The following is a 72,089-nucleotide window of genomic DNA, read 5'->3' on the forward strand; positions in this document are numbered from 1 at the left end:
GCAACACCTTCTAGTCATAGTCGAACGCAATTAGCGTTTGGTTGAGGACTACGTAAACCTGATGGTTTCTACAAGGACTTTGATATTGGTATAATTGTCTTTATTTTGATATATCAATACATATTATATTAACGCCGTCAATAGTTCTTAAATAAAACTGAAGTATAATACGATAAACAAGACCGGAACAATGAAGTAAAAATTCAAGCGTCAAAAAATATTCAGTGAAATAGTTAACGGTGATTACAACAGACATGAACATGAATATTTTACAGAAAAAGAGAATGATTTCTTTCACGTGGTTACTTATTGTTATATATATATATGACAATATCATCGACAGAACATTATATCTTATATACAGGACTATACAACAGTGTTAAATCATGGCTTACAAGACCATATAACATTTCATATTAATGTATAGAATGACATATTTGAGTATACAAACTGTGTGTTAGATAACAAGAACATGGATGATATCATGTTACATTAACAATCAAAATATAGCTTTACTGATTGTTGGCATAAGGGGAGCTTGTGCGACTTAGAAACAAACTACTAATCCTGTTGTGCAATATAGGGAACTCGATGTATCCGTTTTATGTTTTCTGTCATTATTCATTAGATTGATATCACCTGAATCCACATATCTGCCGAAAAAAAAATCATTTAAAATTTTAAAAAAAGAAAGAAAGAAAAATGAAAATGGCCCCTCCTAGAAAATCGGTCTGCCCCCCACACTCCCACAAAAACATGACTTATAGATGCATTTTACACACACAAAAAAAACGAAATATACTACATGTATGTATTAATGTTTGGTTTGAAACCAAATTCAAAAATCGAGAAGATCAAGCATATTTTGTTAAATCATGTTCAGAAACGTAGATTGAACCACGCCATTCGGAAGTGCATTTTCATGTGCATTGGCTCTTTGAAAAAATCAAGTAACAGCGACAACATGTGTATCACTAAGGCAAAACCATTCGGGATTACTTCGATTCAAACAACACAACTGGGAAAACTTGAAAGGTCTTTGTGGAATCGTAGCCATCACCAGTTTGTTTAAAGAGACGATGCTGGTACATCTTTTTCCTTGTCGTCCTTCTCCGCCGTCGTCGTTACGCCAAATTTCTGGTCGTAATTCACACTTAGTTTTATTCTCTCCGAGAACGCGTCTGAAGAAGAAAACAAATCAAGGAATTACAGTCAACAACCAAGAGGATACCATGGCCAAGATGATTTTTGTACACAGTTGGTATTGTGTTATCGTATCTATGTGTTAGTAAAGGGTAGGGTATCGGTGTGTTAGTATGGTGTATCGTATCCATGTGTCACTTTTGTGTATTGTATCCACGTGTCACTATTGTGTATTGTATCAACGTGTCACTATTGTGTATTGTATCCGTGTGTTACTATTGTGTATTGTATCTATGTGTCACTATTGTGTATTGTATCCGTGTGTCACTATTGTGTATTGTATCCATGTGTCACTATTGTGTATTGTATCGATGTGTCACTATTGTGTATTGTATCCATGTGTCACTATTGTGCATTGTATCCATGTGTCACTACTGTGTATTGTATCGATGTGTCACTATTGTGTATTGTATCCATGTGTCACTATTGTGTATTGTATCCATGTGTCACTATTGTGTATTGTATCCATGTGTCACTATTGTGTATTGTATCCATGTGTCACTATTGTGTATTATATCCATGTGTCACTATTGTGTATTGTATCCATGTGTCACTATTGTGTATTATATCCATGTGTCACTATTGTGTATTGTATCCACGTGTCACTATTATGTATTATATCCATGTGTAACTATTATGTATTGTATCCATGTGCCACTATTGTGTATTGTATCCACGTGTCACTATTATGTATTATATCCATGTGTCACTATTGTGTATTGTATCCATTTGTCACTATTGTGTATTATATCCATGTGTCACTATTGTGCATTGTATCCATGTGTCACTATTGTGTATTGTATCCATGTGTCACTATTGTGTATTGTATCCATGTGTCACTATTTTGTATTGTATCCACGTGTCATTATTGTGTATTGTATACATGTGTCACTATTGTTCATTGTATCCATGTGTCACTATTGTGTATTGTATCCACGTGTCACTATTATGTATTATATCCATGTGCCACTATTGTTCATTGTATCCACGTGTCACTATTGTGTATTGTATACATGTGTCACTATTGTGTATTGTATCCATGTGTCACTATTGTGTATTGTATCCACGTGTCACTATTATGTATTATATCCATGTGTCACTATTGTTCATTGTATCCACGTGTCACTATTGTGTATTGTATACATGTGTCACTATTGTGTATGGTATCCATGTGTTACTATTGTGTATTGTATCCATGTGTCACTACTGTGTATGGTATCCATGTGTCACTATTGTGTAATGTATCCGTGTGTCACTACTGTTTATTATATCTATGTTCAGTAATGTGTATTATGGCCATGTGTCACAACTTGCTGATTTCAAATAATTATGTGAACACATAATAAATGCTCCATATCATTCAACAAGATCAGGTTTCTAACGAAACGATATGGTGAAGAACACAGAAAAATAATCATCCAAAATAGGAATACCGTACATATAAAGAAAAAAAACCCAGATAAACTCATTTAAACAGATAAATCTCATAAATTTCGCAACTTTTGCTTACAATTCATTTTGAAACTTGCTACAACATATTTCTTTTAGTCAAGACACGCACCGACCTTCATGCCACCTCATATTACGTTACTTAAGATTTCCAGTAATCCATCACGTCTGGTGCAAATATATACGAACTTTAGCCTAACGCCTACAATAAATAAAATCTCTTTTATCGTACTTGAAAACTAATTATAACGTAATTTCAGAAATGTGCAGTCCCGGATATATCTATTGAATGGAGATAAGTTTTCAACGAGAGGCGCAAAATTTGCATATCTTTAAAAACAAAAACGTGATTGGTAAAGACAATGCACTGGAGACCGTTGCGTGTAAACCAAATTGAAATAGGTATATATAATAGATGAGATCGATTTTAACTAAAATTCACAACGACAAAATCTGAGTAGTTGTAAAACGGAAACTAAAACAAAAAGGAAAGCAAAAGAAAATACCGAGGACTACCTAAAGCTAAAGGTTGACAACCGAAGTCACCGATAGGACAGCGTACTGGGAGAGACAGTAGAAGTGAATGAAGGAACGACAAACAGAAAGGAAAGACCACAACAGGAAGTGAGGGAACAGTAAACAGAAAGGAAAGATAACAACATGAAGTGAGGTAACAGTAAACAGAAAGGAAAGACAACACCAGGAAGTGAGGGAACAGTAAACAGAAAGGAAAGATAACAACATGAAGTGAGGTAACAGTAAACAGAAAGGAAAGATAACAACATGAAGTGAAGTAACAGTAAACAGAAAGGAAGGATAACAACAGGGAATGAGGGAAAAGTAAACAGAAAGGAAAGACAACAACAGGAAGTGAGGTAACAGTAAACAGAAAGGAAGGATAACAACAGGGAATGAGGGAAAAGTAAACAGAAAGGAAAGATAACAACATGAAGTGAGGTAACAGTAAACAGAAAGGAAAGACAACACCAGGAAGTGAGGGAACAGTAAACAGAAAGGAAAGACAACAACAGGAAGTGAGGTAACAGTAAACAGAAAGGAAGGATAACAACAGGGAATGAGGGAAAAGTAAACAGAAAGGAAAGACAACAACAGGAAGTGAGGTAACAGTAAACAGAAAGGAAAGACAACACCAGGAAGTGAGGGAACAGTAAACAGAAAGGAAAGACAACAACAGGAAGTGAGGTAACAGTAAACAGAAAGGAAGACAACAACATGAAGTGAGGTAACAGTAAACAGAAAGGAAAGACAACAACAGGAAGTGAGGGAACAGTAAACAGAAAGGAAGACAACAACAGGAAGTGAGGTAACAGTAAACAGAAAGGAAAGACAACAACAGGAAGTGAGGTAACAGTAAACAGAAAGGAAAGACAACAACAGGAAGTGAGGGAACAGTAAACAGAAAGGAAGACAACAACAGGAAGTGAGGTAACAGTAAACAGAAAGGAAAGACAACAACAGGAAGTGAGGGAACAGTAAACAGAAAGGAAGACAACAACATGAAGTGAGGTAACAGTAAACAGAAAGGAAAGACAACAACAGGAAGTGAGGGAACAGTAAACAGAAAGGAAAGACAACAACAGGAAGTGAGGTAACAGTAAACAGAAAGGAAAGACAACAACAGGAAGTGAGGTAACAGTAAACAGAAAGGAAAGACAACACCAGGAAGTGAGGGAACAGTAAACAGAAAGGAAAGACAACAACAGGAAGTGAGGTAACAGTAAACAGAAAGGAAAGATAACAACAGGGAATGAGGGAACAGTAAACAGAAAGGAAAGACAACACCAGGAAGTGAGGGAACAGTAAACAGAAAGGAAGACAACAACAGGAAGTGAGGGAACAGTAAACAGAAAGGAAAGACAACAACAGGAAGTGAGGGAACAGTAAACAGAAAGGAAAGACAACAACAGGAAGTGAGGGAACAGTAAACAGAAAGGAAAGACAACAACAGGAAGTGAGGGAACAGTAAACAGAAAGGAAAGACAACAACAGGAAGTGAGGGAACAGTAAACAGAAAGGAAAGACAACAACAGGAAGTGAGGGAACAGCAAACAGAAAGGAAAGACAACAACAGGAAGTGAGGGAACAGTAAACAGAAAGGAAGACAACAACAGGAAGTGAAGTAACAGTAAACAGAAAGGAAAGACAAAAACAGGAAGTGAGGTAACAGTAAACAGAAAGAAAAACCAAATGAATTGAGGAGACGTAAAACAGGAGCAGGGGATACATAAAAATGAGAGAAAATTGAATAAAAGTAGTCAACAAAACAAGGGGAAAACGGGAATTAGGAGTCACCAAGACAAGAAAGTTTGACTCAGGAGTCAAAAAAGACAAGAACAAAAGCAGGATTCAGGAGTCACCGAGACAAAAAGAAAACTGACTGAACTAAAGGTATCTGTTAGTAAGTTCATCACCAATGAAAACGAATGATGGGTTGACATGATATTGTAGAAAAGGTATATTATATTAACTGAGGCCATTTATGTTTTCGACATTAGAAATAAGTCTGCAGATGATCTCACAAAAGTCAAGTACCATTTCAGTGTAACAACAGAGAATTTAATTTGTCAACTAATGTGCATTTTGTCATGATCTAGAGATGCCCTTATATTAAGATGTTTCAATCCTGTGTATTTGTAATTGATAATTCTCCTATTTGGTAAATTTGATAAGTGGTGCTCGTTTAGTCAGAGGTGCTAACAGTCCTTGTTGTAATCTGGTTGTAAAACGTGAGCAGGATGTGGGTTTAACCTTTGGGAGACAAGATGGCGAAAGCACTATGACAAGAACGAACAATAATTAGATTTTGTTTAGCATTTAGCGTTTGAAATACGAAATCAATATTGGTGGGTGTAATGGTTCAGTGTAGCTTTTAAATTTGTATTTAACATTGACTAGCAATAGAAAGATATTTTTATGTTTTAAAAATGTTTGTTTCAATTATTGGTGTGAATTGTGGAATTAACGAACGCCCCTATAGAGTACCTCTATATCGAAACGGTCATCTGCGCGTGACAATGACCAGTACCTATAATTGTAATCTGTATTCACGTACAGAATAACAAGGTCATTTCTGTAATTTATTAATTATCCGAAAGCTATTCTGTGTAACATTGGATATACACTGTAGAAATTATCACTGTTTTCGTGGTTATGAACAAAACACGAAAAATAGCACATAGCGAATAAGACTTCATCAAGACAAGGACGTTAATGTGATATATTTGAATTTTAGAAACCATAGAACCATTATACAACAGACAACTTTTTAACACTTTTTAATACAAACATAGAATCAGAGACGAAAAATGAATTACACCTCATCACGAAATAACGTCTCGCTTTGTCACTGATGAATTTACCCATTGACAAACGATGTTATAAATCATACAGAAATGCGAACACACTAAACCCACGGGTAGTATGCAATTTGTGTTAGACGTGGTAATAAGTATGATTTACTGAGAAATGAACATTTAAACGTCTTCATAACTTTTTTTTTCTCCGGATCCAAGTGATACAGACTCAAATATCACACACATCCTAAACATTTTGCAGTCGATATGAAACTATCATTGATCTTTGAATAGGTCTTATATCAAAAATAGTTTTACTTTGTGACACACCTTACTGACGAAACTATCATTATATTCACTATACATTAAGTTCCCTGTAACAATATATAAGCAAAAGAACATGAGGTACTCTTATCATTTTTAAACTAGTTTTTGAATATATACATTATCATTATTTGATCTCCAGCTATGAATTTCCCTTCGATTGTAAACAACACTCAAAACCCAAAATAGTGGAATAGTTCCGGTATGCTATGTAAGCTAGACTTTCCGCTTTTTAGAAGATTTTCAAAGAGTTATTTCCCCTACAACGTTTTTAGACATAGCGAGACATGCTACACAACATTTAGTATCAACTGATGATTTCAAAATTTTAATGGTTGAATAGACTTAATGCTTTGATTCGTCATTTGTTCAAATCATTATCGAATCGACAACGATGAAAATTATAAATTATAAATTTTAAATCGATGTCGTTACAACTCTCACCACGACGAACTAAAGCTTTGTCTTTCTGAAAACGATATCACTATAAGCGATTATATATATTGAGGATGTGTTACCATGGTTATTGGTGAGAATGGAACTCGTAGTTGTCTGAGGCTTTTTATTATAGCTAGCAGAGTTCATAGTGAGGCGACGAACATTCTTTTCCGGTTGGAAGACAATGATGTACATTTTGGGTGTGAACAGACACAGGAGGGCCACAGTAGCGCTAAGACTGATGGAGATACACAACGTGGTGATCTGAACCTGAAATAAATAAAAAAAAAACAATAAAGAGCAAGCTGATCATTATATAATGTTCTTAATAGTGCGGACTAACAAAAAACTAGTGTGTTGGAATGTGGATTCTGACAAAGACTATAGTCCCTATCATATTCTATGCTCTACAATAGAACTAATCGATTCCTTCCCTGGTTCTCATTTAGAGAACGTTACATTACTTGAATTTACCTAGATTAACATGACAAATATTATCACTGATGAAGAAAACATGACGCTTCTGGAGAAACTGGTCTTACATTCATTGTACATTTCTAACGTTGAACTATTTCCTTTTGCTCATTTGCAGTTGATTTCATTGGTTTTTTAATTTGAATATAGAATCTTTCTACTTGTATTCTCAGATTATTTTCATAACTGTTTGGATGTTTATGATATCACAATGACAAAACATATTATACATCCAGCCATCACTGAAACGACCAATTATAACCCAGTTCTCAATACCGAAGTTGAATACACGTTTTCTTCTCTCCACGTACATTGATATCAATGTTTGAGTTTTAATGAACATTATAGGTATGCCGATATTCTAATTGTTTTGTTTACATCAATCGGATTTCTGTAACATGGTACAGTAAGGACCGAGTTGAGCGGTATACGATTACATCATCCTAAAAGGTTTCTATTTTCTTGGGAAATTGTTTGCGTTCTTTACGAGAAAAGAATTAAAATCGAGAAAAAAAGTACATTGGAATTCATAATTGTAATATCATTTGGCTTTTGTAAAATCAAGAAAATCTGTCCTGTCAAAAAATTAGATTTACATCAGAACACTGCCGACATTTACAGAAGAAAACTGCCGACATTTAGAGTAGAATACTGCCGACATTTACAGCAAAGCACTGCCGACATTTATAGTAGAACACTGCTGACATTTACAGTAGACCACTGCCGATATATACAGTAGAACACTGTTGACATATACAGCAGACCACTGCCGACATTTACAGTAGAATACTGCCGACATTTACAGCAGAACACTGCCGACATATACAGCAGAGCACTGCCGACATTTATAGTAGAACACTGCCGACATTTACAGTAGAATACTGCCGACATTTACAGCAAAGCACTGCCGACATTTATAGTAGAACACTGCCGACATTTATAGTAGAATACTGCCGACATTTACAAAGCACTGCCGACATTTACAGCAAAGCACTGCCGACATTTATAGTAGAACACTGCCGACATATACAGTAGAATACTGCCGACATATACAGCAGACCACTGCCGACATTTATAGTAGAATACTGCCGACATTTACAGTAGCATACTGCCGACATTTACAGTAGAATACTGCCGACATTTACAGTAGAACACTGCCGACATTTACATCATAATACTACCGACATTTACTGCCGACATTAATAGTAGACACTGCCGACATTTATAGTAGAATACTGCCGACATTTACAGCAAAGTACTGCCGACATTTATAGTAGAACACTGCCGACATTTATAGTAGAATACTGCCGACATTTACAGCAGACCACTGCCGATATATACAGTAGAACACTGCCGACATATACAGCAGACCACTGCCGACATATACAGTAGAACACTGCCGACATATACAGCAGACCATTGCCGACATTTACATCAGAACACTGCCGACATTTACATCAGAACACTGCCGACATTTACATCAGAACACTGCCGACATATACAGCAGAGCACTGCCGACATCTAAAGTAGAATACTGCCGACATTTACAGTAGAATACTGCCGATATATACAGTAGAACACTGCCGACATACACAGCAGACCACTGCCGATATATACAGTAGAACACTGCCGACATTTACAGCAGAACACTGCCGACATTTATAGTAGAACACTGCCGACATTTACAGTAGAACACTTCGGACATCTATAGTATAACACTGCGGACATTTATAGTAGAACACTGCAGACACTTAAATCAGAATACTGCCGACATTTACAGTAGAATACTGCCGACATTTACAGCAGAACACTGCCGACATTTACAGTAGAACACTGCCGACATTTACAGTAGAACACTGCCGACATTTACAGTAGAACACTGCCGACATTTACAGTAGAACACTGCCGACATTTACAGTAGAATACTGCCGACATTTACAGTAGAATACTGCCGATATATACAGTAGAACACTGCCGACATATACAGCAGATCACTGCCGACATTTACAGTAGAATACTGCCGATATATACAGTAGAACACTGCCGACATATACAGCAGATCACTGCCGACATTTACAGTAGAATACTAGACATTTACTGCCGACATTTACACAGAACACTGCCGACATTTACATCAGAACACTGCCGATATTTACATCAGAACACTGCCGACATATACATCAGAACCCTGCCGACATATACATCAGAACACTGCCGACATATACATCAGAACACTGCCGACATAAACAGCAGACCACTGCCGACATTTACAGTAGAATACTGCCGATATATACAGTAGAACACTGCCGACATATACAGCAGATCACTGCCGACATTTACAGTAGAATACTGCCGATATATACAGTAGAATACTGCCGACATTTACAGTAGAATACTGCCGACATTTACAGTAGCATACTGCCGACATTTACAGTAGCATACTGCCGACATTTACAGTAGAATACTGCCGACATTTACAGTAGAATACTGCCGACATTTACAGCAGACCACTGCCGACATTTATAGTAGGATACTGCCGACATATACAGCAGACCACTGCCGACATTTATAGTGGAACACTGCCGACATTTACATCACTGCCGACATTTACAGTAGAACACTGCCAACATTTATAGTAGAACACTGTTGACATTTACATCAGAACACTGCCGATATATACAGTAGAACACTGCCGACATTTACAGTAAAATACTGCCGATATTTACAGTAGAACACTGCCGACATTTACAGTAGAACACTGCCGACATTTACAGTAGAATACTGCCGACATTAAGAGCAGACCACTGCCGACATTTACAGTAGAACACTGCCAACATTTATAGTAGAATACTGCCGACATTTACAGTAGCATACTGCCGACATTTACAGTAGAACAATGCGGACATTTATAGTAGAACACTGCTAACATTTATAGTAAAATACTGCCGACATTTACAGTAGAGCACTGCCGAAATTTACAGTAGAACACTGCTGACATATACAGCAGACCACTGCCGACATTTACAGTAGGACACTGCCGTTATTTACATCAGAACACTGCCGACATATGCATCAGAACATGGCCGACATTTACAGTAGAACACTGCCGATATTTAGAGTAGAACACTGCCGACATTTATAGTAGAATACTGCCGACATTTATAGTAGAATACTGCCGACATTTAGAACACTATGTAGTAGAACACTGCCGACATTTACACACTAGACATTTACAGTACTGCCGATATATACAGTAGAACACTGCCGACATCTGCATCAAAACACTGTCGACATTTACATTAGGACACTATGAACATTTACAGTAGAACACTGCCGACATTTACAGTAGAACAGAACATTTACAGTAGAACACTGCCGACATCTGCATCAAAACACTGTCGACATTTACATTAGGACACTATGAACATTTACAGTAGAACACTGCCGACATTTACAGTAGAACATACTGAACATTTACAGTAGAACACTGCCGACATCTGCATCAAAACACTGTCGACATTTACATTAGGACACTATGAACATTTACAGTAGAACACTATGAACATTTACAGTAGAACACTATGAACATTTACAGTAGAACACTGCCGACATTTACATAGAACACTACAGTAGAACACTGCCGACATTTACAGTAGTAGAACATTTACAGTAGAACTATGAACATTTACAGTAGAACATTTACAGTAGAACACTATGAACATTTACAGTAGAACACTGCACGACATTTACAGTAGAACACTAGTGAACATTTACAGTAGAACACTATGAACATTTACAGTAGAACTACTGAACATTTACAGTAGAACACTGCCGACATCTGCATCAAAACACTGTCGACATTTACATTAGGACACTTCGAACATTTACAGTAGGACACTATGAACATTTACAGTGACTGCCGACATTTACAGTAGAACACTATGAACATTGTCGACATTTACAGTAGAACACTATGAACATTTACAGTAGAACATTGTCGACATTTACAGTAGAACACTATGAACATTTACAGTAGAACATTGTCGACATTTACAGTAGAACACTATGAACATTTACAGTAGAACACTATGAACATTTACAGTAGAATACTGCCGACATTAAGAGCAGACCACTGCCGACATTTACAGTAGAACACTATGAACATTTACAGTAGAACACTATGAACATTTACAGTAGAACACTATGAACAATTACAGTAAAACACTGTCGACATTTACATTAGGACACTTCGAACATTTACAGTAGGACACTATGAACATTTACAGTAGAACACTATGAACATTTACAGTAGAACACTATGAACATTTACAGTAGAACACTATGAACATTTACAGTAGAACACTATGAACATTTACAGTAGAACACTGTCGACATTTACAGTAGAACACTATGAACATTTACAGTAGAACACTATGAACATTTACAGTAGGACACTATGAACATTTACAGTAGAACACTATGAACATTTACAGTAGAACACTATGAACATTTACAGTAGAACACTATGAACATTTACAGTAGGACACTATGAACATTTACAGTAGAACACTATGAACATTCACAATAATTATATATCTTTGTCCTCACTGGTGTGATGTAGAGCGCTTTGTCACCCCGCTTTCTTAATACAGTTATAGAAGCGACACTTTGGGGGTGTTGTGATAGAATACAGTTATAAAGACACTTTGGGGGTGTTGTGATAAATACAGTTATCACCAATAGAAGCGACACTTTGGGGGTGTTGTGATAGAATACAGTTATAGAAGCGACACTTTGGGGGTGTTGTGATAGAATACAGTTATAGATTAGACGCTTTGGGGGTGTTGTGATAGAATACAGTTATAGAAGCGACACTTTGGGGGTGTTGTGATAGAATACAGTTATAGAAGCGACACTTTGGGGGTGTTGTGATAGAATACAGTTATAGAAGCGACACTTTGGGGGTGTTGTGATAGAATACAGTTATAGAAGCGACACTTTGGGGGTGTTGTGATAGAATACAGTTATAGAAGCGACACTTTGGGGGTGTTGTGATAGAATACAGTTATAGAAGCGACACTTTGGGGGTGTTGTGATAGAATACAGTTATAGATTAGACACTTTGGGGGTGTTGTGATAGAATACAGTTATAGAAGCGACACTTTGGGGGTGTTGTGATAGAATACAGTTATAGAAGCGACACTTTGGGGGTGTTGTGATAGAATACAGTTATAGATTAGACACTTTGGGGGTGTTGTGATAGAATACAGTTATAGAAGCGACACTTTGGGGGTGTTGTGATAGAATACAGTTATAGATTAGACACTTTGGGGGTGTTGTGATAGAATACAGTTATAGAAGCGACACTTTGGGGGTGTTGTGATAGAATACAGTTATAGATTAGACACTTTGGGGGTGTTGTGATAGAATACAGTTATAGAAGCGACACTTTGGGGGTGTTGTGATAGAATACAGTTATAGAAGCGACACTTTGGGGGTGTTGTGATAGAATACAGTTATAGAAGCGACACTTTGGGGGTGTTGTGATAGAATACAGTTATAGATTAGACACTTTGGGGGTGTTGTGATAGAATACAGTTATAGAAGCGACACTTTGGGGGTGTTGTGATAGAATACAGTTATAGATTAGACGCTTTGGGGGTGTTGTGATAGAATACAGTTATAGAAGCGACACTTTGGGGGTGTTGTGATAGAATACAGTTATAGAAGCGACACTTTGGGGGTGTTGTGATAGAATACAGTTATAGAAGAGACACTTTTGGGTGTTGTGATAGAATACAGTTATAGAGGCGAGACTTTGGGGGTGTTGTGATAGAATACAGTTATAGAAGAGACACTTTGGGGGTGTTATGATAGAATACAGTTATAGAGGCGAGACTTTGGGGGTGTTTTGATAGAATACAGTTATAGAAGCGACACTTTGGGGGTGTTGTGATAGAATACAGTTATAGATTAGACGCTTTGGGGGTGTTGTGATAGAATACAGTTATAGAAGAGACACTTTGGGGGTGTTGTGATGATAGAATACAGTTATAGAGGCGAGACTTTGGGGGTGTTGTGATAGAATACAGTTATAGAAGAGACACTTTGGGGGTGTTGTGATAGAATACAGTTATAGAAGCGACACAACTTTGGGGGTTTGTAATTATAAAAACATACGGTACATTTGGAATTACAAAAACATACGGTACATTTGGAAGTACAAAAACATACGGTAATTTTTTTATTCCAAAAACATACGGTACAAGTTATGAATAAATCATAGGATACATTTGTGATTACAAAAACATACGGCACATTTGTAATTACAAAAATCATACGGTATAACTATAATTACAAAAACATACGGTACATTTGTAATTACAAAAACATACGGTAGAATTGTGAATAAAAAAAACAACCTCCATATTTTCTACATCAACCTTAAGTTTGAAGAAGAATTTACGAGAAACACCGTAGCAGGGAATGTGTCAAAGAGAGAAAAAGAGAGATGTTTTATTTTTCAGTGAAAACTGACAAGACAACATCTATATATAAGGCTGAGAATTGATATAATTTTGTTAACTTTTCAATAGGAAGCGGATCAAAGCTCATGTGGTTGTTGCTGGTAACTAAAGTATGACTAGTTCATAGAAACAGTGAAATAACTTTTTCTATTGGAAGAATTGAATTGATGTTTATTTAAAACAATTATCTGAAACAAAAGAAGTTTTCCGTCAACTTCTAAATTGTTAGATAACTAAATTACGCTTGTTATAAAATCCCCGTATCATTTGAGAGATGCTAAATTGCTGTGATTAAGAACGGTACTGTACATTTCCGACGGTTAGCCATTCTAGACAAGAAACCTAAGACTTGCACGAGCTCCTGGTGATGTAATATGAGCAGAGATTGGGACTTAAAGGAGGAAGTGACGGTAGTAATTAGGACTATTCAGATCAGACAAGACCTTATTGCGAGGAAATTAGGGATCGATTGAAACCGTAATTGCACATTTCTATATGTATATGGTGTATAGTGAAAGGATCCCGACATCAGCTCCAGGAAAGACATAACACGTCTTGTCGTTAAACAAAGATGCCCAAGGGCTCTCTTATTACTCGCACGATCTTCCTTATTAACTATTTATAGATCTTTTTATCGTACATTGTCATTGCGATAATATTATATTTAATATACTGAGGTAAATGTGTACGTTTTATTAATCCGCAATATATCCTAGGACTGCAGGCATCGATATCTGTATCACGCATCTATTAACTAAACATAAAATGCATTGATGCTTCAGAAATATTTCAACACGTATTTGCTACCGCAATTATCAATCTTTTTGGAGTATAGTACTTACATATTATATATGTCAATTTTATAAGATTAAAAATTGTAATGCAAGACTGTTTCGTGTACTTTTTTCATCTATATAAGATAATTATGTCATAAACAGCTAGAAATCGTGGTCATAAATTATTCTCTCAAGAAGCTTTCGTATAATCTAGAAAAGCGAGAAGGGTAATTATACTAATTAATAACACTTCTCCATGCCAATATAGTATCATATACAATAATTAATTAAACTGGACTGTACAGCTGACATTTTAGTGATGCTAGAACGCCATGTTACCCAGATAGTCGCTCACACACTTAATGACCCATAGGAGGCGACTAATGTGAAGCATCCTACAGAAGTGGGGACAGATTTATGTTCTTTACTTTCGAACTTGAAAGCAGTTTTGGTTTGACATTTCTCTTTAGCACCTATCCACCATTTTGTTTCCTTGCGTCTCACTTGGCACTATCGTGGTTTTTTGACTTCAGTATTGAGCATTCGCCCAAACAAATGAGGAAGGGTCTGCCATCCGTCACCGACGACGAGAGAATTGAAACTGCTCTCTACTTGTCACATGGCTTTCACTGAGTAAGGCCATGCTAATATAAAAAAAAACTCTTGATGTGTCCCATAATACATCTGTAGACATACCCTTTGTATAGCCCTATTAAAATCATCCAACAAGCCAACTGGCGTCACCAGACACTGTGGAATTAAATAGTATTACAATCAAACAGGACAGGATTCCGTTGATGGACATGGAAGAGATAACTTAAGACTTACCCGATATTTTACACAATCGACATATACTCAGGTATAATACACACGTAATCTTCTAACCGAATTTCACTTTGGACCACTATAATGCTCCCTGAAAATTTTAAGACGTTGGTGATGACTAATCTGATCAAGTAGGATAACGTTTTACGAACAAGAGATAAGTATTCACCTCTCTCTATACATTGAAATACAACGGAACAGCTGAACACAATATGGAATGTCGATATATAATACATAGAAAACGTGATGGAACTCCCAGGACTAAGATTTATCGGGTGATCGATTATCGATCACTGCTAATAATGACAGACTTGTCCGGTACGTATCCCTCTACATCAAACCAGACTTGAGTATGGGAAGAGAGATTTCAAACAGACAGATATTTCCGTTACACAATATAAATAACCAAAGCATGTCACAAATGATATAAGTCAGTGGATGTTGTCCTATTAAACCCCCGCGTGCTGGCTCCCAGGAGATGACCAAAGCACACGTAGCTGTAAAAACATGCATCATTATCAAAGCTTGACACAACTATCACGTATGTACCATAGTTATGAAAAAACCAGCATTAAATGGGTCTTCTTTTACCCTTTACTGCTGATGAAGCTGAAAGATATTTGATATCCCGTCACGCCTCGCTGAGTCATGCATACATAGCATAGAAAACATTCGTTTTCACTTTCCTACCCTTCTCTGTCACAATCTCCCTTCATTATAGAGAATTTCTCTGACACCGTCGAAAACAACTCCCTTTACCGATCGTAAATCCCATCATATATAACCCTTCTGCCCCCAATTAAGCTGGATATGTTACGTTTCTCAACTTTACGCTGAAGAGTAAATCTTACTGAAAAATGCCCGCCCGCCTACTCCTCCCTTCTTCTCATATTTCACTCCACTCCCCCATCGCCATGTCTAAATACCATACTGTATACTAAAAAAAATATTTTTGAGATCCAACTTTAACGAAGACGATTTCATCTACACTACACCTTTGTTAAGCCGTGTTTCAGACCCATTTTCTACTAGAGCAGGATCGAAGTTAAACTAATGATTTTGTAGTGTTGAATGTCTCGTGGCTTGTTTACGGTCCATGACTTACTATATATCTTCGCGGTGTGCTTTTCCTAGAGAAACTATACCCAGAGAAGGACACCTGACAAACGAAAAGTCAATAACATCTTCAATACCCTTCCAACTCCTAATGAAGCATATTCATACCAATGTATATTGAAACATGACTAACACTAATGAGGACTTAACAACTAAACGAGATGCCATCTGCTTCGATCGTGGAAGTGCAGAATTGAAGTCAATAACACGAGAAAGAAAGAAAGAACGGTTTAAAAGGAAAATTTATCACTTTATTTACGGATCGTCAAGCCTATATACAACAATTTTAAAAATCTATGATTCTACTTTTTTTAACTAATTTAGAAAGAGCACCTTCTGATATAAATTTAGAGTAAGATGCGGTAGCGCTTAACAATTAATTAAGTTGTATCACACAGCTGTTTCTTCCTTCTAAGACACGTCCTAAAACTGCATCACACAACTGTTTCGTCCTTCTAAGACACGTCCTAAAATAGCATTACACATCTGTTTCGTCCTTTTACGATTTGTCCTAACACTGCATCACACAGCTGTTTCGTTCTTCCAGGACTCGTCTAAAACTGCATCACACAACTGTTTCGTCCTTCTAAGACTCGTCCTAAAGCTGCACCACACATCTTTTCGCCCTTTTACGACTTGTCCTTAAACTACATCACACATCTGTTTCGTCCTTCTAGGACTCGTCCTAAACCTGCATCACACATCTGTTTCGTTCTTCTAGGACTCGTCCTAAACCTGCATCACACATCTGTTTCGTTCTTCTAGGACTCGTCATAAAAACTGCATCACACACAACTGTTAAGTCCTTCTAGGACTTTTTATATTAGCATAAATATGCCGTTTAATCGTGTAACATCACCGATTTCCCTTTATGACATGTTAAATAATCATTTATCCCAGCAACAACGCATTTGGGCGTCTGAGCGACTCTTTAGGCCGCCGAAACCAAACTTTTAAATCATACATGCATATTTACGCATTTATTCGCGCCATTGAATTTTAGCGGTTCTGTCTTCTATTTTTAAATACTGTTGTTGTCTTACAAGGGTTCAGCTGACCATGACCTCATGGCCTTAAGTGCCCTAAGTCAAGTGCATTTTACAAAGGTTACTAAAGTACACATCACGTATTAGAGGCTGATAGAGATAGGCCAATAATCACACAGAAAAAAATCGTTACCTAATTGTATGTTACGATCTTTTAGGTTCAGAAATGCCAATTTAATTGTACATGCTCTAGCGTCTGTGTTAGTAAGCAGTGGTCAATCTGGGAACACTGGCTTAAGAGGTCCAATATTAAAAGTCTTGCTTTAGACTTGAAAACCTGCCTTAGTACAACTTTTCTCCTCTAGACTGCGCTTTTGGTCAGAAGTTTGACCACAACGGCGCTGGTCAATTTAGACAACGGTTTGTTGGTTGGGAATGAGTCTTAGTTTACAATGGCAACGTGAGTCAGATGAAGTGTCACCAATGATAAGGGAGAATAACATGGTAAAGGTATTGAAATATCTGAAAACTTCTTTTTTCATAATCTGCAGTGAATTATTACTGGTCATTTCATTGTGGAAGTGGTGTTTAAAATTTAACAAACATATCTAATTCGTACAGTCAATATACCAGCAACGGTAAACGAAAGTGTTCCCATGAACATACCAGTAATGTTGGATAGTAAATGCACAGATGCCTAGCACCTTCGTTGTAGTTACATAAACACCTCACGCCATCTTGCAGGTTAGTCATGGTGCAAGTACGTTTGAACCAGCCGAAATTTTAGTGAATTACAAGCGTTCATCGTTGAATTGATAATAATAATAATAAACAATTTACGGAAACATACATGAGGACATTTCCGGATTATGTCGCCATTTAATCAACTTCCCAGCTAACCGAAATATATTAGTGTATTACAAGCGTTCACATTTGAACTAAAAATAACAATGATAAACAATTTATGGAAACAGACATGGAGACTTTTCCGGATTTTGACGCCATTTTTCATCTTTTCAGCTATCAGTGTATTACACGTGTCGAGCTAATATGGAAATGGTTTACGATAATAGATACGCTGATTTATTATGTTTTTCATGATTTTGTATTCATTATGTAATGGTTTCATTCAGATCGCTGTTGATCTTCAAAAATAATCAACTTGATGTGTAGCCATTATACCGTGCAATATTTATGGCCAATACGATATGTAGATGTCTCAAACAAAACAGTATTAAATTTCATCCAAATACGAATATAATCGCCGACACGAGCGATCTATAAATACACACATGCATTTGATTTTTCCCGCGAAAATCACATGACGTCATATAAGAAAGGAAGACCCTATGGTAAATATAAATATCAGCCAATGAAAAATTACAGGACTGATAGCCTTGACCTTTAATTATATTTTTTTAATCGAAGTGTAGGGGAGAGTAGAAAACCGTGCGTATGTCGTCGTGTCGGATCTTTCAATTTAGTACCTGTTTTCCGGACACAGAATTGGAATTTCTAAAATTCAATTCCGAAACTTACATTTCCGGATGATGAAATTCCGTACTATCGCAGTTAGGATAGTTTGAAATCAGATTCTCGTTTATCTTGACATTCTTTTTGAACACTCATCATTTCACCAATGTGTGAGATAGGGGTCGACCTGAACATTTCAGAGCAGCAATAGTGATGGAGTGTTTGGGAGTTATCGAGGACAAATCCTTGCCCAGGAACTCACTATACACAACAATATCAATAGATCGATTGGTTGATGGCGGGGCCAGGGCTTCCTCAAACACCAATACATCTCACATCGAGCTAGTGATGTGATAGGAGACTACTTATCCACTATGGTGTACTACCTATCTAGTTCAGCATCTCGTTACCAAAAGCTCGGTTTGTTTTCCCGAATCTGATATTTCCAGGATTAAAGCAACACGGAAACAAGCAGTATTCTTAAATGGATCGCCCCATTCATCAATGTCGAGTTGTTCAAGATATCACGATGAAACACACATGTTTACACACCTCTTAATGCCTTAATGCATAATTATCTGATTCATATAAATTATTCCTAGTTAGCAAAATATTGTGCTTTTCGATATAAGGTTTAACACTGTTATTTTCACAAAAGGACATTGAAGAAATTATATATTGTACCTGATTTTGTTCCAATACATTTAACGTTGCAGTGTTTTTTCTCTCACTTTTGTTTCAAAATCAAAACTCGCTGTTAGAACTCATAAATTTAATTTTTTCTTCCATGTACATTTTAAAATTCCTCTAATTCAAAATCTGAAATCGGTAAGGAAAATAGGATAACATATATATATATATATATATATATATATATATAAAAACTTACCTGGAAAGAATTGAGGGTGCCGAAGTAGATGGGGACAAAGGCCAGCCAGATGATACATGTGGTATACATAGCGAATCCAATAAACTTCGACTCATTAAAATTCTCGGGGATTTTCCTCGTCTTTATGGCATAAAGTGTACACACAATAATTAAGAGCATGTTATACATGAGAGATACTAAGAAAGAAATATCGTCTGTTTTACATTTAAGAATCACTTCATTCCTTTTCCCATTAGGTAGATAAATACGAGTTCCGGGTGGCTCGATTACAAGCCAAACGATGGTAAATAAAACTTGAATTAGAATAAGAATACAGGTAATAACAATCTGAGATTTAGGGCTGATGAAAGGAGGCCTCCTTGCTGATCTCCTTGCACTATCAAATATTCTCGATATTCGATTGGTTTTTGTTAATAAGGAAGAATATATCACAGAGAACCCGAATCCAACTCCAAATCTCTGAATAGCGCACATTATAGTTGAAGGTTTGGCAATCAATATAAAAGTAATAAAATAGCACATCAAACATCCGGACAACAGGAAATAGCTCAACTCTCGTCCGGATGCCATGACAACGGGAGTATCGTGAAACTTCATGAACGTGAGAATGACGACGAGAGTTGCAATAAGACCTACACACGCTAACACCATGGGGACAAGAGAATATACCGAATCCCATTGCATGTATTGTTTCGGAAGCACGTGGCAATCTCTTTTATCACTGTTTGGCCATCTTCCTCTTCCACAATCCTCGCACGTGAATTCGTCTTTCAGATATTCGAAATCCTGACATGTAATACAGACCCAACAGCAGGAATCTCCAGACTTTCCAATATACTTGTACTGGTCAAAATTGCACGGTTCACTACATCTTGATTCGGGGACTCCGGCCGTTCCGGACGACCAAACAAGGCGGTCCACATCCAACTGTAAGGACATTGACCAATTTCCAACGACAACATATTCGTATCTTTCGGTCTTGGGATTTTTCTGGTAATTCATGATTCGATATCGACCCAATGCGTCACCTTTAGAGTCAAACTGCACCATAGCACCATAATCATCTGTAACAAACCAAAATACATAATCAAAAATAAACACACCATTAATCTACACCATAACTCCATAAGCGTCTGTAAAAAAAAAATCGAAAAACATCACTAAATATGAAATAAAACCATTTAACTGGATCGTAGCATCATGACGAAAGACTAAAATAAACCATCCCTACTTCAGTCACATTATCTGTAAAAAGTCCCAGCTAAGTCATATAATCCGAAAAAGTCCACACTTAAATCACATTATCTGTAAAAAGACCCCACATACGTCACATTATCTGTAAAAAGTCACCACTTAAGTCACATTATCTATAACAAAAGTCCTCACTTAAGTCACATTATCTGTAAAAAGGCCCTACTTAAGTCACATTATCTGTAAAAAATATCCACTTAAGTCGCATTATCTGTAAAAAGTCCCAACTTAAGTCACATTATCTGTAAAAAGTCCCAACTTAAGTCACATTATCTGTAAAAAGTATCCACTTAAGTCACATTATCTGTAAAAAGTATCCACTTAAGTCACATTATCTGAAAAAAGTCACTACTTAAGTCACATTATCTGTAAAAAGTATCCACTTAAGTCGCATTATCTGAAAAAAGTCACTACTTAAGTTACATTATCTGTGAAAAATCCCCACTTAAGTCACATTATCTGTAAAAAGACCCCACATACGTCACATCATCTGTAAAAAGTCTCCACCTAGGTCACATTATCTGTAAAAAGACCCCACATACGTCACATTATCTGAAAAATTCACTACTTAAGTCACATTATCTGTAAAAAATCCCCACTTAAGTCACATTATCTGTAAAAGACCCCACATACGTCACATTATCTGTAAAAAGTCCACACTGAAGTCACATTATCTGTAAAAAAATCCCCACTTAAGTCACATTATCTGTAAAAAGTCCACACTTACGTCACATTATCTGTAAAAAGTCCCCACTTAAGTCACATTATCTGTAAAAAAATCCCCACTTAAGTCACATTATCTGAAAAAAGTCACTACTTAAGTCACATTATCTGTAAAAAGTCCTCACCTGTCACATTATTTGTAAAAAAATCCCCACGTAAGTCACATTATCTGTAAAAAAATCCCCACTTAAGTCACATTATCTGTAAAAAGTCACCACCTAAGTCACATTATCTGTAAAAAGTCACTACTCTGCGAAAATTGCTACTTAAGTCACACAATTTGTTAAAAGGTCATTGATTAAGTCACATTATTTGCATGGTAGTCATACTTAAGTTACGAAATATGTGTCTGATTGACTTAATTATCAAATAATTAATCATATTATGAAAACATGCAATGTAAATTTTAAAAATACTCGATTATCAACCGTCCTTCAATCACTTTCCCCGGCGAAATCCTCTCGAGATTATATAACCCGAATTTCATATTCTCTAGTTACCCTTTCGTGCACCCCACTGTTCGGAACTCTCATTTACGTCACATCACCAGCTGCCCAGATGAATTTTACGCACGAGTCCGGAAATTTGACGAAACTATACTCAAACGGTAACAATCTAATGTTGTGTCTTTCGACATATTAGAATATAATTTTGTCAATATATCTTTAAAAAAAGGCGGGGAAATGATAGTGATTTTAGCTACATAAGAAAATTGCAATATATATTAATCAAACGGTAACAGCTATTTACACCATCGATGATATCGTGACTGCATGTAAATTCATTTTCAGTGTCAAATTTCGATGGACACTTTCTTAATCTCTAAGTTACGAAAAAGATAATTTAAAATTTCGTGATGCGCTACAATAATAGACAGGAAATATTAAAATGACTTCCGGTTCTTTGGAGAAAGCAGGGCCAAGGAAGGTCGATTTTGTGAGTGTAATGCTATATTTGGAACAAGGTCGCTCAAGTCATTAGATAGGGGTGAGTGCATTGGTTCCGTAAGTAGGCGAGGCCATTAATGCTGAGGGAAGGCCAGTGTCAATTGACTTAACACTATTAAAACCTCGTTCTTGTTTCTAAGGATTCTTGAACAGAAGTCCTATTTTCGGCTTAGTAAAGATTTAGATTCAGGCTTGCGGTGTAAATGCAGCTTTCTCTTGACACTGCGGTCATTAGAATACCTACAGTAATGATAATACATATGCCAAAAAAACGTGTTAACACATACAGTGTCAAAGTTTGGAGAACTAATTTTGTTTATGACGAATTGAGCCTATAGCTGTGTAGAATCACGTTTTTGCCTTAAATTTATAATTTTCGAAAACATTACACAATATATATTGAATTAGCCTATTTGCTTAAGGCGATCTGGTTGACTTAAGTATTTTACACGGTTCAGTGAACAAGCTTGGATTTCGTTTTATTCAGTTTATCAAACTATCTAGTTACCACTTATATGTCCTAATATCCAGTCACCACTAAACTACTTGTCACAATATCCAGTCACCACTAAACTGCTTGTCACAATATCCAGTCACCACTAAACTGCTTGTCACAATATCCAGTCGCCACTAAACTGCTGGTCACAATATCCAGTCACCACTAAACTGCTGGTCACAATATCCAGTCACCACTAAACTGCTCGTCACAATATCCAGTCACCACTAAACTGCTTGTCACAATATCCAGTCGCCACTAAACTGCTGGTCACAATATCCTGTCACCACTAAACTACTTGAAACAATATCCAGTCACCACTAAACTGCTGGTCACAATATTCAGACACCACTAAACTACTTGTCACAATATCCAGTCACCACTAAACTACTTGAAACAATATCCAGTCACCACTAAACTGCTGGTCACAATATCCAGTCGCCACTAAACTGCTGGTCACAATATCCTGTCACCACTAAACTACTTGAAACAATATCCAGTCACCACTAAACTGCTTGTCACAATATCCAGTCACCACTAAACTGCTGGTCACAATATCCAGTCACCACTAAACTGCTTGTCACAATATCCAATCACAATTAAAATGCTTGTCACAATATCCAGTCACCACTAAACTGCTTGTCACATTATCCAGTCACCATTTAACTGCTCGTCACAATATCCAGTCACCATTAAAATGCTTGTCACAATATCCAGTGATCTATTCTCTCTGTACAGCCATAACACATCTACTTGTCTCTCTGTACCGCCACAACATATCTACTTGTCTCTCTGTGCAGCCACTACATATCTACTTGTCTCTCTATACAGCCACAACATATCTACTTGTCTCTCTATACAACCACTACATATCTACTTGTCTCTCTGAACAGCCACTATATATCTACTTGTCTCTCTGTACAACCACCACATATCTACTTGCCTCTCTATACAGCCACTACATACCTACTTGTCTCTCTGTACAACCACCACATATCTACTTGTCTCTCTATACAGCCACCACATATCTACTTGTCTCTCTGTACAGCCACTACATATCTACTTGTATCTCTATACAGCCACCACATATCTACTTGTCTATCTATACAGCCACCACATATCTACTTGTCTATCTATACAGCCACCACATATCTACTTGTCTCTCTGTACAGCCAACAAATAGTACGATTGTCTCAATATCAAGCTGCCTTAAATCTCATTGTCTCACGACCAAAGTCTTATATTGTCCTTTGTTTTCTTTTAAAATTTCATCGGACAGATTTTAACTTTTCTAAGAAGCCAAAGAGGTCAGTGGTCAAATTAACACGCAATCAACATTTCATGATTTGTTTTAAGCAAAGTGTGAAAAAGCAAAAACTCAATTAATAAACAGACCGTTTTCGTCTTAGAATGAGTGGTTTTTTCCAAATCTATATTTGTCCATATACGGAAATTACGAGAGAGGACCGCGGTCTTTCCTATATGTGATGAAACTGTGGGAGACGGTTAGCCATTCGCTGCTTGTTCACGTTCGCTGAAAAGGCCTAACAATGTTAATGATTATTGGCGCCCATAGGTTCTATAGATAAGGCTCCTATCACACTTTTCTCACCCAATCATGGTCTTACTGCATGTACTTTTAATCCGTAAATCGCGTGAATATTGCCAGGGTTTCCTTTTTGTGTTCTGTAAATTCGACGGAGGTGTGTTGAGTGCATCGCGTGTCCATTTATCAGAAATCAATGTTTATTTGCATGGAACCCAGTGGATACTGACTTGTGATAGACACGAGAATTATAGCCGTCCATGCTCCTGTTTTAAATGGAAAAAACCTGTCGGATAAGTCTTCCGTATGACGCTTTAATATGTAAAAAGGAGGACACGTATATGTAATATAAAAAATATATATAAAATAAATATCACAAATATTCATGCATTGAATTTGGGGACAACGGATAGGGATCAAATGGGAACGAGGCAAAATCTAATCAATGTGTGTTTGGTATTTAGTATCCCACAGGGAGCCGTAGTTATTCATTGTGTCCATTCTTCCGTTATCTTGTCCGGGCCCTATTTTCTTCTCCGCTAATCACGGAAACTTTATATTTGGGATATGGATTCAGCTTGGTGAGAGTGAATCGCGTATCAAAAGTAGGTCACTTTGGCCTAGATTTTGACCTCTGACCTACGTCAAAGAAAAAAAATGTCCGGACTAAATCTTATACACTACTAGTTATTGAAGTACATACTGAGGCGGTGTGTCATGTACAACATTCAAAAATAGGTCACCCTTTCCTACATTTTAGCATTTGACATACATTCAAGTAATAACACTACTAGTCACTCGAGCTTATAACATAGGGTGATGGGTTCTCTTGATCAGGCGGCGTGTCATATACAATGTATGAAAATCAGGTAACTCTGACCTATATTTCTACCTTTGCAATACAGCATATAAACAAGAAACAGTTCCGTGAAATATAAGTAACAGTGCTGTGAAACATTAGTAACAGTACCGTGAAACATAAGTCACAGCGCCGTGAAACATAAGTCACAGCGCCGTGAAACATAAGTCACAGTGCCGTGAAACATAAGTAACAGTTCCGTGAAACATAAGTAACAGTTCCGTGAAACATAAGTAACAGTTCCGTGAGACATTAGCAACCATGCCGTGAAACATAATTAACCTTGCCGTGAAACATAAGTAACAGTGCCGTGAAACATTAGCAACCATGCCGTGAAACATAAGTAACCGTGCCGTGAAACATAAGTAACCGTGCCGTGAAACATAAGTCACAGTGCCGTGAAACATAAGTCACAGTTCCGTGAAACATTAGCAACCATGCCGTGAAACATAAGTAACCGTGCCGTGAAACATAAGTAACAGTGCTGTGAAACATAAGTAACAGTTCCGTGAGACATTAGTAACCATGCCGTGAAACATAATTAACCTTGCCGTGAAACATAAGTAACAGTGCCGTGAAACATTAGCAACCATGCCGTGAAACATAAGTAACCGTGCCGTGAAACCTAAGTCACAGTGCCGTGAAACATAAGTCACAGTGCCGTGAAACATAAGTCACAGTTCCGTGAAACATTAGCAACCATGCCGTGAAACATAAGTAACCGTGCCGTGAAACATAAGTAACAGTGCTGTGAAACATAAGTAACAGTTCCGTGAGACATTAGCAACCATGCCGTGAAACATAATTAACCTTGCCGTGAAACATAAGTCACAGTTCCGTGAAACATTAGCAACCATGCCGTGAAACATAAGTAACCGTGCCGTGAAACATAAGTAACAGTGCTGTGAAACATAAGTAACAGTTCCGTGAGACATTAGCAACCATGCCGTGAAACATAATTAACCTTGCCGTGAAACATAAGTAACAGTGCTGTGAAACATTAGTAACAGTACCGTGAAACATAAGTCACAGCGCCGTGAAACATAAGTCACAGCGCCGTGAAACATAAGTCACAGTGCCGTGAAACATAAGTAACAGTTCCGTGAAACATAAGTAACAGTTCTGTGAAACATAAGTAACCGTGCCGTGAAACATAAGTAACAGTTCCGTGAAACATAAGTAACAGTTCCGTGAGACATTAGCAACCATGCCGTGAAACATAATTAACCTTGCCGTGAAACATAAGTAACAGTGCCGTGAAACATTAGCAACCATGCCGTGAAACATAAGTAACCGTGCCGTGAAACATAAGTAACCGTGCCGTGAAACATAAGTCACAGTGCCGTGAAACATAAGTCACAGTTCCGTGAAACATTAGCAACCATGCCGTGAAACATAAGTAACCGTGCCGTGAAACATAAGTAACAGTGCTGTGAAACATAAGTAACAGTTCCGTGAGACATTAGCAACCATGCCGTGAAACATAATTAACCTTGCCGTGAAACATAAGTAACAGTGCCGTGAAACATTAGCAACCATGCCGTGAAACATAAGTAACCGTGCCGTGAAACCTAAGTCACAGTGCCTTGAAACATAAGTCACAGTGCCGTGAAACATAAGTCACAGTTCCGTGAAACATTAGCAACCATGCCGTGAAACATAAGTAACCGTGCCGTGAAACATAAGTAACAGTGCTGTGAAACATAAGTAACAGTTCCGTGAGACATTAGCAACCATGCCGTGAAACATAATTAACCTTGCCGTGAAACATAAGTCACAGTTCCGTGAAACATTAGCAACCATGCCGTGAAACATAAGTAACCGTGCCGTGAAACATAAGTAACAGTGCTGTGAAACATAAGTAACAGTTCCGTGAGACATTAGCAACCATGCCGTGAAACATAATTAACCTTGCCGTGAAACATAAGTAACAGTGCCGTGAAACATTAGCAACCATGCCGTGAAACATAAGTAACCGTGCCGTGAAACCTAAGTCACAGTGCCGTGAAATATAAGTCACAGTGCCGTGAAACATAAATAAACGTTCCGTGAAACATTAGCAACCATGTCGTGTAACATAAGTAACCGTGCCGTGAAACATAAGTAACAGTGTCGTGTAACATAAGTAACAGTGCTGTGAAACATAAGTAACAGTGCTGTGAATCATAAGTAACTATGCTGTGAAATTTTAGAAATCACACTAGAAAATGAGGATTTAAGATAAAATTTACAAGTCTTTGCTTTAGGTTTCCCGCACTTAAGTCTAGATATGATATACTTGGAAGATGTTTCAGAAGTTGATTTCTGATTTGACAGACGTATTAGACGGTGAGTTGGCTCGATTTGGGACATATTCCTGTCTTGGTTAGCCAGTAGTAGACTGAGCCAATGCGGAAACGGCTCAGACGATGCAATAAGGAAAAATAAATCTAGTTTCAAATCAATTCGAGATTTAGATTTAAATACCATTCCAATACAACAAAGTAAGACATTGAATCGCCTTAAATATAATCATCTTAAATTGTGTCGAATGTATTCAGAATACTGGAGACTACCTTGAGAAAGAATAGGATCGATTGACTCCAGAAAATAAAAGTGTCTAAAAATTTATATATTGATATACATGGATCTCTCTCAAATCTCTCTTCGTGATAAACGTTTTTGAACCAAGCTTTGAACTTATTCTGATGTAGAAAGGATGGGACATCCTGCCATCTTGCTGTTTGCCAGTAAAAATGTGATTTGTAGTTAACAAGTTCTAACATTGTTATCAGTTCTGACGAACCGACTCGTTGCATTATTCGCCTGCAAGATCCAAGACTATTTATCTAAAGTCGCATGCTACAAACAATAAATATTAGCTCTGTGGAGTTATTCTTAAGACAAAACAGAATAAGTAAACAGATATTTACAACAATGACACGCAACGCAACAAAAACAGCGTTAGTATCGTTGTAAACATTGAATCAACAGATCTACACACCTAAAGAGGGCAAAGGTAGGGAGTATAGGGTAGAGGGAAGAGGGCAGGAAGTAGTGAGTAAAGGGTAGGTGGTAGAGGAAGAGAGTAGAAGGTAGGTGGTAGAGGGTAGGTAAGGGGTTAGGGAGTATAGGGTAGAGGGAAGAGAGCAGGATGTAGAGAGTAGAGGGTAGGTGGTAGAGGGTAGAAGATAGAGGTTAGGGGTAAGGAAGTATAGGAAGAGAAGGCAGGATGTAGAGAGTAGAGGGTAGGTGGTAGAGGAAGAGAGTAGAGGGTAGGTGGTAGGTGGTAGAGGGTAGATGGTAGAGGGTAGAGGGTAGGTGGTAGAGAGTAGGTGGTAGAGAGTAGAGGCTAGGGGTAAGTGAGTATAGGGAAGGGGTTAGAGGACAGGAAGTAGAGCGTAGAGGTAGAGGGTAGCTGGTAGAGGCTAGAGGTTAGGGGTAAGGGTAGAGGGAAGAGAGCATGAAGTAGAAAGTAATGGGTAAAAGGTAGGAGTAGAGAGTAGAGGGTAGGTGGTCGAGAGTAGAGGGTAGGTGGCAGAGAGTAGAAGGTAGAAGGTAGGGGTAGAGAGTAGATGGTAGGTGGTAGAGGGTAGGGGTAAGAGAGTAAATGGTAGAGGAAAGAGGACAAGAAGAAGAGGGAAGAAGGTTGATATAGAGAGTAGAGGGCAGGTGGTAGAGGGTAGTTTAGGGGTTAGGGAGTATAGGGTAGAGGGCAGGAAGTAGAGAGTAGAGGGTAGAAGGTTTGGATAATGAGTAGAGGGTAGGTGGTAGAGGGTAGGTTAAGGGTTACGGAGTATAAGGTAATGGGAAGAGGGAAGGGTAGAGAGTAGAAGGTAGGGGTAGAGGGTAGAGGTTAAAATTAGGGGGTATAGGGTAGAAGGAAGAGATTTGGGGGTATATATGGATGGTAGGTAGAAGAGGGTAGAGGTTAGCGGGTAGAGGGTACGGGGTAAAGGGTAGACGGAAGAGGTTATGGCGTAGAGATGGCGAGTAGGTAGTAGAGGGAAAATGTTAGGAGGTAGAGGGTAGAGGGAAGGTAGCAGAGGGTAGAGGTTAGGGGAATATGATAGAGGGAAGAGGTTAGGGGTAGAGGCTAGGTGGTAGAGGGTAGAGGGAACGGGGTAAAGGGTAGACGGAAGATGTTATGGCGCAGAGATGGCGGGTAGGTAGTAGAGGGGAAAATTAGGAGGTAGAGGGTAGAGGTTAGGTAGTACAGGGTAGAGGTTAGGGGAATATGATAGAGGGAAGAGGTTAGGGTGTAGAGGCAAGAAGTTACGGGGTTAGGGGTAAAGGGTAGGTGGTAGAGGGTGGAGGTTAGTGGGTAGAGGGTGGAGGGCAGAGGTTAAGGGTAAGGGAATGTAGAGTAGAGGGATGAGGGTAGCTGGTAGAGGTAGATGGTGGAGTTAGGGAGTAAAGGGTAGAGGGAATAAGTTAGGGGGTAGAGGATGGATGTTAGAGGGTAGAGGGTAGGTGGTAGAGGATGGATGTTAGAGGGTAGAGGGTAGATGGAAGAGGATAGAGGGTAGAGTTAGGGGGTAGAGGATGGATGTTAGAGGGTAGAGGGTAGAGTTAGGGGGCAGAGGATGGATGTTAGAGGGTAGAGGGTAGATGGTGGAGGTTAGTGGGTAGAAGGTTGAGGGTGGAGGTTAGTGGGTAGATGGAAGAGAATAGGGGGAGGAGGGTACTATCAAAACAGATTAATATATATACATAATTTCTATTACAGTAAATTGATTTGAAAAGAAATCCTATCACAGCAACTCGCACTCAACATCAAGAAAGTTAAACTATCATCACCCCCACCCCCAACCCTCCTCCTCTTTCTGTGTGATGCTATTTAACGATATCAATCCCAGGGTTAAGAACAACTTTGTAGACCGTCGAATCCTTATCTTCAAGATGACAACTGTTCTGATGTTCTGCTGGGTATAAGTCACAATCTTGTCGTAATTCATTCAAATTATAGGGTTATTTTCAGACATCACTGCAGACAAAATAGAAACAAATACAATTAAAATCAAGCTTTGGATGAAGTATATATCGATTACTGACACTTATAGGACAGTCAGATAGTGACATTACTATATAACGACATCTGTAGGAGGTGATTAAGTCTCCATCGATTTACTGACACTTATAGGACAGTCAGATAGTGACATTACTATATAACGACATCTGTAGGAGGTGATTAAGTCTCCATCGATTTACTGACACTTATAGGACAGTCAGATAGTGACATTACTATATAACGACATCTGTAGGAAGTGATTAAATCTCCATCGATTTACTGACACTTATAGGACAGTCAGATAGTGATATTACTATATAACGACATCTGTAGGAGGTGATTAAGTCTCCATCGATTACTGACACTTACAGGACAGTCAGATAGTGACATTACTATATAACGACATCTGTAGGAGGTGATTAAGTCTCCATCGATTTACTGACACTTATAGGACAGTCAGATAGTGACATTACTATATAACGACATCTGTAGGAGGTGATTAAGTCTCTATCGATTTACTGACACTTACAGGACAGTCAGATAGTGACATTACTATATAACGACATCTGTAGGAGGTGATTAAGTCTCCATCGATTTACTGACACTTATAGGACAGTCAGATAGTGACATTACTATATAACGACATCTGTAGGAGGTGATTAAGTCTCCATCGATTTACTGACACTTACAGGACAGTCAGATAGTGACATTACTATATAACGACATCTGTAGGAGGTGATTAAGTCTCCATCGATTTACTGACACTTACAGGACAGTCAGATAGTGACATTACTATATAACGACATCTGTAGGAGGTGATTAAGTCTCCATCGATTTACTGACACTTATAGGACAGTCAGATAGTGACATTACTATATAAAGACATCTGTAGGAGGTGATTAAGTCTCCATCGATTTACTGACACTTTTTGTTGATGCCCAAACTAGGTCATTAAGATAGCGACAGTATTATATAACAATGTTTGTAGATGATACTGTAGGTCCCCATCAGTGTAAGCTGATATATATCATTAATGCTATGGTGGGAAAAACGAACTTCGTTTTATTGTTCAAAGGTACCAAATATCTTAATCGTGTACGAGTATGTTCACGGAAGAGACTATGCTTTTTTCATATTTTTTTTTCATTTCATTATTGAAAATAGTATAATTCAAATCATCCTGACAACTAAACCCCTAATAGTACATGAGTTGATATCGTTGTACTTCTGGCAAAGGTGGATTGCAAAGCTATTGGCAACTAAAACTCTAACAGTACAGGTACTGACATTTTTCATTTCTGGTGAAGGAAGCTTGCGAAACTCTCGACCAACAGTACATTTGTTGTTTCCGTTGTACTTCCGGTCAAGGCGGCTTGCAAACCTCTCGACCAACAGCACATTTTTGATATCGTTGTACTTCCGGTGAAGGTTGCTTGGTAACCTCTCGGCCAACGGTACATGTATTGATATCGTTGTACTTCCGGTAAAGGCAAATTGCAAGTCTCTCGAAAACTAATAATCTAACAGTGCATTTATTGACACCATTGTACTTCCGGTGAAGGCAGTTTGCAAACCTCTCGACCAATAGTACATGTATTGATGCCGTTGTACTTCCGGTCAAGGCAAATTACAAGTCTCTCAACAACAAATAACCTAACAGTGCATGTATTGACATCATTGTACTTCCGGTGAAGGCAGTTTGCGAACCTCTCAACCAACAGTGCATGTATTGGTATTGTTGTACTTCCGGTAAAGCAGCTTGCGGCTATTGTTATAGTCAACTGGGTATCTGGCGTTTGAGTAACTCAATACAGACCTTCCGAATAAACTTCTTAATCAATCCAGAAATTAAATGGTGTCGTTAGATATACTTGCTAACTTGGTTATTTGTTTGAGAGGCAGTACACTGTATGAGGTTTCGTTAACGATCTGGGGTCGAGAACACGTCAGTTTGACAAAACACACGTCAAAATACGCGTCCATTGTATCGAACCTTAGCTAGATTTGAAGATTTGTAATGAAAACTTCGCGTTGACAATCCGTCCTAAATCGCTTTGTAGAGACGCAGCAATCATTGGATTGTATTTGATAAACACACGCCACGTCAGAATGATACAATTATGTTCCGACCAAAATGAAATTATTGATATTGAATAGAGTGACAGAACTGACTAAGATTATTGTGAAGTGGAGTGTGAGAGGAAAGCATATGCCGTTACTATACCAATAAATTGGCTTGTGTGCCTGTCTAGTGTTATTTAAGCGACGGTTTCCACTCCACAATGAAATTAGTGTTTGAGTGAATACAACAATAATTGTCAAGAAAGTAACGTTTCTGAAAAATTATTTCATAGTTAATAAAAATATTTAAACTCTTCATAAAAATGGTGACCAGAAGAACAAGGTCTATCATTATCAGAGGTTTTTTTTTCGAAATCGAAATCAAAATGTCTATAGTTTCAGTTCCCACATCGTAAATGGTCAGACGAAAGACCAAGAAGACTCGTCATTTTGATTAGAATTGATACTAATACATTTAATGCTGTCCATAGTCTTGATTCTATTACTATTTTCCATTCTACGAAATTCTAGATTTCCTGCAAATGTCCTAGCTAATGTCATCATGCACGGGATAGTAATTGAATTTTAGCAGGAAGTGGTCCTAGACTCTCTACGTTATACAGAGATCCCGGATGTAGAATGTCTGGTTACCTTGACAACGTCGAATGGTGTTGATTTCATTATCCAGTTATACACTAAATATTGAAAAGACAGTTTTCAAGAAACTTTATTTTTTCCAGATTTATTTTTCATTTTTTGATTTGTTGAAACACAAGTTTTGCAAGAGTCATAACCTGTGACTAAGTAAATAGTCCGTCCCGGATCACGCTTCAGAATGGGTATCACTGTTATATGTAGATTTAAAGATAAAGGTTGGTATTGAATCTGGATCCAGAACAGACAAATTTGTCTACGTGTATGTCTATCATTGGAAAAGGTCATGGTCTGTCTATGCAAATCCCCTCATTCCAAAAAAAATGACTTTTAAAGGACACATGCAGCTGAAGCCACATGTACTATTATTTGTACGGGTAACGGACGTGTAAGTCTATAGATAAGTGTAATGTGATTTGTACGGGTAAAACATGTGTAAGTCTATAGATAAGTGTAATGTGATTTGTACGGGTAAATCGCGTGTAAGTCTATAGATAAGTGTGATGTTGTTTGAACAGGTAAATCACGTGTAAGTCTGTAGATAAGTATGATGTTGTTTGTACGGGTAAATCACGTGTAAGTCTATAGATAATTGTAATGCTGTTTGAACAGGTAAATCACGTGTAAGTCTGTAGATAAGTATGATGTTGTTTGTACGGGTAAATCACGTGTAAGTCTATAGATAATTGTAATGCTCTTTGAACAGGTAAATCACGTGTAAGTCTGTAGATAAGTATGATGTTGTTTGTACGGGTAAATCACGTGTAAGTCTATAGATAAGTATGATGTTGTTTGTACGGGTAAATCACGTGTAAGTCTATAGATAAGTATGATGTTGTTTGTACGTGTAAAACACGTGTAAGTCTATAGATAAGTATGATGTTGTTTGTACGGGTAAATCACGTGTAAGTCTATAGATAAGTGTGATGTTGTTTGTATGGGTAAATCACTTGTATGTCTATAAATAAGTGTGATGGTGTTTGTACGAGTAAATCACGTGTGAGTCTATAGATAAGAGTGATGTTGTTTGTACGGGTAAATCACGTGTAAGTCTATATATAAGTGCAATGTGATTGGTACGGGTAACGGACGTGTAAGTCTATAGATAAATGTAATGTTGTTTGTACGGGTAACGCACGTGTAAGTCTATCAATAAGTGTGATGTTTTTTGTACTGGTAAATCACGTGTAAGTCTGTAGATAAGTGTAATGTTGTTTGTACGGGTAAATCACGTGTAAGTTTATAGATAAGTGTTATGTGATTTGTACGGGTAAATCACGTGTAAGTCTGTAGATAAGTGAAATGTGATTTGTACGGGTAAATCACGTGTAAGTCTATAGATAAGTGTAATGTGATTTGTACAGGTAACAGACGTGTAAGTCTATAGATAAGTGTAATGTGATTGGTACGGGTAACGGACGTGTAAGTCTATAGATAAGTGAAATGTGATTTGTACAGGTAACGGACGTGTAAGTCTATAGATAAGTGAAATGTGATTTGTACTGGTAACAGACGTGTAAGTCTATAGATAAGTGTAATGTGATTGGTACGGGTAACAGACGTGTAAGTCTATAGATAATTGTAATGTTGTTTGTACAGGTAAATCACGTGTAAGTCTATAGATAAGCGTGATGTTGTTTGTACGTGTAAAACACGTGTAAGTCTATAGATAAGTATGATTTTGTTTGTACGGGTAAATCACGTGTAAGTCTATAGATAAGTGTGATGTTGTTTGTACGTGTAAAACACGTGTAAGTCTATAGATAAGTGTGATGTTGTTTGTACGGGTAAATCACTTGTATGTCTATAAATAAGTGTGATGGTGTTTGTACGGGTAAATCACGTGTAAGTCTATAGATAAGAGTGATGTTGTTTGTACGGGTAAATCACGTGTAAGTCTATATATAAGTGCAATGTGATTGGTACGGGTAACGGACATGTAAGTCTATAGATAAATGTAATGTTGTTTGTACGGGTAACGCACGTGTAAGTCTATCAATAAGTGTGATGTTTTTTTTGTACTGGTAAATCACGTGTAAGTCTGTAGATAAGTGTAATGTTGTTTGTACGGGTAAATCACGTGTAAGTCTATAGATAAGTGAAATGTGATTTGTACGGGTAAATCACGTGTAAGTCTGTAGATAAGTGAAATGTGATTTGTACGGGTAACGGACGTGTAAGTCTGTAGATAAGTGAAATGTGATTTGTACGGGTAAATCACGTGTAAGTCTGTAGAAAAATGTCGATACAATTGTTTCAGTCTACATTTTCATGGAGAAAGGAATGATATATATTTTTGTGTGTCTCTATATTATTTGTTCTAGGAAGGAAAAGTTTGATAGCTAAAGTTGTAGATGACCAACTAAATTTGTTTGTGAAATAATTGATGAAGCAGATAACGCTAACTATTCCGGACCACGCGGTCTTATTTGCCTTGTTTTTCCCCTGTTATTTCCTTGTTTGTTCACATTTTGTCCTACTTTAACGAATTTGAGTTTGGATTATGATTACATTGAGACTGTGATATTTTCTTGTCGTAACTTAAACATAGTATAATTTTTATGGTATTCTGAAATAGAGATTAACTTAAATTTCCATCATTTTTAAAAGAAGGGATTTTAATCACAAAGAGTGACGTTGATTATTCCCGTTTCTCCGGATTGTCATTCTCCAGTAAGGTAATGGTTCCGGATACAAAACATATGGTAGATATCACTTTACTCCGAACTAGAATTTCAAACGTAGCGATAATATATGATTCATTTTAATTGTTTACACCAATAGCTCTATATGATTGGTAAAAAGGATTTTTTAGCATTTACAAACGTTTGATTAATGTATATTTCTCTCACTAAACGATGACTATGAAATTGAGTGTTATGGCAGTCGATACAAAGCATTTCCCGAAAGAATACGATATGTCTTATATAAACACTGATGCACCATCTAATAGAATATAACATTTTAAAATAAAATCATTAAGCAGTCTGGAAAACCGCCAGCTGGAGGGTCTCTGTATTTCCTAGGAATTACGGAGAAATATTCGCGTCTTGTCACAAGTAATGCTCAGTGGTGTTTAAGTAGTCGAAAAATCCGCCATTATCACCAAACTCGACCTTGAGTAAAAGTCGATGAGATGTTGAAACTAATTAATCTGTTGCTTAAAATAAATGAAGTTGTTGATTTCTGTCTTTTCTAGAAGGATGTTATACATATTGAATTTGCAGTGAATTCGTCTTAATTTGGTATAAACATCGCCGGTCGAAATCAAATATAATTAAAATAGCTTATTGATCATCTGGACCCATTAATTAACCCATTAATGTAGCATGTCGTTAATTTATTACATTTTTTAAGAATTCGGCGACCTGAATAGTTAAATTTTGTCATGTATTGGTCAAAGCGGTTTCTGAAACATGTAATGCCTGAAAGTCTTTCGTGTTTTATGTGGTATTATTGACTAAAGCTCGATGACGACAGTGACTGAAAGGATTCTAGAAAAAAAAACACTCGAATGATTTGCGAGATTGTAAACAGCGATTTTATTATACATCACATCACCCTGAAGTTAATCCCTCAATGTGAGATCGGATTCTACGATGCTACTCTCCGAGGACACCGTTTATAAAGGGATTAACATGAACCAGCCAACAATGCTGTACGTGGACGTCTTTGCAGCTTAGCAGTCACATAATTCCAAACCTTCAATTTCAAATGCAATGAATGTGTTTCAGATTTAAAATCCTCGATGCTGTTGCTAAGCAATGGTCGGCTTTATTTTGTCATTGTTTGCGACCTTGGGCCCTGTCATCAACATTCTACTGCATAAGCCCTTTATCGATGACGTATTAAACTAAAATTAATTCCACTTGTATGTAAAGGTTCATCGGTCCCTATAACAAGTATTTAATATCGTTAAGCGCCCCGTTAGAGTTTCCTCAATCTGACACAATTTGGTCAAACATAGTCTACCGGTTCAGGGCGGTCGAGTGTCACGGCGGTAGCGCATTCGCCTTTTAGCAAGACGTCCTGGGTTCGATTCTAGGAATGGACATGAAAAGGTATTGGGTCTCCTGAAATTTGTCCGGGTACTCCGATTCATCCAACAGTAAGACCCCTCGCGCGCTTCCATTCGGGCCCACAAGGATGATTAATATAAGTTGGAAAAACTTGTCTCGCAATTTAGTTAGGGTAATTTTGGGGAGAACGCCAAGAGGGACTCCAAGAATGGAAAACGAGGGTGCATATCTAAATTGGTCTCTTTGATGTCAGCTTAGTAGAAAACTCAATTCTACAAGGGACCCGTTTTAGTGCCTCAAAATTAGTCACCTCTTATGACATGCAGCGAGATTCTTTCACCGTCTACTGTATGGTTCTCCTTATTTCATCAAAATGGTTACCGTTTTGATTTGGTCATATGAAAGGTCATAACGCTCTATTTAGTTAAATTCTATTATATATCTTCAACTATATCACAGAATCTCCAGCTTCATGCTTATGTTACGTGACTGAAAAAAATTGTTTACAAGGAAAATGGCAATCCAAATCCACCTTCGTTTTCAAGGATAGAGACTCAAGGCTGTTTGTTCTGGGAACATTTTGTTGTTAAAAAAAGACATTATAGCCAAGCAAACGTGCAGAAGCCGCCTCTCGTTGCAAGCACTGCGTTAGCGGGATCAGCCGAGACACTCCGTGTTACATATTGATCAAGACGGTCCCAATATTGGCGGCCTCAGCTGACAGCTGACGAGCGAGACTCGAACTGATAACGAATAGCATTACTTGCCACATAACTTCCTTTCTCCAATAATTTGACTGCCGCCACAAATAAAACAAAAAGGAGGTATTCTTAATTAAAGGGGCAAACCAGCCGGGCCTCGTTTTAGAAGTCTGCCTACAGAGAAGTTAAATACTTCCAGCTAAAAACCATCAGAGACCTATCAGATCGTCAAAAGTGACGAATCAGTCGGCTTATGAAGTAGGTAACCAGCCGAACTTTATTGGTTTGGAGGGCTCCCGCTGGATGTGGCCAAATGTACCACGTCCTTCATTATGATTTTGATTGACCTGTTACCGTCGGTCTCTTTTTGATTTGTCTTTATTTCCACTGTGTGGACGTCTGAAATTAACTGCTGCAAATCTGGAAATTACTGTCTCCTCGAAGTGATGTCGTACAGATGAATGGAAATGACACGTTAGTATGATTAACACATGTACGTCCAATTTGTCCAGTCAGGCACGCCAATTACTTCTCAGCGTCTATTGCTATTGTAAACTGACCAACGTGTTGACTAATGACCAATACCAGAAGTAAGAAATTAGATTTTTTAATAAGTTTGATTTATATATATACTTCTAACCTCTTTTTTTTTTGGAATTTTGGTATTGTCCATTATCAATCTTAAGTTCGGAATGCACAAGAAGATTATTATAATGCATTGATTAAAAGCAACATTTAAATACCAAAATGTCAACATAGACATAATTTAAACTCAAATCCAATTAATCTAAGGCAAAATATGAGCAAAAGATATTTACACGGAGACTCCTGAATAAAAGTACAATGAAAATAAGACTAGGTGTTCGAGAAGAGTAAGCGTCTTCTGCTTCCTCGACGACACAAAATAATTTTTAAAATGTAAATATTGCTTTTATTAATTATCTTAATATATATCTAACTGCAGTTAAAAGAAAATGAAAAAATCACAACGAGTGTAGCTCGATCGACCTTGCAGAGGCCATTTGCGGAGCAAGGCCTAAATAAAACAAGGGAGCGGAATAAAGTGAAAAGTTTTGACACGGAAGTGGAAGTCCCATTTATGCTTTGGGCCAATGGCGGGTATCAACATAGCGGATATAGCAACAATTGTCTCGTTCACCCAGATGCTTCACCATGTGTGAAGACCACATGACTCTGATTGAACGAGACTAAGCGATAAGTATCTTTCCCGGCAAACTTTAAATTTACTCAAACCTGTCGAGATTGTCCGAAAGAATAAACTAGGAATGAATACAATAGATAAAACATTCAAGGAAGCAAGAGTTCCTAAAACTTAAGGCCGAGTTAATATTTTCGCAAATATTTTGTCACGGTTGATAGTTGATGATATTATCGACTACTTTTTCCTGAAGTAGCAAGTGCGCACCTGGATTAGTAACTAACTAACAAGTAGCTAAATGCTTATGAACTGTATAGCAAACAGCCGATAAAACCACAGCGTCGTAGCTGTATACTTCTCGACAACATAAACTAGTTCAATGTATGATGAAAGATACACAATTTTAAAATAAAAGCAAGCAAACTCAAGTATAGATAAAAATAAAATCGTTTTGGAAGGAATATTGATCGAAACCTGATCTCTACAGGTTCAGCAACTCACGACAGCATGATAGAAAATTATTTTGTGATCACATTTATCAGGTTTTATTGACTGTTACAAGTGTGTCCGATGATTTACAAGAAATCGCAATGAAATAAGAAGACACAACCTCCTGTTAATATAAAACCTGTACACAACCTCCTGTTAATATAAAACCTGTACACAACCTCCTGTTAATATAAAACCTGTACACAACCTCCTGTTAATATAAAACCTGTACACAACCTCCTGTTAATATAAAACCTGTACACAACCTCCTGTTAATATAAAACTTGTACACAACCTCCTGTTAATATAAAACCTGTACACAACCTCCTGTTAATATAAAACCTGTACACATCCTCCTGTTAATATAAAACCTGTACACAACCTCCTGTTAATATAAAACCTGTACACAACCTCCTGTTAATATAAAACAAGTACACAACCTCCTGTTAATATAAAACCTGTACACATCCTCCTGTTAATATAAAACCTGTACACAACCTCCTGTTAATATAAAACTTGTACACAACCTCCTGTTAATATAAAACCTGTACACAACCTCCTGTTAATATAAAACCTGTACACATCCTCCTGTTAATATAAAACCTGTACACAACCTCCTGTTAATATAAAACCTGTACACAACCTCCTGTTAATATAAAACTTGTACACAACCTCCTGTTAATATAAAACCTGTACACATCCTCCTGTTAATATAAAACCTGTACACAACCTCCTGTTAATATAAAACCTGTACACAACCTCCTGTTAATATAAAACCTGTACACAACCTCCTGTTAATATAAAACCTGTACACAACCTCCTGTTAATATAAAACTTGTACACAACCTCCTGTTAATATAAAACCTGTACACAACCTCCTGTTAATATAAAACCTGTACACATCCTCCTGTTAATATAAAACCTGTACACAACCTCCTGTTAATATAAAACTTGTACACAACCTCCTGTTAATATAAAACCTGTACACATCCTCCTGTTAATATAAAACCTGTACACAACCTCCTGGTAATATAAAACCTATACACAACCTCCTGTTAATATAAAACCTGTACACAACCTCCTGTTAATGTAAAACTTGTATACAACCTCCTGTTAATATAAGACCAGTACACAACCTCCTGTTAATATAAAACCTGTACACATCCTCCTGTTAATATAAAACCTGTACACAACCTTTGTTAATATAAAACCTGTACACAACCTCCTGTTAATATAAAACCTGTACACAACCTCCTGTTAATATAAAACTTGTACACAACCTCCTGTTAATATAAAACCTGTACACAACCTCCTGTTAATATAAAACCTGTACACATCCTCCTGTTAATATAAAACCTGTACACAACCTTTGTTAATATAAAACCTGTACACAACCTCCTGTTAATATAAAACCTGTAGCTTTGATTTCATAAGCAGGAATTCAGAAATACGCAAATTCGTTTACACGTACAACGAACCGGAATCATTATCTAAGGTATACAGGAAGAACTATCTGGGGTAAACCGGAAGAACTGGTGTAAACTAGAAACAGCATAAGTGAGTTTATTTCATAGATTAAACCGGAATCGTTATCTGTTAGACCATCTTTTACATGTTACAACAAACTAGTAGAATTATTTGTGATTGGAGACTAAAAATGACAACACCCCCTTTAAAAAAAATAAATAAGAACTGCAATCGTGATCTGCGGTTGAGGCCATACGCTTTCAAACCGGAATAATTGTCTGTGGTTAAGGTCATGCATTACGCGTTATCTGTGTTTGAAGCCATACATTAAGAAACTGGAAGACCTATATATGATTGAGGCAATATATTGACATACACGTGTATGTGAATAAGGCTATACATTAACAACAACCGAAAACATTATCTGTGGTTGAGGCCATACACCAACAAACATTGGAAGTACTGAATGTGATCCAGGCCATGAACTAATAACAACCGGAAGCAGTAAAGCGTTGAAGCCACACATAAACAAACCGAAAGTATTATCTGTGGTTTATACCAAAAGTTAACAAAAACCAGGAGCGTTGTCTGTGGTTGTAGCCATACACCAGCAAACCGGAAGTACTGAATGTGATTGAGGCCATGAACGAACAACAACCGGAAGCGTTATATGTGGTTGAAGCCATATATAAACAAAGTGAAAGTATTATCTGTAGTTATATCACAAATTAGCAAAACCCGGAAGCGTTGTCTGTGGTTGTGGCCATACACCAACAAACCGGAAGTACTGAATGTGATTGAGGCCAGAACTAACAACAACCGGAAGCGCTATATGTGGTTGAAGCCATATATAAACAAACCGGATGCATTATCAGTGGTTTATTCCATCTATCATCAAACCCGGAGGCGAAGACAATACATTAACAAAAAATGTTATTTGTGATTGAGGCCAAGAATTAAAAACCACCCGGAAGTGTTATCTCTGGTCGAAGCCATACATTAACAAACCGAGAGAATTATTCCTAGTCTCTATGATACATCCACAAGGTTAAAAATCTATCTTTCTCGTTGTACACAACCAGATTCATTTCCCGCGTATCTTGTTTTGGAGGAAAATAAATCGCTGTAAGCGGTGATGTAACATACTGCCTAGGGTTGTGACACTGATATCTGCCACAAAACCTTGGCATCGCCGTAAATATCAAAGTTCTGAATAAAAAGTGACAGACTGATTTTCGTAATGATAATCCGATCAAGATGAAAAAAACCGGACACAGTGCTGGCAGATTAATAATGTTATGAAAAGTTTCTACGTGTGACATTACACAGCAACAATTATTTTTATCTGTGACCTTGAATACTGTGAGATAATGCCAGGAAATGAAATCGAGGCCCAGACCCAACTTGAATGTGAGAACGCTACCACGTGCGAAAAAAGTGATTTCCAAATCACGCTGTGGATATTTTTTCTGCTTTTGGTAGATTTCTTATTTGGACTGTGTTCTGTATATCATCTAGATCTCATACAATTAAGTCATTTAAATTGTTGTGAGAGAATTGGAAGTTGTCTAGTCTGGACTGCCGGGACGGAAACATTTATTTGTGTGAATTCAGTGCAAACTTGATAGTTCGGACACTATCAGAAAAGCAAATTTACGATACTCTAATTATTGATATGCAGAATATATAAACTCGGCATAAAACACCTGGTTCAGAGGACGGGTGGGGGGCAACATTAGTTGGATCATCTCGGTAGGAGTATGTAATTCTAAATGAGTAATGCACTTCCAGCGTGTCCATAAAACCTCCAGCACAACCATTCCAACGTAAAACTAATAATGTTTGTGTCAAAGTCAAAAAAGCTGTTCTGTTTACTGAGTTCGCCATCCCAGTTTGCCGATCTTAGAAGTCATTTTCCGGTCTGTCCAAGTGTGTAATTCTGCCGAACTTGATCATAGTCTATCTGCCTATCTTACCTTATAACCTTGGTTACGCGGCGCCTGCATTTATATCGGAAAGACTTCTTATTACGAAAGGCAACGAACTGGACAATTACATTGAGTCTTTAAGATCTACGTCAGTGTGAGTACAGGCCTTCTCGTATCAGTCTGTACGGTGTTATTTGATTACTGTTGGGCCTTTAGGGTGCAGGGAAAATGTTCCACAACGATGAAAAATAAGCTTGGGGCTATATATATGTGTAATTTTATAAAAATGCCATCAATTTAATAGCTAACGAGATATTTAAACGGGAAACAAGGCTTTGATATTTGTGAAAATTACATCAAGGATCCTGAGCGTAATGGGATCGCAGAAATGCGTTGTTTCTCGTCATAGATTTTATTTGATACTGGAGGACGTACGTATATTGATAACAACACTGTGTTGTTGTATTGAAGTGGTCAGTAACAGTGTACCGACAAGGAAACGATATCATTCATCTTTGAACCGACTGTAGTCACAATTTCTTGCAATTGCGGTATAAATCAAATAAAAAAATCACTTTACAACGTGATTTTGATGTTTGTATTAGAAAGGAACATCAGAACGCATTGCCCGGGGGTAGGTGTTTGACTCACTCTGAGTTGTTTAAGTTCGGACTGGTGTTATCGGACACATCCAATTTACAACAGACATCATCCAAAAGGCATAACCAATATCTAAATGATTAATGTTTTGTTATTTGACGTTAGACGAGGACAAACAAATACCGAATTAAACGAGACGAATATATCAAATATCATGACAGTAGAAAATCTGCGGCGGCTGGTCGGGACTATGGCCATGATACTGACACTACGTACACGGTACATACGTTGTTACCAGACTTACACGGCGTACACGGTACATACGTTGTAGTCAGACTTACACGGCGTATACGGTACATACATTGTAGTCAGACGTACACGGTATACACGGTACATACGTTGTAGCTAGACTTACACGGCGTACACAGTACATACGTTGTAGCCAGAACGACGTGGTATACACGGTACATACGTTGTAGCTAGACTTACACGGCGTACACGGTACATACGTTGTAGCCAGACTTACACGTCGTACACGGTACATACGTTGTAGCTAGACTTACACGGTATACACGGTACATACGTTGTAGCTAGACTTACACGGCGTACACGGTACATACGTTGTAGCCAGACTTACACGGTATACACGGTACATACGTTGTAGCTAGACTTACACGGTATACACGGTACATACGTTGTAGCTAGACTTACACAGCGTACACGGTACATACGTTGTAGCCAGACTTACAGGGTATACACGATACATACGTTGTAACTAGACTTACACGGTATACACGGTACATACGTTGTAGTGAGACTTACACGGTATACACTATACATACGTTGTAGTCAGACTTACACGGCGTACACGGTACATACGTTGTAGCCAGACTTACACGGCGTACACGGTACATACGTTGTTGTCAAACTTACACGGTATACACGATACATAACGTTGTAGCTAGACTTACACGACGTACACGGTACATACGTTGAAGCCAGACTTACACGGCGTACACGATACATACGTTGTAACTAGACTTACACGGCGTACACGGTACATACGTTGTAGCCAGACTAACACGGCGCACACGGTACATACGTTGTAACTAGACTTACACGGCGTACAAGATACATACGTTGTAGTTAGACTTACACGATGTACAAGGTACATACGTTGTAATGAGAAATGAACGACACATTTGATCCTAAATGACATTGTACGCATGCGTTACTTACCACTGAATGACGTATTCAGGATGTACTCTTTGAGAAGGCGTTCCCCGTCGATCTTTTTCATATTTTCACAGAGTTTAGTTGTACCCGGACAAACGTCCCTTTGCATCCGATCCAGGGACAGCGCCATGGCATACACAGCGTTATAAATGAACTGTACTTTTGTTTCCTGTTGATACACGTCGAGTTTTTTCTCCTGTCCAGTACAGTTCTTTTTGAACTCTTGACCCGTTACTGCTTTGCTACTTTTACCACGAAATTTACACTCATGAACAGTTTCCCAGTACTCTTTAAACCATGGATTTCTTGTATTCGTTTCTGGTTTTAATTTCAAAAAATAAGTATCAAATTCCGGAATTAAAGTTGAATCTAGCTCTATAGTCATTGCCCCCTCCGCGATGTCTTCGTTCCCTAACACGGGTTTATCTTGCATACCCCAACCGTCACTCGCGATCCACGTAAACCGATGATACAGTTTTTTTCTCTTAGCTGCTAGTAACAAATTACGCGCATCTTCCACGCGCAGAAACAAAACAACAATCATAGCATTTTTCTTACTGTCTAAATCTTCTATAGCTGTATCGAACGTTTCCTGGTTTGAATTAGAAATAATCTTGATTGAAATAGAAATACAAATGTTTCTTGATCTAGCCTCGTTTTGGAATGATTCTATTCCAGATTGTCCATAATCGCCTTCCGAAGCTACCGTCGACACGTACGTCCAATTAAATAATTGCACGATATCTGCCATCGCCTTGGCCTGGAAGCCATCCGGCGGTACAGTCCTTACGAAATAATCGTAACGCTTTTTATCGCTAAGGTCAGCGCTAGTGGATGCATAGCTGATCTGTGGAAGTTTGAATAACCGCAAAAGATTAGCTACCTGTATAGAAACACTGCTGTATGAACCCCCAATGACTCCTGCAATTGCACGTGGTGTAGCGTTTGCCTTCGCTTCGGAACCATCGTCACATTTGAAATCAGCGCTATCCAAATTGGCAAACGACGCTCGAATGAACTCCAGTGACCTTTCAAGCGCATAGGTGCCTCTTGAACACGTGTCGAAAACTTCTGCCCCCAAGTCAATTCCTGGAAGAACTTTCGGATCGGCATTGATTCGGTCAACGGTAAAAAGCATCGCCTCAAGACGCTGTACTCCTCGCTGAATGTTGATTGCACCACATTCGGCCCCATCGTCCCCTTTCTGATGCACAGGAAACAAACCTCCCAGAATAATATCGCCCTCTATGTTTGCTGATTCGTCAGAGCGCGAAAGTTTGCCAGTGTCATTGCCACGGAAGGTTATCACGGAATTTAACAAGTAGGTTTTGTAGAATAAAATTAAGATTACTCCCCACACAACTCGAGAGCGATACCAGATCTCCATCACTGCTCATCACTCTAGATTTTCATTAAGTCCTCGAGAAAATGTCAGCAAATGTCTTCCTTTCGACCAAGATCAATATACCCGTGTCTCAATCAAAATAGGCACTTCTTTCAGCTTCACATTTTCAGTCACCGTTTCGAATTTGTCCCTCTTGACTTTGAAAAATGGCGTCTTGAAACCTGCAAAAGATAAACATTAATTATAAGTAGTAATGTTTAGAAACTGCAATTTGGTTTTTGAAAATAAATTGAATTATCATGGGTTTGATTTTTTATGTTGTGGTTTACTACTCAGCGAATCCCATGACAAAGTCTTTACAAGAATAACCAATTAAGTGCTTTAGGGTTTCGGATACAGGATTTTTTTCATTTCCTGAGGGGCATGCATGATAAATAAACAGATTTCATGCTTACAAAAAATTGTATTCATATATAAGCATATAAATTCAGAATATACATATATAACCTGCATGACGACAAATTCTTTCTGAAGAAAATAGATCCATTTATACATTTATATCTGTAAAGCAGGGAGTCAGAAACCATTTTATGATCAAAAATTGAGACTTGCCGAATATTTGGAATCAAGTGTTTTACACTGGAGATTTGGAATTGTCTGTTCTATCCTATAAAGAGCATTCATTGGCCAATATATGATGAGATCACGTGGTAAGCGTATGACTGTCACCTTTATCAGACACTAGCTGTGTGTCTGGAGAAGGTGAGAACGTTGTCATAGATACACAATATACATTTTTATGCTTCCGGAAGGGAGAACAAACAGTCATGGCTTTGTCCGTCTGTATGTATCAACATGAAACTTGATAGTTACATAGATCTCGATATAGAGAAATGCAGTGTACAAGAACCATAACCCTCATTTCCATAATTCAGGAGTAATTGCCCTTTGTTATTTTTCATTCTTAATTTTTGTCCTGAGCATAACACAAAAACTATGAGAGGTATCAACATGAAACTTGATAAGCAGATGGAGCTCGATAAGGAGAAGTACAATGTACAGAAACCATAACAGTCTTTTCTATAATTTAGGAGTTCTAGCCCTTTGTTATTGTTCATACCTAAATTTTGTTCGAAGCATAACACAAAAACTGTAGGAAGACCATCCATCGGTTCTACCGATCTTTAGCTTGTAAGAACATCTATTCAAAATGTATTAATCCGTTTTTTTTTCAACAAAAAAATAAAAAATGAGTACGGAATGACGAGGACATAAATCGACATTTGATTTTAGTGACACTGTAAATCCAAATTAATATTTCGATGAGAAAAAATTGCACCATATAACACAGTGTCAGGAAAATATGATTACAACGATTATACACATTATAACGTTAAACATACGTTTTAAAAACCAGGCGCTCCTCTTGATGTATACTGTATATATATGGACTTCAGTTGACGGCAGGCGGAGAGCATAGTGTTATCTCTAATCTATAAACGACTTCTAGTTTTTATCTAGACGAGGTACGACTGTCAGATCGAACCTCGACTATATTAGTAGAACATTTCTTCCAGACTCGGGTCTCTTCCATCTCAAAGTAGACAAGGGTCTGGTCAGTCTCACACAGACTCAGGTCTGGCCAGTCTAACACAGACTCGGATCTGGTCAGTCTCACACAGACTTAGGTCTTGTCAGTCTCACATAAACTCGGGTCTGGTCAGTCTCACACAGACTTAAGTCCGGTCAGTCTCAAACAAACTCGGGTCTGGTCAGTCTCACACAGACTTAGGTCTGATCCGTCTCACACAAACTCGGGTCTGGTCAGTCTCATACAGACTCTGGTCTTGTAAATCTCATACATACTCTGGTCATGTAAATCTCATACAGACTCTGGTCTTGTAAATCTCATACATACTCTGGTCTTGTAAATCTTATACCGACTCATGTCAGGTAAATCTCATACATCCTCTGGTCTTGTAAATCTCATACAGACTCTTGTCTTGTAAATCTCATACAGACTCTTGTCAGGTAAATCTCATACAGACTCTTGTCAGGTAAATCTCATACATCCTCTGGTCTTGTAAATATCATACAGACTCTTGTCAGGTAAATCTCATACAGACTCTTGTCAGGTAAATCTCATACAGACTCTTGTCAGGTAAATCTCATACATCCTCTGGTCTTGTAAATATCATACAGACTCTTGTCTTGTCAATCTCATACAGACTCTTGTCAGGTAAATCTCATACAGACTCTTGTCAGGTAAATCTCATACATCCTCTGGTCTTGTAAATATCATACAGACTCTTGTCAGGTAAATCTCATACAGACTCTTGTCAGGTAAATCTCATACAGACTCTTGTCAGGTAAATCTCATACATCCTCTGGTCTTGTAAATATCATACAGACTCTTGTCAGGTAAATCTTATACAGACTCTTGTCAGATAAATCTCATACATAATCTGGTCTTGTCAATCTCATACACACTCTTGTCTTGTAAATCTCATACAGACTCTTGTCAGGTATATCTCATACATCCCCTGGTCTTGTAAATCTCATACACACTCTTGTCAGGTAAATCTCATACATACTCTTGTCAGGTAAATCTCATACAGACTCTTGTCTTGTAAATCTCATACACACTCTTGTCAGGTAAATCTCATACAGACTCTTGTCAGGTAAATCTCATACAGACTCTTGTCAGGTAAATCTCATACAGACTCTTGTCAGGTAAATCTCATACAGACTCTTGTCAGGTAAATCTCATACATACTCTTGTCAGGTAAATCTCATACAGACTCTTGTCAGGTAAATCCCATGCAGACTCTTGTCAGGTAAATCTCATACAGACTCTTGTCAGGTAAATCTCATACATCCCCTGGTCTTGTAAATCTCATACACACTCTTGTCTTGTAAATCTCATACAGACTCTTGTCAGGTAAATCTCATACAGACTCTTGTCAGGTAAATCTCATACATCCCCTGGTCTTGTAAATCTCATACACACTCTTGTCTTGTAAATCTCATACAGACTCTTGTCAGGTAAATCTCATACATCCTCTGGTCTTGTAAATCTCATACAGACTCTTGTCTTGTAAATCTCATACAGACTCTTGTCAGGTAAATCTCATACATACTCTTGTCAGGTAAATCTCATACAGACTCTTGTCAGGTATATCTCATACATCCCCTGGTCTTGAAAATCTCATACACACTCTTGTCAGGTAAATCTCATACACACTCTTGTCTTGTAAATCTCATACATACTCTTGTCAGGTAAATCTCATACATCTCCTGGTCTTGTAAATCTCATACACACTCTTGTCAGGTAAATCTCATACAGACTCTTGTCAGGTAAATCTCATACAGACTCTTGTCAGGTAAATCTCATACAGACTCTTGTCAGGTAAATCTCATACAGACTCTTGTCAGGTAAATCTCATACATCCTCTGGTCTTGTAAATTTCATACACACCCTTGTCAGGTAAATCTCATACAGACTCTTGTCAGGTAAATCCCATGCAGACTCTTGTCAGGTAAATCTCATACAGACTCTTGTCAGGTAAATCTCATACAGACTCTTGTCTTGTAAATCTCATACAGACTCTTGTCAGGTAAATCTCATACATCCTCTGGTCTTGTAAATCTCATACAGACTCTTGTCTTGTAAATCTCATACAGACTCTTGTCAGGTAAATCTCATACAGACTCTTGTCAGGTAAATCTCATACAGACTCTTGTCAGGTAAATCTCATACAGACTCTTGTCAGGTAAATCTCATATCTCTTGTCATACAGACTCTCTGTCTTGTAAATCTCATACAGACTCTTGTCTTGTAAATCTCATACAGACTCTTGTCTTGTAAATCTCATACAGACTCTTGTCTTGTAAATCTCATACAGACTCTTGTCAGGTAAATCTCATACAGACTCTTGTCAGGTTAATCTCATACATCCTCTGGTCTTGTAAATCTCATACACACTCTTGTCAGGTAAATCTCATACAGACTCTTGTCAGGTAAATCTCATACAGACTCTTGTCAGGTAAATCTCATACATCCTCTGGTCTTGTAAATATCATACAGACTCTTGTCAGGTAAATCTCATACAGACTCTTGTCAGGTAAATCTCATACATAATCTGGTCTTGTCAATCTCATACACACTCTTGTCTTGTAAATCTCATACAGACTCTTGTCAGGTATATCTCATACATCCCCTGGTCTTGTATATCTCATACACACTCTTGTCAGGTAAATCTCATACACACTCTTGTCTTGTAAATCTCATACACACTCTTGTCAGGTAAATCTCATACACACTCTTGTCTTGTAAATCTCATACACACTCTTGTCAGGTAAATCTCATACAGACTCTTGTCAGGTAAATCTCATACAGACTCTTGTCAGGTAAATCTCATACAGACTCTTGTCAGGTAAATCTCATACATCCCCTGGTCTTGTAAATCTCATACACACTCTTGTCTTGTAAATCTCATACAGACTCTTGTCAGGTAAATCTCATACAGACTCTTGTCAGGTAAATCTCATACATCCTCTGGTCTTGTAAATCTCATACACACTCTTGTCAGGTAAATCTCATACAGACTCTTGTCAGGTAAATCTCATACAGACTCTTGTCAGGTAAATCTCATACAGACTCTTGTCTTGTCAGGTAAATCTCATACAGACTCTTGTCAGGTAAATCTCATACAGACTCTTGTCAGGTAAATCTCATACAGACTCTTGTCAGGTAAATCTCATACATCAGACTCTTGTCTTGTATATTCTCATACACACTCTTGTCAGGTAAATCATACACTCTTGTCAGTAAACTCTCTTGTCAGGTAAATCTCATACAGTAAATCTCATACAGACTCTTGTCAGGTAAATCTCATACATAAACTCTTGTCAGGTAAATCTCATACACACTCTTGTCTTGTAAATCTCATACAGACTCTTGTCAGGTAAATCTCATACAGTCTCTTGGCAGGTAAATCTCATACAGACTCTTGTCAGGTAAATCTCATACAGACTCTTGTCAGGTAAATCTCATACAGACTCTTGTCTTGTCTTGTAAATCTCATACAGACTCTTGTCAGGTAAATCTCATACAGACTCGTGTCAGGTTAATCTCATACAGACTCTGGTCTTGTAAATCTCATACACACTCTTGTCAGGTAAATCTCATACAGACTCTTGTCAGGTAAATCTCATTCAGACTCTTGTCAGGTAATTCTCATACATCCGCTGGTCTTGTAAATCTCATGCACACTCTTGTCAGGTAAATCTCATACAGACTCTTGTCTGGTAAATCTTATCCAGACTCTTGTCAGCTAAATCTCATACAGACTCTTGTCAGGTAAATCTCATACATACTCTTGTCAGGTAAATCTCATATAGACTCTTGTCTTGTAAATCTCATACAGACCCTTGTCAGGTAAATCTCATACAGACTCTTGTCTTGTAAATCTCATACACACTCTTGTCAGGTAAATCTCATACAGACTCTTGTCAGGTAAATCTCATACAGACTCTTGTCAGGTAAATCTCATACAGACTCTTGTCAGGTAAATCTCATACAGACTCTTGTCAGGTAAATCTCATACAGATTCTTGTCAGGTAAATCTTATACAGACTCTTGTCTTGTAAATCTCATACAGACTCTTGTCAGGTAAATCTCATACAGACTCTGGTCTTATAAATCTCATACAGACTCTTGTCTTGTAAATCTCATACAGACTCTTGTCAGGTAAATCTCATACACACTCTTGTCAGGTAAATCACATACAGACTCTTGTCTTGTAAATCTTATACACACTCTTGTCTTGTAAATCTCATACAGACTCTGGTCTTGTAAATCTCATACAGACTCTTGTCTTGTAAATCTCATACACACTCTGGTCTTGTAAATCTCATACAGACTCTTGTCTTGTAAATCTCATACAGACTCTTGTCAGGTAAATCTCATACAGACTCTTGTCAGGTAAATCTCATACAGACTTGTCTTGTCAGGTTAATCTTGTCAGGTAAATCTCATACAGACTCTTGTCAGGTAAATTTCATACACACTCTTGTCAGGTAAATCTCATACATCCTCTTGTCTTGTATATTTCATACACACCCTTGTCAGGTAAATCTCATACAGACTCTTGTCAGGTAAATCCCATGCAGACTCTTGTCAGGTAAATCTCATACAGACTCTTGTCAGATAAATCTCATACAGACTCTTGTCAGGTAAATCCCATGCAGACTCTTGTCAGGTAAATCTCATACAGACTATTGTCAGTTTAATCTCATACACACTCTTGTCAGGTAAATCACATACAGACTCTTGTCTTGTAAATCTTATACACACTCTTGTCTTGTAAATCTCATACAGACTCTTGTCAGGTAAATCTCATACATCCCCTGGTCTTGTAAATCTCATGCACACTCTTGTCAGGTAAATCTCATACACACTCTTGTCTTGTAAATCTCATACAGACTCTTGTCAGGTAAATCTCATACATCCCCTGGTCTTGTAAATCTCATACACACTCTTGTCAGGTAAATCTCATACAGTTTCTTGTCAGGTAAATCTCATATAGACTCTTGTCAGGTAAATTTCATACAGACTCTTGTCAGGTAAATCTCATTCATCCCCTGGTCTTGTAAATCTCATACACACTCTTGTCAGGTAAATCTCATACAGTCTCTTGTCAGGTCAATCTCATATAGACTCTTGTCAGGTAAATTTCATACAGACTCTTGTCAGGTAAATTTCATACAGACTCTTGTCTTGTAAACTCTCATACACACTCTGGTATTGTAAATCTCATACAGACTCTGGTCTTGTAAATCTCATACAGACTCTTGTCAGGTAAATCTCATACATACTCTTGTCAGGTAAATCTCATTCATCCCCTGGTCTTGTAAATCTCATACACACTCTTGTCAGGTAAATCTCATACAGTCTCTTGTCAGGTCAATCTCATATAGACTCTTGTCAGGTAAATCTCATACAGACTCTTGTCAGGTAAATCTCATACAGACTCTTGTCTTGTAAATCTCATACACACTCTTGTCAGGTAAATCTCATACAGACTCTTGTCAGGTAAATCTCATACAGACTCTTGTCAGGTAAATTTCATACAGACTCTTGTCAGGTAAGTCTCATACATCCTCTGGTCTTGTAAATCTCATACAGACTCATGTCAGGTAAATCTCATACATACTCTGGTCTTGTAAATTTCATACAGACTGATGTCAGGTAAATCTCATACAGACTCTTGTCAGGTAAATGTCATACATCCTCTTGTCTTGTAAATTTCATAGAATCTTATCAGGTAAATCCCATGCAGACTCTTGTCAGGTAAATCTCATACAGACTCTTGTCAGGTAAATCTCATACAGACTCTTGTCAGGTTAATCTCATACAAACTCTTGTCAGGTAAATTTCATACAGACTCTCGTCTTGTAAATCTTATACACACTCTCATCTTGTAAATCTCATACAGACTCTGGTCTTGTAAATCTCATACAGACTCTTGTCTTGTAAATCTCATACACACTCTGGTCTTGTAAATCTCATACAGACTCTTGTCTTGTAAATCTCATACAGACTCTTGTCAGGTAAATCTCATACATACTCTTGTCAGGTAAATCTCATACAGACTCTTGTCTTGTAAATCTCATACAGACTCTTGTCAGGTAAATCTCATACAGACTCTTGTCAGGTAAATTTCATACACACTCTTGTCAGGTAAATCTCATACATCCTCTTGTCTTGTATATTTCATACACACCCTTGTCAGGTAAATCTCATACAGACTCTTGTCAGGTAAATCCCATGCAGACTCTTGTCAGGTAAATCTCATACAGACTCTTGTCAGATAAATCTCATACAGACTCTTGTCAGGTAAATCCCATGCAGACTCTTGTCAGGTAAATCTCATACAGACTATTGTCAGTTTAATCTCATACACACTCTTGTCAGGTAAATCACATACAGACTCTTGTCTTGTAAATCTTATACACACTCTTGTCTTGTAAATCTCATACAGACTCTTGTCAGGTAAATCTCATACATCCCCTGGTCTTGTAAATCTCATGCACACTCTTGTCAGGTAAATCTCATACACACTCTTGTCTTGTAAATCTCATACAGACTCTTGTCAGGTAAATCTCATACATCCCCTGGTCTTGTAAATCTCATACACACTCTTGTCAGGTAAATCTCATACAGTTTCTTGTCAGGTAAATCTCATATAGACTCTTGTCAGGTAAATTTCATACAGACTCTTGTCAGGTAAATCTCATTCATCCCCTGGTCTTGTAAATCTCATACACACTCTTGTCAGGTAAATCTCATACAGTCTCTTGTCAGGTCAATCTCATATAGACTCTTGTCAGGTAAATTTCATACAGACTCTTGTCAGGTAAATTTGATACAGACTCTTGTCTTGTAAACCTCATACACACTCTGGTATTGTAAATCTCATACAGACTCTGGTCTTGTAAATCTCATACAGACTCTTGTCAGGTAAATCTCATACATACTCTTGTCAGGTAAATCTCATTCATCCCCTGGTCTTGTAAATCTCATACACACTCTTGTCAGGTAAATCTCATACAGTCTCTTGTCAGGTCAATCTCATATAGACTCTTGTCAGGTAAATCTCATACAGACTCTTGTCAGGTAAATCTCATACAGACTCTTGTCTTGTAAATCTCATACACACTCTTGTCAGGTAAATCTCATACAGACTCTTGTCAGGTAAATCTCATACAGACTCTTGTCAGGTAAATCTCATACAGACTCTTGTCAGGTAAGTCTCATACATCCTCTGGTCTTGTAAATCTCATACAGACTCATGTCAGGTAAATCTCATACATACTCTGGTCTTGTAAATTTCATACAGACTGATGTCAGGTAAATCTCATACAGACTCTTGTCAGGTAAATGTCATACATCCTCTTGTCTTGTAAATTTCATAGAATCTTATCAGGTAAATCCCATGCAGACTCTTGTCAGGTAAATCTCATACGGACTCTTGTCAGGTAAATCTCATACAGACTCTTGTCTTGTAAATCTCATACAGACTCTCTTCATGTTAATCCCATGCAGACTCTAGTCAGGTAAATCTCATACAGACTCTTGTCAGATAAATCTCATACATCCTCTGGTCTTGTAAATCTCATACAGACTCTTGTCAGGTAAATCTCATACAGACTCTTGTCAGGTAAATTTCATACATACTCTTGTCAGGTAAATCTCATACATCCTCTTGTCTTGTATATTTCATACACACCCTTGTCAGGTAAATCTCATACAGACTCTTGTCAGGTAAATCCCATGCAGACTCTTGTCAGGTAAATCTCATACAGACTCTTGTCAGATAAATCTCATACAGACTCTTGTCAGGTAAATCCCATGCAGACTCTTGTCAGGTAAATCTCATACAGACTCTTGTCAGTTTAATCTCATACACACTCTTGTCAGGTAAATCACATACAGACTCTTGTCTTGTAAATTTTATACACACTCTTGTCTTGTAAATCTCATACAGACTCTTGTCAGGTAAATCTCATACATCCCCTGGTCTTGTAAATCTCATGCACACTCTTGTCAGGTAAATCTCATACACACTCTTGTCTTGTAAATCTCATACAGACTCTTGTCAGGTAAATCTCATACATCCCCTGGTCTTGTAAATCTCATACACACTCTTGTCAGGTAAATCTCATACAGTTTCTTGTCAGGTAAATCTCATACAGACTCTTGTCAGGTAAATTTCATACATACTCTTGTCAGGTAAATCTCATACATCCTCTTGTCAGGTAAATCTCATACAGACTCTTGTCAGATAAATCTCATACAGACTCTTGTCAGGTAAATCCCATGCAGACTCTTGTCAGGTAAATCTCATACAGACTCTTGTCAGTTTAATCTCATACACACTCTTGTCAGGTAAATCACATACAGACTCTTGTCTTGTAAATCTTATACACACTCTTGTCTTGTAAATCTCATACAGACTCTTGTCAGGTAAATCTCATACATCCCCTGGTCTTGTAAATCTCATGCACACTCTTGTCAGGTAAATCTCATACACACTCTTGTCTTGTAAATCTCATACAGACTCTTGTCAGGTAAATCTCATACATCCCCTGGTCTTGTAAATCTCATACACACTCTTGTCAGGTAAATCTCATACAGTTTCTTGTCAGGTAAATCTCATATAGACTCTTGTCAGGTAAATTTCATACAGACTCTTGTCAGGTAAATCTCATTCATCCCCTGGTCTTGTAAATCTCATACACACTCTTGTCAGGTAAATCTCATACAGTCTCTTGTCAGGTCAATCTCATATAGACTCTTGTCAGGTAAATTTCATACAGACTCTTGTCAGGTAAATTTCATACAGACTCTTGTCTTGTAAATCTCATACACACTCTGGTCTTGTAAATCTCATACAGACTCTGGTCTTGTAAATTTCATACAGACTCTTGTCAGGTAAATCTCATACATACTCTTGTCAGGTAAATCTCATTCATCCCCTGGTCTTGTAAATCGCATACACACTCTTGTCAGGTAAATCTCATACAGTCTCTTGTCAGGTCAATCTCATATAGACTCTTGTCAGGTAAATCTCATACAGACTCTTGTCAGGTAGATCTCATACATACTCTTGTCAGGTAAATCTCATACACACTCTGGTCTTTTATATTTCATACACACCCTTGTCAGGTAAATCTCATACAGACTCTTGTCAGGTAAATCCCATGCAGACTCTTGTCAGGTAAATCTCATACAGACTCTTGTCAGATAAATCTCATACATACTCTTGTCTTGTGAATCTCATACAGACTCTTGTCTTGTGAATCTCATACAGACTCTTGTCAGGTAAATCTCATACATCCTCTGGTCTTGTAAATCTCATACAGACTCTGATCTTGTAAATCTCATACACACTCTTGTCAGGTAAATCTCATACAAACTCTTGTCAGGTAAATTTCATACAGACCCGGGTCTTGTAAATCTCATACACACTCTTGTCAGGTGAATCTCATACAGACTCTTGTCAGGTAATTTTCATACAGACTCGGGTCTGGTAAGTCTCATACAAAATCAGATTTAGTCAGTCTCACGCAGACTTGGGTATAGTATATTGTTCTATAAAAATCTGCTGCCTTCATTCCATGGAGATTTTCCAAACTCGTTCCATGGAATTCTGCTAAACTCATTCCATGAAAATTTGCCAAATGCATGGCATGACGATCCTCCAAACTCATTCCTTTTATATAAGATCGCGTTTGACTCGTTATAATAAAAAAAAAGGGAGACTAATCAAATGCAAAGCTGCATATCGAATTATTGACCTTCTTCCAAGGTCGTCAAATGTGGCTTTTTTTGACGATTGATTTAGAGACAATACAGACATGTATTGATCACCGTGGAGCAGAACCCTTCTATATCTTTTCTTGTTCTTTTTGCACTCCGAAAACAGCTAGGCTTCATTCCAAAAATACTTTCTTCAACTTTACATCAGTACTGTAAATTAGCCATGCATACAGTCGTAACTTTGTGACACCAATCACAAGGCTTAGCGAAACGAACCTAAAGAAATTCAATATATTGTGTGGTGATGTTACAGCAACACTCATGTGGTATTTATATAGTAAATTGGGCAGATTTCTAATTATTTGTGAATCTGAGTGTTTTCGTGTATAAAATGGCGTGTGTCTAAAATCATCTTATTATCCGTTGACAATATTTTATGTAAACAACCGCCAGATTTTGAAAGCTTGCATTAAAATGATATAACTTCACTAATAAAAATCAATGATAACAGCTGTCTCAGGACATGATTACTCGATGATGGTATATATGGAAATCATATCGTTTTCTACCAGAACATTAATTTTCGTATCATTTGTTTTATAGCGTCACGTGACTCTGCGCTGGTTTTCGGCTAAGCTCCTGGGACAGGCATATTTGTCTGTTTTAAATCCATTCCATCTTTGGCTGGAGATTAAATATCGCGTGCCGTGGAAACATTGAACACGTAATTTGTAAAGGTGTCGTTAGGAATCTGTTCTTTATAGTATGTTGCAAAAGTTGACTAATCGATAAAATTGATGTTAATGTCTTACGACAGCTACACAAACATCTCAATTTTCCTCATTTTATTATTAAAACAATGAATCGTTTATTTTTTTTTAAATCCATCATATTAGCGTATCAGTATAGAAAGCTAAAGTTCATCTCAAGTGCTTCGCAATATGACTATTACAGACTAGTTTCACAATCAATGCAGAGCTGTAGAACAGAAGAGAATTAGAACGTGTCAATACAATCGTATTTCAAAGAACGAGACAAAACCAAGCTATTATCAGCGGAAACTCAGACGAGATACTTAAAGATTACCGGCCATCCAAATCCAGGTATAAGCAAGTAATGTCACGTTCTCAATATAGGAGCCGTGTCCATGTGGGGATAACTGAAGTCAGCGATTAACGACGCTCAGTATGTACGTGTATGAATTCCGCAAATTATGTTGCATTCGAAAACCGGATCTCTTATCGTGAATATTAACCTGATATTGCCCAAAATTGAAATTATTGTTCTCAAATTAAATCTGATCAAGATGCATATATTCACAGAATCTCAAAGTCCTTACAGAAAGCCGAATGAAATATCAAAACATTGAAATCCCCAAGAAGTCATTCCGTACACATAGTAAACAAGGAAATATTGGTATGTCAGCAAAATCTCGATTCAAATTCGATGAGAAAATAGGAAAACATGCAGAAATGAAATATTTACAAAAAGAAAACTGAAAAAGTCTAAGGAAAATAAGTCCGTGTTATAGAATGAGAGCAAAGTGAGCAACGAATCTCTCTCTCCTTCTCTCTCGCCTTCTCTCTCTCTCGTTCTCTCTCTCTACCTCTATCTCCTTCTCTCTCTCTCCTTCTCTCTCTCATTCTCTCTCTCTCTCTCTCTCTCTCTCTCTCTCTCTCTCTCTCTCTCTCTCTCTCTCTCTCTCTCTCTCTCTCTCTCTCTCTCTCCTTCTCTCTCTCATTCTCTTTCTCTCTCTCCCTCTACCTCTATCTCCTTCTCTCTCTCCTTCTCTCTCTCTCTCTCTCTCTCTCTCTCTCTCCATCTACCTCTATCTCCTTCTCTCTCTCTCTCCTTCTCTCTCTCATTCTCTCTCTCTCCTTCTCTCTCTCTCCCTCTACCTCTATCTCCTTCTCTCTCTCTCTCCTTTTCTTTCTCCTTCTCTCTCTCCTTCTCTCTCTCTCTCTCTAACTCTATCTCCTCTCTCTCTCTCTCTCTACCTCTATCTCCTTCTCTCTCTCTCTCTACCTATATATCCTTCTCTCTCTTCTTCTCTATCTCCTTCTCTGTGTCCTTCTCTCTCACCTTCCCCTCTCCTTCTCACTCTTTCTCTGTCCTTCTCTCTTCTTCTCTCTCTTTCTCTCACCTTCCCCTCTCCTTCTCACTCTTTCTCTGTCCTTCTCTCTCTCCTTCTCTCTTCTTCTCTCTCTTTCTCTCTCCCTCTCTCTTCTTCTCTCTCTTTCTCTCTCCTTCTCTCTCTCCTCTCTCTTTTCTGTCCTTCTCTCTGTCATTCTTTCATTCTGTCATTTTATCAAGACACAAATATTACATGAATTACATCAGATACATAGAACATAAAAGAAATACAAAGTTATAAATCTAAATCGAGAGCGGGGGTGTTAATTTAGGTGTCTCAATAATCCCTTCAGTCGATGGACGCCGAAGGCCCTTTATAGCGGACAAAAAACCATCACAAGTTGTGGTATGTAAGATGGTGATTAAAATGTTTGACATCAATCTCAGTATGTTTTGCACTCTATACCCTGAGCGTACATGTGATCGCAACGAAATATATATATATATATATATATATATGTGTAATGTCTTTTGATAAATTTACAACTATAAATAGATATTATGAATCTGTGTCCTGTTTCAACAATCCATCCACGACTTTCAATGTTAATTTTACGAATAAAACAGTTGAACAGCAGCTGAGTTTCCTTAATAACATACTATACTAATACCTAAGGTTACTGAGTGACATCGTACATATCTTGTCTCTGTCCGGCTCTTAACCAATACACTCTGCAGTTTTGACGAAGATCTTCTCTAAACCAGAAAGGTTTTTAGTTTCATTTATTTATTTATTTATTTATTTATTTATTTGTGATTAACACAGTATGGTTTTTATCGTATTTGGACACCGGACATCCTGTTGGGTGAGGTTTAAATGACTGTTTGTTAGACGGCGCTTATAGAGGAGTTGTCAAACAGCTTGGAGAAAATAAATGGATTTGTGAAAGTTTTCTGGTTATTTTCTCTAGCGGTGCGTGATGTGAAAAAAGAAATTCTGTTATTTGGGAATAATATTGAAAACATTTTTTATTACATCCCAACGGATAGTGTCTGGTATGTGAATTTCTGCCCACTCAATAACATTTCGCATTATATGAAGCTGTTTTTGGAAGTCAAGTTGGAGCCTCCATCTTTAAACAGTCTTGTTTATTAGTACGTACAAACACTGTATGATTTTTGTTGAAATAATATTATTAAATTATAAAGTATGTTATTTGATGTATTTCACGTCATGTAATATTATATAAAATGTGTTTCATGATATGTAACGTTATTGCAGTATTTCACGAAAACAAGTATGAAATATGTAACATATTATTTTTTTAATTTCGAAATTTGATTTCGAAATTTCATCCATAGTATCTACTTAAGTGCCTCAGGTAACAGATAACACAGGTAAAACAAAGGTAAACGAACTTCGGTAAGATATATGGTTTATATGGAACTGACTATAATGGGCTTGCCATTGTCTTCATAAAACATCTGTCTTTGTTATAAAGAGCGGACAAATCGAGAAACGTCCGTGTGAGAGAGCGGACCAAGAGAGACACGGAAAGTCTACCCGAGGGAAAGGAATTTCGATTTGAACATCGGCTTCGCTAAGTTCTTAATTCAAATAATCTACTCGAAGGTATGATATCAATATTTCATATACCTACATACGTGATGATGGACTTTTCTCTCTCACCTCCCCGGGAATTCAGAGAAAGTCGACAGTGACATAGCGAGTATACACCAAAAATAATAGATTTTCTAGTTGGATATCATAAAGATTCGGCAAAAAGGCATTAGTAGAAGTTCCATTACAAAGGCTTGCATCATCGATCTGAACTCACAAACATAACATATCTTATGATTGAGGATGAAAGACGGCAATAGTTTGCGTGTGTTTATAAATATATTATTGTAGAAAATCTCGCCAGGAAAGATAAAAGTAAATAATGGTTATTTGGGGAAAAAATGACATATTTTTGTATTTTATCATAAGTATATAGATAAATATTCATCTTCAATTAAAAAATAATAATAATAATAATAAAAACACAAAAAAACTACACACGTATAAATTAAAAATGAAGTGTCTTGGTTTGAATAAGCTCTAACTGGACTGTTGTTAATACACAAGTTCTCTTACACTTTGATAAATGAATAATCCAGATAACGGCCATCTTGAATTTTCTTGGATCTAAATAATTCGATAATGTGGATACCTTGTTAAAATGACAAAGGGAAAACTCCGTCTGAGTGTGTATATCGGAGGTTCTGTGTTTTGCGCGGCTCTAGTTCAATATTTCAAGAATCACTGATTTAGAAGGTACTTTAAATGTTTGTATAATCGGATATTGACGGTTTTCCGTGGTGAAAGGACAGTTCAAACGACAGGTTCGAAGTGCTATCTCGCTGAATTGCTCTCGTTCCGGGTGAAAGAACCAACATAAGGTTAAGGTCAACTGGTTTGTAGATCATGTTGCATTTTCGACAGATAAATAAAGGGGAAAAAACGATCAGAACGAGATTTCACATCCTACCGAGTCTCAAGATTGACACATCTCTTGAATCTGAATATTTTCCTTTAATTCTGTCCAAAAATATGTTTCAAATCAGGCGAGAACATGCATGTCTGCAAATGGTCGGATATGGTTCACAATTCACAACTTACAAGGCTTGAAGTGGCAATTTGGAAAATATTTTGCCTAATCATAGGTCTTCTTTCGGTTACCAAGGAAACCAAAGTTAAACACAACGTTTTGGAAATTTGTAACAATGTAAATGTAATTTTGCATTTGCTATTTCATGTAACAAGTTTCAGTTTAATCCTAAAGTAGCTCAATTTTAACCAATCAGAAGCCTCCATTATGTTTCAATAGTAACAATTTTGGAAATATTTCATGTATCAAATTATAGCCTTTGATAGGTTTCGCCATTCAACCAAACTTGAATGAAACTGTTCCAAACAAACACTGTTCTTATGTATACTGACCCGGTTACCCAGGTAACCAAAAGAAAGAGAAACTGAATGCATATCGACAAATGATCCATAATGTTTCTGTGTGGTTTAATCGAAACTGGTTCCCGAATTCAGTTGAAATCTGGAAAATACCATCCTAATTGTAGGTGTTATGCTGTCACAATAATGACCAAATCAAATTGAATGTTTTGGAAAACAGTATCATTGTAAGTACCAATCTTCAAAACCTTTATATATCAATTTTCAGGATAATAGGACAATATCTCCGTGTCTGCATATTGTGTCTAACATTCTTGTGTAGACAAACAGACAGACGGACGTGCAATCATATTCCAGTATAGCATCTAACGTCTTTGCGAGGTGGGGAATAAACATTTTCAAGAATGCACGGCAAAAATGACAAACAGGAGTCATTAAGGACCACTGTATCACAAGGAGTGACGTGCCGGGCTGACAGAAAAATGTACATTGAGACAGCGTACACGGACGTTGGGATAAGAGTTACATTTCCAAAAGAGCCCACAGGCAAATTTCGATAAAAAAAGATGTGACGGTGAATGAAGCCTGGTGTTATGTTGTAATTATGGAGATCTTCCGGACACAACAATGATTATACAGAAATTCCGTGCAGGTGTTTTCATTTATTTCCGTAACGGATTTGCGGGTTAGTTTGTAATTAATGTCTGATATGTGTATTCACGACGTACATCCGGGCTTCCAGGACAGCAGACGATTGTGGTGTTACTCCCTGACTACGTCTTCTCATACACTAAAATAATTCCCAATATCCGCTCACTGTAAACCCGTATGCAAAAGTCTAATATATTGTTTCTCTGTGAACACATTCTTTCTTCTAATTTCTAGTTTCCGATTGGTTGTCGAGGACTTGGGTCTAGATGATATACTGTTGTATTCTGCTATGCATAATTAAGTACTAGATGATATAAAGGTTGGGGCTGATCCGTCGTTCTGATTTCTCCCATCTAGACAATCCTGTTTCAAATTCCCACAAATTCTTTCTCTAAGCTGTTCTGTTTCCCTCCCTATTTGATGTTCTGTTTCCCTCCTTTTACTTTTGTTTGCCTTCTCTTGATCAATCTAGTTTGTCCTGTGTCTCCCTCTGTCTAGGTGTTCCACTCCCTTCTCTAGACATTCATTAGTTTTCCCTTCTCTAGACATTCATTAGTTTTGTCTTCGCCTAGACATTCATTAGTTTTCACTTCGCCTAGACATTCATTAGTTTTCCCTTCTCTAGACATTCATTAGTTTTCCCTCCGCCTAGACATTCATTAGTTTTCCCTTCTCTAGACATTCATTAGTTTTCCCTTCTCTAGACATTCATTAGTTTTCCCTTCTCTAGACATTTATTAGTTTTCCCTTCTCTATACATTCATTAGTTTCCCTTCTCTAGACATTCATTAGTTTTCCCTTCTCTAGACATTCATTAGTTTTCCCTTCTCTAGACATTCATTAGTTTTCCCTTCTCTAGACATTCCTTAGTTTTCCCTTCTCTAGACATCCATTAGTTTTCCCTTCTCTAGACATTCATTAGTTTTCCCTTCTCTAGACATTCATTAGTTTTCCCTTCTCTAGACATTCATTAGTTTTCCCTTCTCTAGACATTCATTAGTTTCCCTTCTCTAAACATTCATTAGTTTTCCCTTCTCTAGACATTTATTAGTTTTCCCTTCTCTAGACATTCATTAGTTTTCCTTTCGCCTAGACATTCATTAGTTTTCCCTTCTCTAGACATTCATTAGTTTTCACTTCGCCTAGACATTCATTAGTTTTCCCTTCTCTAGACATTCATTAGTTTTCCTTTCGCCTAGACATTCATTAGTTTCCCTTCTCTAAACATTCATTAGTTTTCCCTTCTCTAGACATTCCTTAGTTTCCCTTCTCTAGACATTAATTAGTTTTCCCTTCTCTAGACATTTATTAGTTTTCCCTTCTCTAGACATTCATTAGTTTTCCCTCCGCCTAGACATTCATTAGTTTTCCCTTCTCTAGACATTCATTAGTTTTCCCTTCTCTATACATTCATTAGACTAGACTGGTCCACTCCTCTGTCTAGACTGCAATTAGTACCCCCGTCTGTCTAGACTGGTCCATCATTACTGTCTAGACTGCAATTAATACCCCCTCTGTCAAGACTTTCATCATCTCCGTCTAGACTGCAATTAGTAACCCCCTCTGTCTAGACTGGTCCACTCCTCTGTCTAGACAGCAATTAGTACCCCCACTGTCTAGACTGGTCCACTCCTCCGTCTAGACTGCAATTAGTACCATCTCCGTCTAGACTGGTCCACTCCTCCGTCTAGACTGCAATTAGTACCCCCTCTGTCTAGACTGGTCCATCATCTCCGTCTAGACTGCAGTTAGTACCCCCTCTGTCTAGACTGGTCCACTCCTCCGTCTGGACTGCAATTAGTACCATCTCTGTCTAGACTGGTCCACTCCTCCGTCTAGACTGCAATTAGTACCCCCTCTGTCTAAACTGGTAAACTCCTCCGTCTGGACTGCAATTAGTACCCCCTTCTGTCTAGACTGGTCCACTCCTCTGTCTAGACTGCAATTAGTACCCCCGTCTGTCTGGACTGGTCCATCATTACTGTCTAGACTGCAATTAATACCCCCTCTGTCAAGACTTTCATCATCCCTGTCTAGACTGCAATTAGTAACCCCCTCTGTCTAGAATGGTCCACTCCTCCGTCTAGACTGCAATTAGTACTCCCTCTGTCTAGACTGGTCCACTCCTCCGTCTAGACTGCAATTAGTACCCCCTCTGTCTAGACTGGTCCATCATCTCCGTCTAGACTGCAGTTAGTACCCCCTCTGTCTAGACTGGTCCACTCCTCCGTCTGGACTGCAATTAGTACCATCTCTGTCTAGACTGGTCCACTCCTCCGTCTAGACTGCAATTAGTACCCCCTCTGTCTAAACTGGTAAACTCCTCCGTCTGGACTGCAATTAGTACCCCCTTCTGTCTAGACTGGTCCACTCCTCTGTCTAGACTGCAATTAGTACCCCCGTCTGTCTGGACTGGTCCATCATTACTGTCTAGACTGCAATTAATACCCCCTCTGTCAAGACTTTCATCATCTCCGTCTAGACTGCAATTAGTAACCCCCTCTGTCTAGACTGGTCCACTCCTCTGTCTAGACTGCAATTAGTACCCCCGTCTGTCTGGACTGGTCCATCATCACTGTCTAGACTGCAATTAATACCCCCTCTGTCAAGACTTTCATCATCTCCGTCTAGACTGCAATTAGTAACCCCCTCTGTCTAGACTGGTCCACTCCTCTGTCTAGACAGCAATTAGTACCCCCACTGTCTAGACTGGTCCACTCCTCCGTCTAGACTGCAATTAGTACACCCCCCCCCTCTGTCTAGACTGGTCCATCATCTCCGTCTAGACTGCAGTTAGTACCCCCTCTGTCTAGACTGGTCCACTCCTCCGTCTAGACTGCAATTAGTACCATCTCTGTCTAGACTGGTCCACTCCTCCGTCTAGACTGCAATTAGTACCCCCTTCTGTCTAGACTGGTCCACTCCTCTGTCTAGACTGCAATTAGTGCCCCCGTCTGTCTAGACTGGTCCATCATTACTGTCTAGACTGCAATTAATACCCCCTCTGTCAAGACTTTCATCATCTCCGTCTAGACTGCAATTAGTAACCCCCTCTGTCTAGAATGGTCCACTCCTCCGTCTAGACTGCAATTAGTACTCCCTCTGTCTAGACTGGTCCACTCCTCCGTCTAGACTGCAGTTAGTACCCCCTCTGTCTAGACTGGTCCACTCCTCCGTCTAGACTGCAGTTAGTACCCCCTCTGTCTAGACTGGTCCACTCCTCCGTCTAGACTGCAATTAGTACCATCTCTGTCTAGACTGGTCCACTCCTCCGTCTAGACTGCAATTAGTACCCCCTTCTGTCTAGACTGGTCCACTCCTCTGTCTAGACTGCAATTAGTGCCCCCGTCTGTCTAGACTGGTCCATCATTACTGTCTAGACTGCAATTAATACCCCCTCTGTCAAGACTTTCATCATCTCCGTCTAGACTGCAATTAGTAACCCCCTCTGTCTAGAATGGTCCACTCCTCCGTCTAGACTGCAATTAGTACTCCCTCTGTCTAGACTGGTCCACTCCTCCGTCTAGACTGCAGTTAGTACCCCCTCTGTCTAGACTGGTCCACTCCTCCGTCTAGACTGCAGTTAGTACCCCCTCTGTCTAGACTGGTCCACTCCTCCGTCTAGACTGCAATTAGTACCCGATCTGTCTAGACTGGTCCACCCCTCCGTCTAGACTGCAATTAGTACCCCCCCCCCCCCCCCTCTGTCTAGACTGGTCCATCATCTCCGTCTAGACTGCAATTAGTGCCCCCCTCTGTCTAGACTGGTCCACTCCTCCGTCTAGACTGCAATTAGTACCCCCCCTCCCCCCCTCTGTCTAGACTGGTCCATCATCTCCGTCTAGACTGCAATTAGTACCCCCTCTGTCTAGACTGGTCCACTCCTCCGTCTAGACTGCAGTTAGTACCCCCTCTGTCTAGACTGGTCCACTCCTCCGTCTGGACTGCAGTTAGTAACCCCCTCTGTCTAGGCTGTACTTTAGTCCCCACCCCGTCTAGATTGTAATAGATTTTTTCTAGTATCAACTAGGCTTTTTTTCAAATATACAACTATATAATGTTTCATTACAGTCAATATGATTGGTTAATATTCATATACGTGAATAGAAATGACGAAAAGGAACTTGTTAAAAATAGATTTACAACACATGTAGCTAAATTTGTAGGTGCTCAGTACTGAACGTCATTTCATTTTTATATATTTTACTGAAATATCGGAGGGAAAAGGTATACAGCACATGTTATGCCTTCTCTGATATTTTTCATTCATTAATTACTTGTACCTGTACATGACATCAAATTTAAAGCGACAAAATTAGATTAACAAAGACCAAAGAAAGCATGAAAGCAAATAAAAAGGAGAGACGGGGAAAGTTGAGGAAAGAAAGATAAGCACTTGCCTTTGGAATCAAGTGCTGTCTTTTGTGAAAGTTTTCACCAAATGAGTTTTAAATTTGTTCGCGAGACAGGTGTGGAGAACCAATAAGAAGAAAAAATACTAAGCGAGATAGCATTATCAACTGACAGAGAGTAATCTTCTCCTCACATTATATACATATTCTATCACAAGCAATATCAGTTATTTATATATACTCGATAAAGTTTCCTTGGCTTATAAATAAATAAATAAATAGATAAATAAATAAATAGATAATACATGTACATTCATAAAAATGCCACTTACCGCTGCCTCAACATTGATTGCACAATCCGAACATTCTATGTTTCAAGTTGACGCTCGCCGTGTTCGTTACACACCATCACATTATAACTGATGCTTGTCATCATGGCACAATACTTATGTAATAAGAACATGTTCAAATGGGTTGTAATACGTAACGAGTGTTTCCTGCTCATCACTGACGTGTCAGGTCATACGCGTTGCCTTTGTAAACAGTAAGGCTACCGAAGTTTAAATCAAGTCAATGATTGGTTCATCGAATTAGCCAATCAGCATAATTATGGTCAAAATCTGGACTAGCCGACTAAGGCAAAGATATGTATCCCCTCCTTCGACGCTGCTCTGTTTCTTCTTCTGTTAAGCTACTCTGTTTCCTCTACCTTCACAGCTGTTCTGTTCCACCCCCCATTTTCCTTTCACTAGATAGTTTATGCCCGTCCCTTCCTCTAGACAGGTTCATCCCCTCCGTAAAGGTTATTACTAACTTCTGTTTTCAATCCCTCAAGACTATAAGTTTCCCGTCCCTCTTGTTGGTTCTGCTTACGCTCCCTCCAGACTATTCTATTGTCCCCTCCCTCCAGACTGTGCTATTTCCCCCTCCCTCCAAACTGTTCTATTTCCCAACCAGACTACTAGTTTCCCCCCTCCAGACTATTCTATCTTCCCCTCCCTCTAGACTGTTCTATTTCCCCTCCCTCTAGGCTGTTCTATTTCCCCCTCTCTAGACTATTCTATTTCCCCTCCCTCTAGGCTGTTCTATTCCTCCCTCCCTCCAGACTATTCTATTTCCCCTCCCTCTAGACTATTCTACTTTCACCTCCCTCTAGACTGTGCTATTTCCCCCTCCCTCAAAACTGTTCTATTTCCCCCTTAGACTGTTCTAGTTTCCCCACTCCAGACAATTCTATTTTCCCCTCCCTCTAGACTATTCTATTTGCCCCTCTCTCTAGACTGTTCTATTTCCCCTCCCTCCAGACTGTGCTATTTCCCCCCTCTCTAGACTGTTCTATTTCCCCTCCCTCCAGACTGTGCTATTTCCCCCCTCTCTAGACTATTCTATTTCCCCTCCCTCTAGGCTGTTCTATGTCCCACTCCCTCCAGACTATTCTATTTCCCCCTCCCTCTATGTTGTTCTATTTCCCACCCTCTAGACTATTCTATTTTCCCCTCCCTCTAGGCTGTTCTATTTCCCCCCCTCCCCCATCTCTAGACTGTTCTATTTTCCCCTCTCTCTAGGCTGTTCTATTTCACCTCCCTCTAGACTGTTCTGTTCTACTTTCCGTCTTAGTAGCGCTGTTAAGGTTCAACACCAATTTTACTTTTTTAATCATACCCTAACGACTTCATGTTTTACTTCAATGTATCATGGATAGAGTTGCTGATGAACAATTTTTCTTGCTGAGCTACGGCATGACCCTTTGCTAGCGGGGAATTTCAGAGACCTTAAAGAAGCAACATGGACGCAAATTAAAAACTGATGAAAAAAGCGAACGACCAAATATCAATTTGAGCGACAATTTGATCAGTTTCAGTGTTAAAAGATTTTATGTGACGTAAGATTCACACAAAAAGTTTTACGATGAACGGCTCTAAATTCGTGACATACGATGATAATTTGAAAGAAAAAAAACACACCGCCATTTAATCTACGCGCAGATACACCATTCCGACGTACGACAACGCTTTTTGTGAGAGATAACTAATGTCGATGTATTGTACAAATGCTTAACGATAGCCATTATGGCTTGTATGAAATTATCCATTTCCTCTGAGCCTTTAAATTGAAGAGAATTATCTACAAGCGTTTAATTAACGTTAACAGCGATATAACGAGCGAATTCAGTGGTAATTTAGCATACCGGATAAATGGGAAATCATGCTGACAATTCGACCTCTGTTCTGGATGTTGAAGTGAATAATATCACAAAAGCATTGCAGATTAAATACAAAACACGCAAAGAAAGGCAGAACGTATTGGATAATTCAGCTCCCAATCGATGACGAATTCTGCAGGTTTCAGAATCAGGTTTGCGTGTTATGTAGAAGACAGAGATATCTACGTTATAAACAGGGGTCGAGAGATTTATTACTCCGGACAAAGTAATCAATTAGAGAGTGGAGGGGTGGTGCTAAAGGTGACTCATAATTTGGGTAAAAGTGACTCATAATTTAGAAAAAGGTGATTCATAATTTGGGTAAAGGTGACTCATAATTTAGGGAAAGGTGACTCATAATTTGGGGAAATAAAAGACAGTGTGGAACTGAATATACGGGAAGATTTCTCGAAACTTCGCCTTCTTCACTGAAACGTAGGATCCTATTGAGAGAGTTATGCTTCTTAAACAAAGCATGCGACACCAAGTTAATTTGACTCGTCAAATAAAGAAGAAAGGTTGTAGTAGAGAAGTTGAGTGATCAAGCGAAGTCCCACAGGATTTATACTCGTTGGATGAGTTAGAAGGGTTTTGTATGGAATTCGACTGGTAGGTCCAGGAGAAGACGTTTTGGTTATTTGGCAAAATCTTTCTATAGAAGATGAGTAAGCTTTAGGTTTTTAGTGAGGTTGGGATTTTAATGGTTAAGTGAGATGGACAGTTTAGGAATATTCACTGTTTGACTAAAGGGAGACTTATTTTGACTCACTGGCTGTCGGCAGATTTCTGGGGGAATTTTGGAAGTTGGACAAAGGGAAGTTCATCAGGGAATTTGTTGGTACAAAGTGAAGGTGAAGGCAGACAGATATTAAAGTCAGCTCTCTCGTCTTCATGGGCAGTATGTGAGTTGGGATTGTAAGGCAATGATGGCTGTCATCAGACACTATGGTAAATATAGTGAATATTGATAATAACTGACTTCATAAACAATGGTCTCTCAGACAGACCGCATTAGTTGGCAATACATTATGCCTGTAGACTGTTGCTAAGTAAGTTCAAACACACGGCTTAAATTTTAGGTGAGCCCCGCCACATTGGGTACAATATAAGTGATCCCCGCAATATTGGGTACATTATAAGTGAGCCCCGCCACATTGGGTACATTATAAGTGAGCCCCGCCACATTGGGTACATTATAAGTGATCCCCGCCACATTGGGTACATTATAAGTGATCCCCGCCACATTGGGTACATTATAAGTGATCCCCGCCACATTGGGTACATTATAAGTGATCCCCGCCACATTGGGTACATTATAAGTGAGCCCCGCCACATTGGGTACATTATAAGTGAGCCCCGCCACATTGGGTACATTATAAGTGAGCCCCGCCACATTACGTTCGATATAAGTGAACCCAGTAATATTACGTACGTGATACATGAGCCCCACCACCATGCGTACGTTAAGCCTCGTCATATTGAGGACGTTATATAGAGCATCAAATTTTGTCTCTTGCGTCAAAAGCGGGTCCCATCCAAAACAATTGGGGTTTCATAAGCTCAGCTACTGTAAAGTACCTGTGACTTTTGAACCTAACAACAAAGCTTACATCCAAATTGGTGCAAACTACTGAAAATGTGCAATAAAGAGCCCAAACGATAGCTCGTGATCCTCGCCACATCATTAGTGTCAAAAAGAAGACACACTCAAACAAAGGTTCTAAATCATGTTTCTACATTTTAAAAAGTCTTTTTCAGTGACGTCACATTTGAATTGCGCCATAATTTGCGGAAGTTTTGGTCTCTACAACTACAGCTGTGGTTTCTAATAAATCGTCAACGGTACTCATGGCTGTTTGAGTTCCAGATAATTCTAGACGAATGTTTTATGAGCTCGGTTCGTTGAACTGGCTTCAGTGCAGTTTGGTGTTTCTGTGGTGATATGTACCATGCGCCATTTCACATGTTAAGTGTTATGATTAAACGCACACAAACAGTTTATAGAATTTTTGCAGTAATTAGGTGAAAAGCTTAGAGTTCAAAAGCAACATAACTTGGACTACATCTTCTGGTGCTTTCCTGGAACAGGCAGTTTTTTAAAATCAAACCATCCGACTATTTGGGGTTTCTTATATTTTTTGTTTTTTTGTTTTGTTTTTTTTTTTTTTTGTTTGTTTTTCTTTTCATATTGGCACTTTCGTCTCTAACTTAACGTCTGTACAGACGAAGCTAGCTACAATAGCAAGAGTTATTGTTATATATTTCTTTA

General features: G+C 38.1%; 1 protein-coding gene across 1 annotated transcript; it reads right to left on the reverse strand.

The window, feature by feature from the left end:
• Window positions 1–922: 922 nt before the first annotated feature.
• On the reverse strand, window positions 923–46,307 carry LOC132559944 (metabotropic glutamate receptor-like). The gene is made up of 4 exons (XM_060224580.1): window positions 44,924–46,307; window positions 19,795–20,858; window positions 6,809–6,998; window positions 923–1,181 (listed from the first exon to the last, which is right to left on the reverse strand). The coding sequence occupies exons 1-4, from the start codon at window positions 46,305–46,307 to the stop codon at window positions 1,069–1,071; spliced, it is 2,751 nt and encodes a 916-aa protein (XP_060080563.1). The 3' UTR covers window positions 923–1,068.
• Between the last annotated feature and the right edge of the window lie 25,782 nt (window positions 46,308–72,089).

The sequence above is a fragment of the Ylistrum balloti genome, unplaced genomic scaffold, assembly GCF_031769215.1.
Source record: "Ylistrum balloti isolate Yb309-2 unplaced genomic scaffold, AGI_CSIRO_Ybal_v1 Utg371000, whole genome shotgun sequence".
Taxonomy (NCBI): Eukaryota; Metazoa; Mollusca; class Bivalvia; order Pectinida; family Pectinidae; genus Ylistrum; species Ylistrum balloti.

Bases quoted from the DNA above. Each gene is read 5' to 3' on its own strand.
- LOC132559944 (XM_060224580.1), bottom strand. From the start codon at position 46,307: ATGGAGATCTGGTATCGCTCTCGAGTTGTGTGGGGAGTAATCTTAATT. The intron at 6,999-19,794 runs GTAAGTTTTTAT...TATTTATTTCAG, and splicing joins GCACCCTCAATTCTTTCCAG to GTTCAGATCACCACGTTGTG. The intron at 1,182-6,808 runs GTAACACATCCT...TTTCTTCTTCAG, and splicing joins CATTCTCACCAATAACCATG to ACGCGTTCTCGGAGAGAATA.